Raw genomic sequence first — 65,267 nt, 5'->3', positions numbered from 1 at the left:
CTGGCTGGACGTCCCTCACTTTTGCCATTCGCATGTGCAGGCCGCGTGATTTGCATTTCAATGGCAGCACACCGGGCTTCGTGAGGCTACACATCCCTGCCGGTCCTTTTCAGTCAGGCAGAGTTCAGGTGGCCACTAAATCAAAAAGACCTCCGGCTGAACCCAAACCAGCAGAGCAGCTTCATACTGGCACCCATTAGAATGAAGAAGATTTCAGATGAGATGGGAAATCACAGAAAAGAACCAATCCAGTTCTTGTTTGAGTGGAGTTTATTGTGGTTGCTGTCATATAGAACATAATAAACTCTATTTACAATTAACTCTGGATGACTCCAGAGGCTGTTATGACTTCAGTAAGCTCTGAAACAGCAGCTAGAAAATTTTGAAACAGGAAGAATTTACTTTGACTTCGGGGAACAAAGGTTTAATTGTAAAATTTCTCTCACAAGTTTAACATTAAACATCAATGTAGCATCTGTGCTGCCTTTGTCACTTCACTGAAGACGCCCATTTTCTGCTTTGGTCAGAGATCTTGAATGAGGCAGAAGATGAGTGACCTGCACGGATATCAAGAGGATCCAAGAGGCGGGAAAACTGTTATTCAACAGGTGACTGCAGCCTCATAAGGAACGTATCAGTATGCTCTTACTGAAAAATTCTACTGTGAAGGTTCTATGTTTTCATAATACCAATTTAATCTTTTAAAACATCTATCTCAAACACTGTGGAATGGAACAAACCATAAATCCAATAGGAAACTACAAAATAATAAACACAAACACAAGCAACTAGACGGCAGAGATAATTTATTCACTAAATTACAACTTCTTAGAAATGAAAGCATAATTTTCTCGATCTGACCACGAAAGCATCAGAACCTTAATCCTCACAAGCTTCCCTCTCGAAATATAACTGATTCGTGAGCGATATGAAAGTTTTCCCTCTGAAATTACGAGTCAGACGATGGGTTATGACTCTACTTTTTAATTAGGAGAGTTTCATAGAGAGAGAAAAGATTTGACACAATCCTATTACTCAACATCATTTTGCCTTGGCTCTATGTTGAACTGTGAAATAAATCAGATATATGCACTGAATGCACTATTCAAAACCAAAAAAATTATCTTCTTTGTCCCAGAATCAGTTCATTGGACATGATTCGTCCTCACTGCTCCTTCCTGTTTTTTTCCCGACGGGCCCATTGTTAGACAGAAATAAGTTCTGTTAAGTACATGGTTTTTTTTAGGCCAAGCAAGAAATGAAAGGTTCTACCTCAGCAGTCCTGTCTCTCTCTGCTGAGCCTCGAGCGCAGTGAGTCACAGTGATTGAATGAGACCCGACACTCAGACCCAGAAGCACGAGGCAGCTGAGGCCATTTCAAATGTATTTTCTGGATAAACGACTTTTGGTGAATGGACATGTGAGCTGCGACAAAGACATAATCAACAAGCTGTTCCCCCCGCACAGCCAATCAGACACAAAGACTTTATATACAGATGGAAGACTTGACGGCCTCCCCTAAAGGTGAAGCTAGAGCAGGAGTGTCCAAACTTTTTATCCCAAAGGGCCAAATATAGAAAAAAATACGAAGGTCTGGGCCACTCACGCCGCCACGCCCCCCTGCCCTGGAGCGGACTGTTGACAGTGGGGGGGGGCGTGGCGGCGTTCTGAGGGACAGCTGCAATACAGTGGGCCATAGTCCATCACATTACATTTCATTTAGCTGACGCTTTTATCCAAAGCGTCTTACAATAAGTGCATTCAAGGGTACAAACCCAGAACAACGAGAATCAAGAAAGTACAATTTCTTCAAAATAGAGCAAAACTATAAAGTACTATGATTAAGTGCCATTTAAGTGCTACTAAATTGTTAGTTTAAAAAAAAAATAAAAAAATGGACCAATTTAAAATGGATGGCGGGCCGCAGAAGGCCCGCGGGCCGTAGTTTGGACACCCCTGAGCTAGAGTATCTGGATCACCCCCTAGTGGCTGGCTGCTGAATAGGTGATAAATCTCAGCCCCTCCATTGACATGGACCAAACAAAAAAGTAAAAGTACACGTTCAATTTTTTTTTAAAATACTGATGTATGTTCATATGTTTCAGATATGTTTGGTTTTATTTCATTTATAAGATGCTCTAAACAGCAGGATGAATCATCTCTGTTTACAGTTTATGTTCGGGCATGTCAGTGTTTACTTTTCAAGTCTTTTAAATGGTTGAAATACCATTTAACCATCGTTTTAAATGACGAATGAATTAAAGACAAATGAAGGATGACAGGATGAATTGAAATTTCTTCTATGAGATGTAAGGAAAATCATTTAAAAGAATGTGGCTTGAAGAACATATCTTTTTTTAGAATCTCATATTGATAATTGAAATTAGTCTGTCCACGATATAATGTGTGTATCTGGTTCATGTACAGGAACATGTGCAGAATCCAGGGTTTGTTTTTGTGCTTTAGCTTTTCCCGTCTACTGTATTTCAAAAGGAAGATTTCCAACTTCAGTTGTTGATGTTTTTTGGAATTGAGTTACCCTCTGTCAAAAATAGATTATAACATTGTCTGTGACCCAAAAGTCTGTAGCTGCAGGACAAAAACATGAGCGGACAGAGAATGAGTTATCACACAGAGTGACTTTACAGCTCTATGGTGCCCATCTAAAAATGTCAATTTTAAACATTGAACACTGAAGTAATTTAATAATGAATAACCCAATACAGATAGTTTGAATACATACAGTTCTTTTGGACACTGAGGGACTGAAGATTGATATGAAAATAGAGAAACAGAATTGTTTGTGAGGATGTTTTTCGATCTGTTTTCTCCCTCCTGGAGTCCAACGCTCGTTTTTTTGACTTTTTCAAAACTAATATTTGTATGAAACTATATTGAGAACCACAATTCTTGGAACATCAACGCTAAGTCAATATGAGCACGTTGCTTTTGTCTTTTGCGTCAACATAAGATTACGGCATCCGAAGAAGGACACAGGCAGCATACAAACCTTTTATAAATAACTCGGTAACTGCATCATAGTTGCGCACTTTACTGAACTCCGAAAGAAAATCAGCGTATACGTGTAAAACAACGGGAGTTATTCATTTCCTTTTAATGCCTCAGCAAAGCAACCGCAATGAGTTGTTCTGTATTACCAGGCTGGGCCAGACAAAAACAAGTACCAGGGAACAGGGTTTTCTAATGGTGGTTCGTGTGCTGTGATGGAGCAGAAAGAAAACATGCTAATGGTTTCAAGTGCTTAATGGAGGGCTGGACAAACAATGTGGCCACATGACAGAGAGGACTCACACATTTTTTTATGTGTTTTTGAAAAGGTTTATGAGTTTTAAAAGTGTGGAAAGAAGATTTCAGAAGAAGCTGCTGCAAAAGAAGATGTTTTCCTTGGTTTGGGGATTACCTGTAAGGGTACAGGGAGAACATAGGGTCCACACCCCGGGTCTGTGTGTTGAGACGTTTGCAGACATGATCTCCGGAAGATGTCTTAAGAATAAGGTCCACTTTCGCTGGAGTTTGCTTTTCTCACACGAACAACGCAGAGGGAGACTATCCGAGTATTTACAAGTTGACTGGTCGGAGAAAGTCTGAAGAATTTCCAGAGTCTCTCACTCTGACATTTGCCGTCAGGCATACAGCCCTTCTGGAGAAAGTCTCTGAGGAGTTCAGTGCACGTCTCAAAGGAGCTTTAGATAATAATAATAATAATAATAATAATACATTTTATTTATAAGGCGCCTTTCAGGATACTCAAGGTCGCCGTACAACAGTCAACAATACAGTTAATTAAAAAATTTAAAATGCACAAAGCAGAGCAGCAGCAGAACAACAGCTTCAGCGGACAGGAACATTAAATGTTATATGCCTGCCTAAACAGGTGGGTTTTAATACAAGATTTAAAAAGAGTGATTGAATTTGGGTCAATGTTCCTGATGTCAGGGGGGAGGGAGTTCCAGAGGTGAGGGGCAGAGTGGCTGAAGGCTCTAGATCCCATGGTGGACAGATGGACTCTGGGGACGGTCAGGCTGATGGAGGAAGCAGACCTGAGCGACCGGGTAGGGGCATTGATATGGAGGAGGGCCGAAAGGTATGGAGGAGCGAGGTTATGGATGGCCTTAAATGTATGGAGGAGGATTTTATAGTCAATGCGGTGTTTAATAGGAAGCCAGTGAAGTTGATGTAGAACGGGGGTGATGTGACTGATGGATGGTGTTCTAGTGACGATACGGGCAGCAGCATTCTGTACCAGTTGAAGTTTATGGAGGAGTTTGTGTGGGAGACCAAAGAGAAGGGAATTGCAGTAATCCAGGCGGGAAGTGACAAGGGAGTGAACCAGGATTGCGGCGGTGTTGGGAGTGAGTGAGGGGCGGAGGCGGTTGATATTGCGGATGTGGAAGTAGGCAGACCGGATAGAGTTGTTGATGTGGGTATGGAATGATAGGGTGCTGTCGAGGACGACACCCAGGCTCTTAACCTGAGGAGAGGGGGAAACCAAGGAGTTGTCTATGGTGAGGGTGAAACTGGGCTGTTTGGTGAGGGTGTGTTTGGAGCCAATGAGGACTGCCTCCGTTTTTTCATTGTTCAGTTTCAGGAAATTGGAGGAAAACCAGGATTTGATTTCGTTTAAACAGGCACAGAGGGAGGAGGGTGGGAAGGTGGAAGTGGGTTTGGAGGAAACGTAGAGCTGGGTGTCGTCCGCGTAAAAGTGGAAATGAATGTTGAATTTACGGAAGATCAGTCCAAGTGGGAGGAGGTAGATGATGAATAAGATAGATAAGATATGAGCGGAACCAGTCTAGGGGTATGTCAGTTATGCCAATGGAGGCTAGTCTGTCAAGGAGGGTGGAGTGGGATATGGTGTCAAAAGCAGCGCTCAGGTCGAGAAGGATGAGGATGGATAATAGTCCGGAGTCAGCTGCCATCAGGAGGTAATTTGTGATTTTGAGGGCTGTTTCTGTGCTGTGGCGGGGGCGAAAACCGGATTGGAACTGTTCGTAGAGGTTATTGTTGGAGAGATGAGCATGGACCTGTGATGCCACTTCCTTTTCCAGGATTTTTGAGAGAAATGGCAGTTTGGAGATGGGACGAAGGTTATTGAAGTTGTTGGGGTCTGAACCAGGTTTTTTCAGCGTCGGTGTCACTACAGCAGATTTAAGAGACGATGGGACAGAACCGGAGGTCATGGAAGAATGGATAATGGCAGTTATCAGGGGCAGTAGAGAGGGGAGGGAGGCTATAACCAGGGAGGATGGTAGGGGGTCAAGTTGCCAGATTCAGCCCTTACGCTGAAAATATGCAGTGTGCTTGAGAGATGTGAAAATCTAACCAACAACAATACTGTTAAGTTTATTTTCAAAAAGTTAAACAGTTGATTTCCAGCAGTAGTGATAATGATTTGGAGAGAATATCTTTGTGTGGGTGTGTTTTGTAAATAACCTTCTGACTTAGACACTCGGTGTCTGTGCCACAGCGAAGTCAATCCACCAACTAGCGGGCATGTAATTGAAGATATTGGTCTTAAATGTGCAGAAGCAGCCGCGTGTTCCCTTAAGCCACACAAAACTTATTTCAGCTGAACGGAACATCTTCCATGTGCAGTGTAATGAACAACTTCTTCCAGCCCCTGTGATCTTATGATGCCTTCAAAATGTGATGCACATGTATTCACACCTACCCTGCACGTGAAAGTCTGAGTGAAACTTTCATAATTTGCTGCCACCTCTTCGTCGATGTCCTTTTCTTCTGCTGCCTGTCCGCTGACAGTTAGGTGACCTCAGGACAGAGGTCATTCGTCGACAGTCAGAAATGCAACAAGTTAAATCCTATTGATTTGAAAGTGTCAGGGCGGAAGCTTTAAATTAGACCAGCGTCAATGATTGTATGATGCATTTCTATATATTTAATGAGTTAGACTGTATATCAGGGTTTCTCCTTCATTAGTGGGTATGATGGTACAACAACCCACCTCACCGTGCCACACTGGACTGGTGCTATGGTGATCCTATAGTGTGTCAGGGTTACAGACATAGAACAACTAGATGATGTGCTTGTGACAACGTCCCACACACGTATTTAAATATAGCACCGCACACCTCCTGAGGTTCCTCTGTCCTCCGATGACCTGCCGCTCTGCACGTCTGTTTCTTCATGTGACACAGCTTAACCTGTTGTTTAGTGACTGCATGAACTAATGACTTGACCCACCTGGGACAACTTACTTGTCTCCCTGCGTTTGTGTGTGTGTCCGTGCACGCAGACGTTTGTGTATGCATGCATTGCACATGTTAGTGTGCTCTGCTCAGATGAACCCAGATTGATTTTTGAGTTTGGTAGCATTAGTATGTCGCTGAGATCGGCTCACTCACGTGCCGGTGATGAATAGGACAGGTCCCACTTGCAGCAGCTGTGGTAACACAGCACTCTGCCAAAAGGTTCTCAACCAATCTGAGAAAAGCTCCAAATCATCCCTGACCTTTAAGTGTAAAGGTCATTATGTAATATTCAACTCAGAGCTGCTGTGGAGAAGAATGCAGCAAAACAAAAACAATTTTATTTTTCAAGTCACTCCTGTTTTTGACCACTGTGAGACCGTGGCCCCTATGTATTATGCAATGTAGTTCATCGTCACACTCCCTAACACACAACTGGGTCGGTCGTTGTGTTCTGCAGCTTCGCTTGAATTATCTCCACCCGCTGTCTTCCACACATCAGCCGTAGTTATCGTGAAGACCTGCTCCTCGGGAAGTTGTGTGTCTGCCCCTGCTCCACTGTCTTCCCTGGCTCTGCTTCCCATAACCCTCAATAACACCATCCAATGATACGCAGCCTCTTTGAACAGTTGAAAACCTCGTGTGAGTTCTGCACTCCAGTCCAAACCTTAATGACCATAAAAGTCCAAACTCTGGTGGGAAATATTTGTTTACTTCATGAAACTGGCAGATTATCTAAAGAACCAGAGTGGTAAGAAAAATAATAAAATTAACTAGAATTTGATCTTTTGTTAATCGGTAATCATTTTCCATGGTTCTTCAGTCTGAACTTGTTATTTCCAGTGTATTCTGTTTCCCTCCAGATAAACGGAATTAAAGCTACTTCCATGTAAGCTATACAAAGCTTTGTCAACCACTTATTAAATCAACTATCAGCAGCAGCGTCTGAAAGCTGCCCTGCAGTTACTTTGCCTTAATTGTTCACTGGCGACTCGGATGTGGGGAAAGTGATCTTCCTTTACTGTCATCTCTGGCATGTGATTGAAAGGTTCATTACTTAGAGACACTGTGGATGAGGATGGTTTCCCCGACAGGAATATCTTTGGATCCGCTGTCCGCTGCTTGTTTCCCATAAAATAAATCGGAAATGCGGATCATCTCCGGAGCCATAGGTCAAATGAGTCTTCATGTCCTCAAAACAAATGCCCAATGGATGGACCTTTGTTTCAGTCGTAGATTTATATCTATATTGGATGATGTGACCTTATGGGCGTCGGGGCTTTGCTCATTAAAACTTTTACAAAGAAGGAAATGAGAGGAGAGGAGAGGAGGATTAGTTCAGGCAGCTCTAACGTGGCACTGCTGTCTAAATTGTCTCACCTTTATTTAATGAGCAAAGGTTTAGGTGCGATTCACTTGAAAGTGTGACCAAGGGAATTTGATCCAAGACGACAGGTTGGACTTTTATTAGCTTCACTGTTTCCAGGGCCATGTGGTCGCTGAGGGCCAAGTCTAATTCGCCTTCTTCTTGAGAAGGGTTGGGACGCTTAACAAAAAAATACAAAACACAAATCTCCAATATCCAATCTTGTCAAGCTGTTGTGTTTTCATGCTTCTACTGAATATTCATAATGTGCAACTCTTTTCAATGTCCTTTATCAGTATAATCAACCGTGTGATCCTTGTCTTCTGGGACTGGAACTACACTGTTGATTCTACAAATATACCAAACTCTGTTTATAGTCCATTCTGTGCTGAATATTGAGGTTAAATACAGTTTTTGAGAGTTTTAATTTCCTGCTTGGTGCTCATCCCTGCACATGCATCTGGAAAAGCAACTAACCGACGAATTCAGCCCTTCACTCAGTGTGTGAGTGAATCGCTGCAGTCTCATGTGGCTGAGATCAGAAATGCACAATAGTTTCAAGAGGAGATTCAGTTCAGCTCCAGTTCTTTCGAATGAATCGTTTGCGTCGACAGTAAGTCATTGTGTGTTGCGAATGCATGTGTGTGTCTATCCAACAAGTGTGTGTTTCTCTGAATGTATGTCTCAGCATGTAGCAGACACGTGCTCCTGTGTGAGGTGGAGAACATAATCAACGTCAGCAGCCCAGTAGGCAGCAGGTTACACATTTCTTCTTCACGTGCTTGACGGTGTCATTTACTCTGTGCACGAGATGTTTTCGTATGCTGGTTTCCTCCACCTTGAAATGATGAGGATTCCGATGTGCTACTTCTAACTGTGACAAATGCAGAGTTAAGTGCAGAAGTGTGTGTGTGTGTGTGTGTCAGTCACATTTGTGGTCAGTAGATGGTGTGCTTTCCTCCAGCCTGAGTGGATGAGCTTGCTATCTCAGTCAATATGGTGATGGTGGATAGCTTCAAACGAATATTACAGCTGCATGAACTAAATTACTAACTTAACCAAGTCAAAATTAGCAGCAAACATTTTACAAACACATAGACACCAACAAACTGATGCTAAAGCTCATGTTTTCTTTTCTTTGTGGTTATTGCCTTCTTCCCAAGCACACCTCTATACTGTCTGACAACATTACACATACAGTAGACCCTACGTGAATTACAGTTGGGTGATTCAAATGACTAGTGGTAGTATTTGCCTTGCAACGTATCATTTTCAATGGATCCCTGCAGTCACTGGGCTGAAGCACAGACTGTATCTAGCAATGGACGACATGACATCAACATAAGTGAAGCCAAATTGTTTTGAAAGCCCCCTGGTGGCTGAACGTGCAGTCTAGGTCATGAACAGCTCCTCCTTTATGTTTGCAGATGTGGCATGGATCAAAATAAAAAGTTAAATTACAAAATGCGTAGTTCTTATCACAGAGATGTATGTCAAAGGTGATTGATCGGTCTTAATTATGTATTTGATGCTATAAAAAACAGGGTGAAACGCAATGATTCTTGTGATACAACAGCTCTCTACTGCACAGGCTGCAAATGACGACATCGGTGCAAGATGGCAGCGTTTGTACAGTTACATTTTTAGTTACCGCAACTTAAAAGAGAACAGTAAAAAGACAGCCACTACGTCACAACCTCAGGTAAATAAATATATATATTTGGCTGTTCAGCGTAAAATCACGTTTGTATTTGTGAGTATATCCGTCACACTGATGGTAAATCAAAACACTCGGTTCTTGTAGATAAACATCTTGAGTGATTACCCGCTGAGATTATGTTAAATTATGTTAAACTGTGCACATAATGGCTCACGAGCAGCAGCAGCAAGAACAACAACAAGCAATATTCCAAGGAACATCAGAACTAGACGTCTCAAGACGATGCAGAACAGATCACGACCTAAATCAAGTGATGACCGTGGTGGCGACACTCTTTTCTCAAGTCAGCTGACACCAATGTACCATATTTATGCTATGAAAACTCAAATCGATCAGTTACAGCTTGTTTATTATTAGCAGTATAGAGTTTGAAAGTGTTTCTAAAATGCTCTTTATGGCAAAACCTCTGCCATAAAGACAACAGGTTCATGATGCATCAGAAGGCTGACCTGAGCTTAGCAGAGAGGTCATTTTATTTTTCTAAAGTATATAAATCCTTCAGAGCACTGTGCAAATTTCCTTTATCTAAAACGAACAGACGATCCCTGGAATACAGTTTTCTCAGAAAATGTCGGAACTCTGTTTATGCTTGAATAATTCAGTTTGACATACACAGATTTTTTCACTTGGTGGGAATACAACTAGATTTTTTCCAGATGATTGACTTTGGGAGCCAAGGTCAACAAAAATCAGATTCAACTGAAACACATTTTTTCAAGAAATATCTGCAAATAATATGGATAGAGTGAGGATCTAAGGCTTACATTGATCAAAATGTAATTATCAGCGGTGGAGAAAGTACGCAAACATTTCACTTGAGTAAAAGTACAAATCCATTGACAGAAATGTTGTCAAGTCATTGTAAAAATATGAACTTTTCTACTTGAGAAAACCTAAGTCCTTGCTTTTAATTATATAAACAGTATTGAAAAGTACTTTCTGGGTGTAGCCTGTTTCTGCATCATTGTGGTTGATTCTCAGCCTCTTGTGAATCTTGTGTTTCTTCTTCAACAGTAATGCTGCTGCTGCAAGGGGCGGGGTCTAATGATCCCTGCACAATCTGATTGGACCGGTGGAACAATTTTGAAATTGCTGATATATGTTTTTAGAGTAGAAGTGAAAAGCACCTGAAAATAAATCTACTTCAGTAGAGTATAGATACATACTAAATGTATCTAACCACTAATTATTACCCATTGTATGATATCAAGTGATATTAAGAAGTTGTAAAGAAGTCAGAGAAGTTTAAATATAGTGTTTGTGATTTGTATAGCTGAATTTGATAAATAAGAAAAATAATTTCTGATCAAATGATGACTATCCAATGAGATAGATAGATAGATAGATAGATAGATAGATAGATAGATAGATAGATAGATAGATAGATAGATAGATAGATAGATAGATAGATATATAGATGGATGGATGGATGGATGGATGGATGGATGGATAGATAGATAGATAGATAGATAGATAGATAGATAGATAGATAGATAGATAGATAAATAGACAGACAGACAGATAGATAGATAGATAGATAGATAGATAGATAGATAGATAGATAGACAGAACTGTCTTTGAGGAACAAAGACTGTGTATTTTCAAAAAAAAGCCACCCACCATTAACTCATTTACACTTCAACAGGATTACTCAGTGCCTCCAGCACTGGCAGAGGATTGGCCTGTTCTCATACACAGACATAGGGTTTTATCATTCTGCTCAATCACACTCTCTTCCCCTGCCTAATGGGAGCAACAGGAACAACGCAGCCCAAGATGTTACCTGTCCACATATTACTGCCGGGGATTAAAAGAGGTCTGACTGTGCAGTGTGGGGGACAGATCACAGTTTTCCCCCTATATATGAGTAAAGGACTCTCTCTCGGTGTGTGTGTGTGTGCTTTCTGGTGGAAACTGGAATCAGAAAGGTGTAAAGATGAGCACAACACCAGAGTGTCTGCTGAGTCAGGAGAGAGAACAGCTTGTCCAGTGGGTGTGTGGGTGTGTGTGTGTTAGCCAGATCTGGGTGTCCTCCCCTCCTAACCTTTTCCACCACAGATTCTTCTTTCTGTCCAGGCCGTGCTAAGATCCTCAGAGAATGTTCTGCTCTTTTCATTATGCTGCTAATTTGTGGAATAACGAGAGACACATGCAGTCTGTTCAACATGGATCTGGATCTTTAGTCCGGAGCACATTATGTAATGGTTCATTACAATATTTACACAATTGCATTTACCTGATGCAAACAAATCCTATTCACAGAAGAGGTGTGTTAAAGTACGTTGTCTGCCCTGGAAGTTCTGAGACGGCCAAAGCCACAGGTCACTTTGGATAATGTCCGTACACAAGTCAACAAAATAGACAAATCAGGTATTATCCTTTTCCGTCATTTTAATGAAGTATTGCTACACATTAGATCTTTAAATTCGTCTCCTTACATTATCCTGCCTTGTCAGACTGGTGCAATCAGTGACAGAGAGGCATGATGCAATAATAATAACCCGATCCTGCTCTGTGTTTATTGTGTTAAATGATATGGGTACATTCAGCCAGCTGTTCACAGCACAAGTCAACTTTTCTATATGGAGCCGCTAAGGATCACTGAGTCCAACAACAGAAAATAGTCCACTGGAGGTCTCTGCAAGGGCAGGCGTGTCCTTGTCTCCAGCTGGACTGAGATAGAACATAAACTCCATGTTCAGGGCTGTCTGCTCCCTGCTAATGTTCCAGCCACTGCATTGTCCTATTTAGTCCTCGTTAATATCAATGACAAAACAAAAACGCTGTGCTCTCGTGCATATAAATAGTTTGGACAGTGCTTTTTGTTTCAATTTGTAAATGGGACAAAATTAGAAGCTGGGTCATAAATAAATTAAAGAAAAAAATAATGGAGATTTAAGGGTTAGTGGTCACTTTTCTCTTTTTCTAAGAGATGGCCTGAAAGAACCCACAAAAAAACAAAAATATTCTTTACATGTGATCTCATATCTTCATTTTACTCAAAATTTATTTTTCACTGAAACTGTGTTGTTCGGTTCATGTCACATCAAACTTTCGTCTTCATTTAATTGTACAACAAATACATTGTACTATATATTTCAAATATTCTAATATTCTGGAGCACTATACTGCCGCATCCGTCTCTTCATTGCCGTTCAACCCACACAGTCTGCGACTTATTTTAGTCACACAACCAATTCAACCAATGCAACCTATCACGTTCTCCCCCTTTGTTGTCATCACACCATGCAGATAAAGCCATACTGGTACCGTGTACTGGTGGTATTAATTTAAGCCTCGGAGGATAAAAGATAAAAACACAGTTTGCGGTCGGGGAGAGTGTCTTCACATGTCATAAGCATGATTAAGTCAAGATCTCACTGAATGTATATTACATAATCACAGCTCATTATGGATCCAGGACCCAGGGCCGCTAATCGGTACATCTTGTACGTACATAAAAGAACACGCTTTAACTTTGAAACATGCATCTGATCCCATACAGCGGGAGGTTGATGGATATTTAGTACAAATGCATGTGTGTTATAAGTGTTTGCACAGATGTCTGTTCTGCTCTTTAGATGAATGCTCTTAATAATATTAGACCGGTGGTGCAGAGGGAGGAAGGTGTGAGAGGGTGGAAACAAATGAAAGATATTTTATTATAAAAAATTAGCTGAAGATTATGGACAGAGAAACCCACCGGTGTTTAGTACAATACATAAACTTTAATCTTAAGTGTTATTAGAATAAGAAGTGCTTGTTTTTTAGTGGTAGAATAGATGTACCTAGTTAATATTAATAGTTAGGCTCATCTTGTTGTGTCCAAGAGGAGTCATTATAAAATTCGTACTTCAAAACATCTAGAAACAGTAGAGAGAGTACTTGAATGATAAGTAAATATAAACAACAACAAAGTGTTAAGGGGGCACAGTTATTGAATTAAAGTATTAATTGTTTCAGGATGTGTCAAAAACCTTATACGTTTCAGACATTGTGATAATATCAGATTTTAATATGGAAAAGCACTGTCAATACTATTTTCCTATTGTTTTTTTGCATGGTAATTTTCATTCTCCAACTTTTACTTGTAATTTCTTTAATCCACATGATTACTCTCCACAAAATTAACCAGAGTTTTATTTTTTCAACAGTGGTTTGTAGCAGTTTTTGAAAGGTACAGATAAATGATGTTGTTCTTTCAATGTGGGGATTTACTTATAGGTAGCAACAGCACTGTGTGTGTGCACGTCTTAACTGTGACTGCTGATAATTTTTGTTATTTGCATCCTGCCGAGTCATGTATAGAACCTGGTCAGTGGCAGAACAGCTCAACATCTGCAGGCTGCCAACATGACTGAGTGCAAAGGTTCAACTCCAGCTCCAGTTGACGTGCATTTTTTTTTAAGTACAGGGCCATTTTGGTTTCCTGTCTGTGCCTGCGTACAGACAGTCCCTGAAAAGAGTTTCCATTCATGGCCACTGCAACAGACTGTGAGAGCAAAGTTACCGAGGACACACAAAATCTGAAAGTACAGTGTGTGTTCTCACATTATGCTTATGAAACTGTGAATGTCTGGGTACAGTACTCATTCAGGTGTGCATACAGTCCACACACTTCCAAGAGATTAATGAGTAACAAACACACTGACAAAGAATAATAACTTTTACAGCGAAAACTAAAAATAACAATGTTTTCATGAGAATGGTTTAATTTAGCTGAAGGGACTGATCTTGAATTGAATGGTTATGTCATCCTCTTGCCACTGGGATACTAATAAGCAGACAAACTAAATGTCACAGACGCTTTGATCTTCAAAGGCTCCGAGAAAATCCATGATAAATGAAAGCGGGTGGAGGCGTTCAACCGCGCAGTTTTGATTAACCGCCATAGAATAGCCATGCTAATCCCGATTAAGTGTATCATTAAACCCCATCTCCCCTCTCTCTCTCTCTCTCTCTCTCTCTCTCTCTCTCTCTCTCTCGCTCTCTCTCTCTCTCTCTGTCACCCTCTCTATATCGCTGCATCACTTAATATAATCCACAAATATGTTTTCCCCGCCGTTACCAAGCAACACAAACCAACTGTTGCCGCCATGACTCAAAAACACTGAATGTAGCTCCTGCCACCTCTTCACCATTACATAGCATTTGGCCCTTATATACAGAGAAACAAGTGTCATTACGCCATTGGACTGCTGGACGGGTGTTCTTTGCCGTATACAGTGACAATGTCCATTAATGCTGCTCTTGACCATAAAATGGACCCCCTGACCATCCATACATACTGCATGTGAGAGAGTCAACAAGGTTGCAGCTCTCAACGCAGCGAGGGAACACTAGATTATTCAGACGCACCATCTGCCTCACATCACATGGCAGTCTGCCGACATCTGTATCCAGTGTTCTTGTGACAAAAGATGGACATTGTGTAATTTCACGGGATAAATTGTGTGGACAAAAGTTTGCCCTGAAAATGAGCTTTTCCGTGTAAGAACATACTAATTCAAGAGAGGAGGAGTGGGAACTGATCCTTACTGAGAGATTCTATAAACTGTATATTTTTTTCACAAGGAATGACATGAGATTTAAATTGTTTATCTGTTTATCTATGAAGGATAACATATTCCTCTGACAGAGCTTTGCATTGATTTCTAGCAAACAAAGCAGATTGACCTGATGTGGATTTGTCTTCTGGGATCAGTTTTGCGCGAAAGGCAACTGTGAAGCTAATTACCAATTGGCACTGAGCATTTTTGATTCTGTTGGAAATATACTTTTTATTTTACAGCTGAGAACTTATTTGTACATTAGCAGCAAGAATACATGTACTTGAAGAACTACAAGACGACTCTAAGATACAAATTTATGATGGCTGCCATTGGGTACTTTCTGCGGCTGAAAATTTGTCACATCAAGGAACCATGGATTTAAACTCTTTGTAGTTCTGCATTTAGGACACTGTGACTGTTGATCTTGTCGCCCAAAGAGGTATATCATGAAGACAACAACAGAGGCGTGTGTAAAAGAGTGTAAAAACAGGCGTTACTACAGATGAGCCATTAAACTCTCGCTCCTTTAGAGGTCACAACACATGTGAAATATTCCACAAGACCAAAAGAATCTTGGCTAGACTTCATTGTGTCCTTGCCTGATCTCCTTAAAAATATCCACTTACCACTTATACCTATAATGTGTTTTAATAAGCTTGGTTTTTCTACTCAAAGGTGTTGGATACTACACCTAGTTAAGTCGACCCCTGCAGCTCCTCACAGCCAAAGAATAAAAAAAAATGGTTTTAAAGCAAAGCAATTCAATCCTCCGTCTGGCAGCAACAACAAGGTATTCCCGGGTAATACTCAGTGTAGTCAGATACACACCAGCACACTTTGTTCTTGGTAGGGCTTAAGTAGCCAGGTTCCCCGAGGTCAGAGGAACGCTCGAAGCACGATGCTGCTCATCTTGGACGTTGATCACTATCATGCTTCATAACCATGGTTGGTCAAATTAAGGCATAAGGGATAATCTGAACACAAAAGCTACGATAGGGCAGAGTGAACTGAAATGCCCCATGGCTTCAGGGGAGAGAGCACCACAGTTCAGTATCTGCATGTGTATGAGTTCATACAGATCCGATGCTGCTCGGGTTCATGTGTGATGTACATCTGCCGTATATGTTTGTACTTGTTCCCCCCCGCCTCCAGTCTCACATTACCAATCATCGGTTCCTCCATAAAGTTCATCCCCGGGGTCCCATCTGCACTCAGGGCCAATTATACATGATTAGCTTAGTGCAGTGGCTAGGCTAATAGGGAGCCAGTATCGACCCGGTCTGTCATTCAGTCAGCCCACTCTGTGCTCCTGCTGTGGGTAATGGCTGTTTGGGCCCCCAAGAGCTCCAGTAACGCGGTGACACACAGATTGTACGGCCTTGTTTCCCCCCCCTTTTGTCACATGGTCCAAGAATCCACCCTCCGAAGTGAGAGGAAATTCTATTTTGGGCATTTCCACATGGAGAATTGGATCATTTTGATTTCCCACACCTCCTAACCTTTAAAAGCACCTGCACCCTCACTGCTGCTCCTCCGTCTCCTGCCCTAAATACATCTGTGATGTGTGAATTTGTGCTCACATTGGTCCGGGCGGGCTGGAGCCAAACACAGCTGACATTGGGTAGGACGTGGCATACAGACGGGCTGGCCTGCCCGTCCAGAAACAAAAAAACAACCATGCCCAGGTTTTAGATAAAAACCAGTGTTCCAATGTGAACTCGGAGAAAAACAACTTAGGCAAGAGAAGAAGAAGCAAACTCCACATGAAAGGCCTCCCCGCTTGCCAGCTGGCAGGTTCGAAAACAAGGTCCTTCCTGCTGTGAGGCGAAATGTATCTTCAGCTGCAATTTGTCTTAACTATACAAATCATGTGTTTGTGTTAATAGTTTTCACAGTTACTCAAACTATTCCACAGCTGTAAACCTTTATTGCACATTCACAGACTTGAATTTGTGAGCTGCATGCTGTCAAATCATTTGTGAACATTATATTAATATTTGACTCAGAGAGGCAGACCGGCCGAGACCACCACGTGTTTTTATCAGTTGGCTCTATGCTCTCCTATCCTTTCCCTGCACTCACCATTAGTCTCACCGACTGGTTTCAATTATCTGATCAGTGGTTAGAAGTGGACCAGTGTCTCTAGGAAAACAGTTATAAAGTTCTCATTTATAATTGCAGTGTATTCATGGGCCATCACAGTCATTAAGATTCTTTTTATCTGAAATGACCCAGGCAGACTGTTTCATGGAAATACTAACCGATGTTTATACTCCGTGAACTCTGTGAAAACGTCCTATGAACACGGACAGCCCTGGCGAGGCAATTTAGCACATGTGATCCTCAATGCTACTTTCATAACAGAAACTACACTCATCTGTCCTCATCACAGCTGCCCGGCCATGAATGTTTTTTCTTTCTGAGTGAAATTAGAGGCAAGAACATTTCAGTCTGCTCCCCTCTTTCATGAACTTTAATTCAATCACCAGAAATTGTGGAATCCAATACATCTTCACTGCTGGAGAGTAGTGTTTGGTTGGAAAATTAATCAGTGTGGGTAATTGGTCCCCTCCATTTCATTTCGACGCAAAAAAAATGGGGAATCTATAATAAAAGAAAAAATGAACACGACCATTCTGGTTGTTTTTCCCTATGTAAAGACAAATAATGTATTTGGAAGAATCTGGGAAAGATCATTGGGTTTACAATAATTACTTATTTAAGGTTAGAGAACCTCTGTCGTCCTTTTTATTATTATAAACATGCGATTAGGGTTATGGTTCAGTTTCAAAGAGGAATCCAAAAAGCAGCTTTATGAGTCTAAAACTTCTGTCCTACGTGGATTTGTCACTGCACAAAGTCTCCCAGCGTTCTCCTTGCTCCGCTCATAATTACTCTAAATTAATTGTTATATGATCCAGTAGAAGCCACGATTCTGTAAGATATCAACTGCGTTTCAAGAAACACATGTTTTCTTCACAATATCAAGGAGACATACTACACTACCCACAATCCTCAATTCCAAGTAGGTCTTGGTCTGAATCAAATGTGTTACGGTCACGATTCAGTCTCCACCTCCCTCAGGTATCTTCCATTACTGAACATCCCTCTGCCCAGCTGTTCAGAGTCTAGTCAGTGGCCCCGTACTATAAATAGAAGAATGTTCCCTGTCCCTGTTGTCCAGGCTGTTAATGTTGCAGGTTTTCCTTTCTGTTCCAGGACAATGTGTCATCGCACCTTCCCTTCTTTGTGACGTCAGAAGCTTTCTTATCCTTCTGTGTCTGTATTTAGATCTTAGTAATATTGAGCAGTAGCGTTACCACAGTATTGTGACATCATAATAGTGTTGGGTGTTGTCAGGACACTGTACATGAGGTTAAAGTGGAGCACAAGATCTGCAGGCAGATTGATGCAGCAGTTGCTGACACACAGGTGGCAGATTTCATTTTTATTTTTTATTTCTTTAACCCTATTCGGCCCACAGATGTTACATTGCACAATCTGTTTGGGACGGTTGATTAAAACCTTTTCTTTCACGGAGTGGAAATGTGTTATAGCATGGTACACAATGTCAGTCTAGTGAACTTGCTTTTTTTATTGTGCTCAATGAAACTGTGTATATGCATATTTTTAAGATACATAAATTGGTATTATTGAATCATCAGAGGCGCTTTATAAATCATCAAAGCCTATCTTTGAGGCTAACCTCTATATTTGATGCCTATGGCACAGAGGCAGGTACAAGGCTGAGGAGTCTGGCTGTGAACAGCAGGAGACGAGCTTTTCTCACTGAGAACTAATTGGCTTCTCGCAACCAAGACCTGAGGACGAGTCTTCCTGTAATCAGTTGTTTTTCAGAGTCGGTCTGCAGCCGGTGAACTCACTTGTTTGTATTGAGCTGTTCATGCATTTCCAAATAAGGGTTTATGCCTATGCTTGGTTTTTTTAGGAGATCCAGATTCAGAAAAAAGTCTCTTCAATGGAAAAATTACCAATCTTATTATTATCGCTATTGAGGTACATGCAATATAAATGGACAATTAAACACGTTTCTCTTTGCACATTGCAAATGTATAACAATATGTAGCATATGTATACAATTGTATTATACACTGTACTTGTATATTGATAATCTAAATATTATTTCTATTTAGAAATAAGGTATTCATAAGATATTTTGGGGCCTGATTCATAGGACAGTGCAAGATTGAAATGGGGAGTACTTGAGATACTCATCTCTTCTCTTTTGATTTCATCTTATCTTTTCTCCTCTCCTCTCCTCTCCTCTCCTCTCCTCTCCTCTCCTCTCCTCTCCTCTCCTCTCATTTCCTTTATTGTAAAAGTCTACCATTGATTTTTGTAACATCCACTGTGGATACATCATTTTGACATTTGAGAAATGTTTCCCATTGACATATGCCTTTTCCTGCACTTTAATCAGACATGCAACATTTCTAAGATTGCAACATGCGCCGCTGTTGTTATGAAACTCCGCAACATTCAATAATCACTGCCCATTTCATGAGTCTCATGAATGTTTGCCATTCAATGCTTTTATTTCCTTTTTAGAATGTGTGAGTGCGTGTTTGTAACTGTGCGCTAAGTGAGTGATTTGAAAGCCATGTGATAATAGCTTCCTGTTTACACTCAAAAACTGTGACAAGGGCTGAACACAGAGTGGCACCCAGAGACATCGGGGCTCATTAACAGGGGCTGAATCATGGGGCCGACCTGAAGTCCACCGTACCAGTGCAGGGAGCATGCCTGTGTATGCTGACTATATCATTATTGATGAACGTGCATATTAATCCAAACAGTAGGAATGTCCGTGCTGGCCGCCGACCATAACCCTCTGAGCGGTTGGAGGCATCGGCCTCACACTGAGCCACTGAGTTGGTTATGTAGTGGTATTGTAAACAAAACAGAGGGAAATTGGCAGTGCCGGTCATGTGATCCTTGTGTGTTATGAAATCCAGTTTTTTTCTTATTTGAATGGCAGCAGCCAGAGCGAGACTGTGTTCTCTCATCATGGACTGAATGTGAACATCTAGGTTGCACTACATGTGGTTGCTTCTCCAATAATTGGTTATGAACAGTTTAATTTATTTTCTTTGGATAATTTCAACAATTTTAGATTTTTTAGATTAAATAAAAGGTTCAGTGTTTTTAGTATAATTATTATTTTGTAATTTAATACTTTTTTCAACCCTTGACAAACAGGAAAGTTTATTTTTTAATTTTCAATTTTAATGAATATTGAAGAAATAATACGTTTTTTCACAGACCCAACTACAACTTAATCTTAAAGTCAGGTATCAGTGCGATTATTATAGGACTTTGTGATATTTTTCCAAATTCAACAATACATTGATCGATAGGCAAGTGACATCAAGTGTAATACATACAATTTTAATCACATATTTCCAAAATGTAATATCTGATACCTCTTCATGTATTCTTAGTTTATCGATGCAAATGCAATGTGGGATACAATGAGCAACCAATTGGATTTTTTTTTGATCACGACAATATGTGCAATATACCGGTGAATTGTGTGATGCGGTCCTGACGTACAACCTCCGTAGACCTGCAGTTAATTTATTCAACGTTACAGGGAGAGCAATTTGGGTGTGAACTCGCTGTCGACTGGGTGTCATCGCAGTCTGCACCTGTGAACGGTGCCCAGACCTTCCTCACACAGAAATTGAACATTTCTTTCTACCTGGCACATACATGAGCCACGACCTGCTAGAAACGTTTGAGTGTTGCGTGGAGTATTTCACACACACCACCTGGTGCTGGTGTCACATCCACCAGCGTCGTGTAGCTGCTCATGTAATATTTGCTGGCGAGGGGACCTCAAACGCTGATATAACAGCCTGGAGGGGAGTTCAGCTGACATCATTAATATTTGGTATTAAAGGGGCGTGTGTGAGGTGGAGTTTAAAACATCAATTCCTGCCACAACACTTGCTACCTTTCTCTCCTTCCTTTCCTCCCCCTCTTTTTGGTGTCTGCGTGAAGCTGTAAGCGTTGCGTAAACGCTGCAGCTCACTGACGTCTAAGGTTAAGCATTTATAAGATCACTAACTGGTAGTGAGCTGCTCAGTGAGGTAACACAATAGGCCATGGAAAGAATTAGCACCTAATTTTCCCAAAGGTGCTTTTCATTGTACTGGCCCACAAGGAAACCAGTGATCTTTTGTAACACCTAACACGCTGGTCCTGAATGAAAGGTACTTAAAACCGACATTTGAACTGTTATTTTTGTCTAATATTTATTACCAACCTATCTCAGGGACAGATGCTTGAACAAATTGAGGCCTCATCTGTGGGGGGAAATTGTGTAATAGGGCATTTCACATAATAATTCATCTGGCTGATTATTTTCTTTATACAGCATAACTATGTGTTATAAAACCTGGGTTGCCATCACACTTTTCTTGTCATTTTGGTCATTTGCACCAAGGGTTTATATTTGGGGATTATCACCTCCACAAAGGAGCTCACGTTTACACCCATGTCTGTTTGTTTGTTGGTACACAAAGAGTACTGCAAGGGCGGATGACCACACAATTTACCATTACCAAACCTGGTCGAACGATGCAGTACGAGTCAGGGAAAGAACCCCTTTACATTTTTGATGTAGATCCAGATCAGGAGGCAGTTTCCTTATGCAAAACTGTACATTTAACCTTCAAACCAATTTATCTCTCAGAGATTTGGGTTCTACACAATGACTGGAAAGAAATTATACTTACTTACACTGCATCTACTCATTATATATTAACATGATATATTAACCATGAAATGATATATATTTAAAATATGGTGAAATATCACTTGAACTCACTTTTATACTTTTCAGCCTTTAACAGAATTAAATTACCAAACGTATTTAACTTACAATCTAATGAATATAAGTTCTTTAACATTAAAATAAAAATATTATATAAGATGTACAACCTTGTAAATTATTTTCTAAACAGATGACAAACAAGAAGAAGGATCCATGAAACTGATGCAAACCAGCAAACTTGCCACAAACTGATCTTAAAAACATGCAGATACTTTCCATAGAGCTGAGGGGAACTGCAGAGAAGATGGTAGAAAGACTTTGTTGAACATCAACATGAATAATACAAATGTCAGTTTTCTCTCTGCATCCATGCTGGACACACATCCCTCCAGCATTGTGAGGTGAACTCAGGTCCACACCAGCAGATGCAGTTGTCTGTTTATTCATTGTACTTCCTCCCATTTAGAAAATAACCGTGTGTCCTGAAGATCTCAGGTCAGTCCGGTCAGTCGGGGAGAACCCTCTGAACCACGGACGGGTGAGTGTATGTAAGGTAATCAACAAATGTCAAATCATTTCTGATAATGAAGAGAGGCTGAAATTCTCAAAAAACACAGTTCGAACAACCTGTTCCGTTCTTCATCGTCTCTCAAAAGGCTGTAATTGCGCTGATGGTTCAAACATAATAATCTGCTGTGTCCGTTTCCCTAATAGCGAGATTACCTTTTTACCCAACATGCTCAGTAAAACAGGTCAGGGACATAACATATCAAAAAAGGAAGGTTTCAAATGGTGCGTGTTTGCCATTTAATCAGTCAAATTGTTATCTGTGGCTTGTGTTGCATGTCACGCCGGGAAGCCGACATCAGGTTGCATGTCACAGATAATCACGGAGTTGACAGATTGTCCGTTTATCAAAACATACAGGTGGTCAGCAAGCTAAACCTGGACTGATGCCAGCACTCTGATTGGCTCTGAGAACCTGATGCCTTTGTATTGGAAACCGCCGGCTCATGCTTCATTCATCAGTTTCCCTGCAAGATGTCCCAGCCTGACACGCAACAGCCCCGGGTCTCACGCCATGTAAACCCAGCGTGGCTCCTCTTTCCATTGGCCTACGAGATCAGGTGGCCTCTCTTACACCACGAGGATCGGGTTCATCAAGACTGCTCTTTCCATACTGACAGATCTTATCTCTCTGTTCTTAAACTGAATATCAGTTTAGCCAGTTTTTTCCATTGGTGGAACCAGGAGAACTGAATTTCCCAGTTTGGTTTTCCTGTTGGTTCCTGTAAACCCAGCAAACTACACTTGTAGTTGCAGTTCACTGCAAACAGAGTGAGCCATGTAAACAAATCACATGAGCACAGACTTCTGAAGGCTGTCCCTCTGTAAGAGCGTGACATTTTGAACGGAAAAAGGAACAAAATGGACTTTGATGCTTTTCCACAGTTTACCACATCTGGTGTTTATACCAAGCCAGAACACAAAATATTCAGCGAATGTAAAAAAGCCCTTGGGGAATTCAGTTCTTACAAATTGTATTTTAAGAAAAGTATCATGACAGGGCACGTGCACATTGTCCCATAGCCGGCCATTGGCATCAGTTACACAAGTGTGTTGACATTGGGCATGATTCGGAATTTACTCTGGGACAAGATATTACATTTTTTGGACAATCGAAACTTTTAATATGTAACAATTCTTCATTTAAATTATTAAACCTATGTTTTGCCTTTTGCTGGCTTGTTTACTTACATCATCAAAAATGCTTCGTACAATATTAAATTCCTTATTTTGTTCAAGGTACCGAGATGTTGCATCTTCGATTTGTGCGTCTCTGCTGTCCCTTCTCGGGCAAGTATGAAGAGGAAAACGCACACTGCTAGCGAGTCGGCTTGGAACTGATTGTGCACGTGTCACAAAGTTTGGTTGCAACTGCACAGCGATGGAAGTTAAAGCGAATCAAGCCACACAAGGACAGTATTCATATCTGCTCTGTATTAGGTTGTTCTAATATATTGAGTAAGAGCTTATGAAAATACAAACATAACAATGGCTTTAGATGTATTTAATACTACCTGAGGAAAACTATAGTGGAATAACTGGGAGAGAACATGAGGGCAGTGAGCCTTCACCATCTCACACATGGCTTGATCAACCGACTCTCTTGGCCTTGCTGTGAGGACACGCTCCGGCACTGACGTTACCTCACGTCCACATCGCCTCCGTGACGTGGAGCACACACGACCCCAGACCCCGTGTAGAGCCGTGCAAGTCAATGTGGAATAGCTCTACACGTCCCCACGCACACACATGCGCACATGCTCTTGCTGAGTGCTAATTCGACTTCTCGCTGACTGATAACGTGTCGAGCATGTTTCTCACACATGGCTGTTCATGTGGGAGCCACCATCTCAAGGGACGGGGGATGGTTGAGAGGGGGCTGATGACACGATGCCCAAAATGTAACAGTTCTACCTGTTATCAGATTCCTATTGTACGCAGGTACTTCCATACCAACTACGCCACTGCTGTTTGTGGAATCAGACAGTCGGCGTTTTCCGGCTCGGCCACTTGATGTTTCAACCATAAAATGCAAATAAGATCCCACCACAAAATATTATAAAGAAAAGTATTTCCTTACGTACCTTTATAATTTAGGTAAAAAATAAGGTATCAAAAAACATCCTTGGACCTATTTCATCTTTTTTTACAGGACTGGTTACATCACAACAAAACGTGGCTTTGGTGCTCCCCCCCCGAAGATGAGGGTTTATTGCCACTGGATCCGTCACATCAACAGAACATATTTTCATATCCGCACCGTGTCCTGACACTTTTTCCTTCCACGGATCGTGTCCTTTTTACTAATTGATAAAGCTAAAAACGACTGAGTAGGAAATTAGTCTGTGTGATTGGCCCTTGCCTGAGCCGGCTGCAGCTGATCTGTTTACTCTGCTTCAGGGTCACGTTGCCAGGACAGCCAATCTGCAGAGGTGCAGTGAAAGCAACAGAACAGGCAGGGGCACAGACATGGTCCGAGACAAGGTCCGAGACAAAGATGCCTTAAGGACAAATTGTACTGTGCCTTATGTGTCTGTTCCGTCTGAGACTGACCCTGAGCCGGTCCTCAGGTGAGCAGCCGCGGTTTGTGGAATTGTCCTCGAGGTTCGAGTTCTGTAAATGTTGATGTTGTTTCTCTCCCCTTGGCCAAACAAATATAGCAACTCTGTCGGCTGGGTTGTTACCTTGACCTGGTCTTGGCTAATCTGTCAAATATCCACTTTAACCAGAAAGTCGCATATGTTTCTTCGATTTTTAAATGCACTGTACAACCTCTTTGGGCATAAGTTGCTTGAGTCTGCTCTGCACTTGACCAATGCATCTAAGAATAACAGTTTGATTCTGTGAGCAGAATATAAATAGCACTCGTGAGCAATCACTAAAAGCTGATCCAAATCTGTAATGCACAACACAGATTGATAAAGATGTTTTCCCCTATGGACGAGAGTATTTATGGTCCTCCCTCCATCATGTTATAATGCGTGAAGTGTTATGACAGAACTGGACAAGCCATTCTGCACGTGTCCTGTTGCTGCCTGTTCCCTCCTACCTGGTAACACAAACCCATCGCCCAAGACTTGAACAACCAGGCTTAAGTACACCTATCTGATTTCAGCCTCGATGGCCCATAGGGGGATTAGAATGGTCATCCATGCTGACAGGTTTTAGGTTTCACATGAAATCGAGGTAAATACGAAAAGTTGGCACTTTTTACAGCTGTGGTGGACATTGTGTGAAATATGGTTTGTATGGTTATTTAAAGCAGTGTTCAAGCAAAGCATTAGAGATAAAAGATGAAAGAGAGGGAGCAAAATAACGGACATATCAACCCACTCAATCCAGTGCTGATACAAGGTTGTCTACTCAGGGAATCTTGACATTTAAACAGTAATCAACTACCTACTGCAGTGAAATGATTTCTTATATAACTTATTAAATAGGACGGGAAAAAGGAAGTGCTGGTTATGTGGCCAGCATATAAATATTTAAAACAGGGCTCAGTGGAGGCAAGGTTAAGTGGCCATCACATAGGAGACACACATAAAGACGAGTGAACAATGAATGGTTACAGTGGAGGCTGACACAATCACAAAAAAGCATTGTTCACAAGTGATCATCTCTCTCTTTACACACAGGTGAGAAGTTGAAGTGGAAGGTGACAAACGGTTAAGGTGGCAAAGTGGATGAGCAGATTATGAGTCACAACCATGAAGACTATCTTTAGACCATCCTGCAATTAACACCTATGAGAAAGTCAATACAAATGGGATTGTATGGCCCCCAGTCAGTTGTTACAACCTTTTCACTTGCAGTTGTATTTTTTCATTATGACATTTGTAAATTGTTGCTCACTCCACAGTGACCTGATATTTTACCGATCTGTTTAATATCTCTGTTCACCAAAACCTCCACAAAAACAGTTTCTTCCCCCACGCCATCTCACTCCTGAACAGCCAATCCACCGTGGCACTGTGCAATAACCCTGGTTCTTTATAATAACCACTGTACAAATACTCCTGAAGTTATATTATATTGTAATTATATTTAATTATATTATTTATTTCACCCTCACTGTACAACTGTAATACTCATACCATTCAATATTTATCCCTGCACTTCATTTCTTTCTTTTTCTTAGACCATCGCATTGTTTGTTTGGTTTGGTTTTGTGTTGTTATGTGTATTCTATGTAAGAACATTGAGAGCCACTTCACCATGTCAAATTCCTTGTTTGTACAACTTACTTGGCTAATTAAACCTGATTCTGATTCTGACTTTTAGGACTTAAAAGTAAACAAGGGAAGAAAATAGCCTCCTTATCTGTTATAAGACCATGAAAACAGGGTTGCCAATTGAACTGTTTCTTATTTATCTGACAACTCACGCCTGATTATCTGAGCTGGGGTTTTGGAAACTACTTATTGTTTATTCATCTTCTCTGGATTTCTTAAATTTTTTGGGGAAACTAATGTTTATTTGTCGGCCCTGGATGAAAGTAGAGAGTAAATACATGTTTACAGTTATTATACAGTGATGTGTTATTTATAATAGTGTTGTTGTAACAGGTTGACACTCGTGCATGTTAAACAACATGCAGATTCTTTGTCCCCTGTACAATGCCTGGCGTGCTGGTGTGCGTGCTGTCGTGCACCACTGCGCCCCCCTCTGTTCTCCTCACACACACAACAACTCCTCAGAGAAACTCTATTTTCTAAATACTGGTCCCTGAGGCGACAAATAAGGCTCCTTGTTCGACTGCTGCTTCAGCTGCCTGCACCTCTACAACGATACAACCCCAAATTAGGTCAATCTGGCTACATGCACGTAAGACTTTTATGCATATATTGTCCAACAAACTATATTATGTGGACTAATGCATACAATGCAAGCAACTGTGTGCATGCTGATATAATCTACCTGCATCGTATGTAAGGGTTTTAACGTTCAGATCATGTTTGTTGGCAGTTCATTTACAAATAAGCATGACAATATGATGTTCAAATCTATCAAACAATGAAGTTATCATGTGTAAAATCAAACCCGCATCTTCCCTGTATTGTGCTGACGGGGGGCCGGGCACATCTGACGCACAAAAAACCACCATAGTAACACTCTGATTTCGGGTCTTTCTGCCGCTTCGCCATGGATGGAGCATGACGCGTGACGCATGAGGGGGGGCGCGGTTCACTCGCCCCATAAAAAGCCAGCATGCGCTCTTCCAGCTCCAGAGCGAGCTCGCAGATCGCTGGGACTGAACCTTCACATCACTCCAAAGGATTTAAACCTACCCCCCACAATCTAAACCAGCGTCCGCGGGGTTTTGCAGCAGTTGCAAGCATGATTAAGAAAATGTCTCCATCCGAGAACGAGTTCGACATACCGGCCAAGAACTGCCACAGGATGGTGATCCTGGGCTCCACCAAAGCTGGGAAGACGGCCATCATCTCTCGGTTTCTGAACGCGAGGTTCGATGATCAGTACACGCCGACCATTGAGGATTTCCACAGGAAGTTCTACAGCATCCGGGGAGAGGTTTACCAGCTGGACATTTTGGATACATCTGGAAATCACCCCTTCCCTGCCATTAGGAGGCTTTCAATTCTCACTGGTGAGTTTGAAACCACTTTGCGCCTCATGTCACGCGGATCCCTGCAGAGATTGGTTCAAATTCAATGACTATGATTTTATACTAAACTTGTTTTTTCGCTTTGTGTTTCACAGGTGATGTGTTCATCCTGGTGTTCAGCCTGGACAACAGGGAGTCCTTCGAGGAGGTGCAGCGCCTGAAGCGACAGATCTACGAGACCAAGTCTTGCCTGAGAAACAAAACCAAGGAGAACGTGGACGTCCCGCTGGTGATCTGCGGCAACAAGTGCGACAAAGACATGTACCGGGAGGTGCAGGAGGAGGAGATCGAGCGCCTGGTGAACGGGGACGAGCACTGCGCCTACTTTGAGATCTCGGCCAAGAAGAACACCAACGTGGACCAAATGTTTCAGACTCTATTTACAATGGCGAAGCTGCCCCTCGAAATGAGCCCTGACCGCCACAGCAAGGTTTCCCTACAGTACTGCGACATCCTCCACAGAAAGTCCTCCCGGAACAAGAAGTGCAAAGACGACAACGCATACGGGATTGTGGCGCCGTTCGCGCGGAGACCCAGCGTGCACAGTGACCTGATGTACATCAAGGAGAAGGCAGTGGGAGGAGGTCAGGCCAAAGAGAAGGGCTGCATCATCTGCTGACAGTGGTTTTCCGTCCCTGTGCAAGAGACTTTTCTTCGAGACTTGAAAGAGCTGAGACAGAGTACAGAGCTCTGAAGACAATAAACTGTGGTTCCTGATGCCTTTTGCGATCCAACCTGAGCTGAGGCACGTGGGGGCCGGTGGCTCAGCTCGCTGCTGTGTGTTGACGCTCGAACCGAAATGCTGTAAAAGAGTTTGCCAAGAGCAGCACTTCAGAAAGAAAAAAACGTTTACATTTTTACTATTTTTTTTTTTCAAACTCTGGATGTTTGTTGCATTGTGAACAAATTTGACTCTGAATGTATATTTATTTTGTCTGTCAATTTTTGCAGAAAATTAAAACCTTGTTATTTTCATAGTCTGTTTCCCCCTCCTCCTTTCTTTCACACAAATCACAATAAAATTGCTCTAAAACAGGACTCAGGCTAAAATGCACACGTTACTGCAGCCTGCCTCTGCTGGAAAGTATGATTCCTCCTCATGTCACTTCATACACAAACTGCTGAACCGAGAGTCCATTAGGGACCCGTAGCCCACTCACTACAGTTGAAAGCACTTTCACTCACATTTAACTCGAAACAATCTGTCCCTGCCATTCTGTGGATACAGGTTCTGAATCACTGGATTTCAGAAACAAATCCTTTCTTAAACCATCAAACATAACAAAGAATCGCTGTGAGTTTTCATAACTTAAATAAGTCAGAATTGGTCAAGGCACGAGATTTAAGCCAGTTAGATCTTAATGAACTAATTTTATTACAAAATATGAGAGTTGGTAGATCAGAAACTTACACAATGAAAAACTACATGTATACAAAGTCGAAGAACTAATGTGCATCTTTAGAATAGAAAAACAAATTTGAATAGAGAGAACAATGTCTGGAAAAATACTGTTCACTGCAACTGAGAGAGAAGAAGCATCAGTCCCTCTTCCTTTTTAACGTCCATCCAGTCTCTTATATGCTGTGGGGAGGATGTCCCTCCTGCACCGGGATCGGTCTCCAGTGTCACGATGCCTTGGGCACGTCAAACATGCACAGACTCTTGTATTTCTGCAGCAGCTGGTTCTTGGTGCGGACCTGCTCCCGTAGCGTGGTGAGCTGCTGCTGCTGCTCCCCCGGGCTGCAGTCGATCCCGGGCATGTTGGAGATCTGCTCCCGAGCCTCCTGGATCTTCGTCTTCAGCTTGGCCAGCTCCTGGTGGACGTCCGGGCTGTCCTTGTCCATGCTGACAAGACAAGACAAGGACACATGGCTGGGTTAAACATCACACGCAGCCCACGCGTGTTTTCATTTGAGGACGAATCTACATTCGTTGTTTATGACTGTTAGCTGCTAACGTTAGCTTCAGTTAGCACACCGACAAGCTCGGACACTGCAGTGAACGCAGGTAAACGAGTTATCACAGAGCAGTGAAGCGACAGTTCATAACAACACATGTCTGCCATCTTACCATTTGATAATTTCATGAACTAAAGGCAATAAGGAGCAATCCTCGTCTTCCTTCTCCAGCTTCTGCTGAGCCGCCGCCATCGCGACGCTGCTTACTCGCGGCGCAGACAATAGACGTCACGTATCAGCTGCTGACGTCAATACACAGAAAATCGCCCCTAAAGATTCAAATAAACATAAATAAGATTAATTAACTCCGTGTAATGCAGAACAATTATTTGAATGAGCATATTAAAAAAATACAAACGATAATTACTGAGTCAAACAATTAAATGAACCTGCTAAAAATGGATAAATAAGGTACTTTTTATTTATTTTCTGCCGCGTAGAAAATAAGACACACCACTTTACCATTTCTCTAAACGTTAATTTATAGTTATTAAAAAGAACAATCTAAATTCCTGTGTTGGTAAATTTATTTCATCTAATTTTAAGACTGAACTCAAATTGTTATAGCTTGATTTAGATTTAAACAAGATTATTAGGGTCCGTGCACTGACAGGCACTTACAGACTATTGAAATTGTAAGGATTATTATTTATTTTTTAAGGCAAATTAATTGGCTTTTTGAGGGCTTGAACATGCTCAAATTCTTAAAAAAATTTGCAGAAAAGTAGAAAGTGGTGAAAATGAACGTATTCTGGAGGAATTTTCAATGGGCTTGGTAAAATGGCTCAACGGTGCCCCCGGAGACCCCTTGAACACGTTCACATTGATCGATCTTCACAAAAATCGATACACAAGTGTATCATGACCAGACAAACAAAAAGGTCTAAAGGTGCAATTTGTCCACATTCTTCATGTGCTTAGTTTCTCTTGGGAATGAGCAGGTAATCCAATCCTCCTGCGCAGAAGCAGACTGTGCACATCCTGCGCAGAAGCGAACTGCGCAGGATATGATTAATCATAGTCAATTTTAATTTATTTTTAATAATTTTATATTTTTATTTTATTTATTTTAATTTAAATAGTGTAAGATATTGTGCAATGAAAAGTTGGTTAAAGTTCTACCAATTGTAGGGGTTCAGTATCTTACTAAGGACACTTGGGGCATGCAGATGAGGAAGAGCGGGGATTGAACCAGCAACCTTCTTGTTAGAGAACGACCACTCTACCGACTAGGCCACACCGCCTACTCATTCTCACTAGAAACTAAGCACAATAAGAAGAGGGACACATTAAGAAGATGTAGTAAAGTAGTGTCTACTTTACTACGTATATTTGACCTAACTTAAAAGTTACTTTTATTTTTTGGGTTTTAGATAATGGATGATTTAAAATACTTTAAAAACCTATTGTTAGAGAATAACCCAGTAGTTTCCAACCTTCATGCACAGACCAGGTGAGGCCTCACTACTTATTTCGAAGCAGACTGCTGCTGCTTGTTTCCATGTGATGTCCTGAGGCTGCCCCCTGCTGGCTCTTGGGTTCCTCTGCTGTTCTTGCTTGGTTTGTGCAGCTTGTGATTAACTAAAGTTGCCCATAAAAGAAAATCTTTATTATCCTTCAAAGGCAATTTGATGTACAACCAGCAACCAGTGCACAACAAAAATAAACCAATATATACAATGTAAATAAAACACAATATAAAAACCCTATAGACTAAGTAGCAGGGGAAAATTAGCTTTATTTAATGTTGTCATATATTACTGATTTTATTGACTTTATAACAATGCATCATATTTTGTATCGTATGTGTTTTCAAATTCTGAATTGGGAAAGTTAGCAGTGGCCTAACTGAAGCTATGAAATACATTTATAATAGAATATAAATGTAAGTTTCTTGTCCATTTGTCGGTTTTTTGTTTTCTGTCTCCTTGTTTGTAATGTACATTGCACCTTTTGAATAAATAAAAGTAATATAATATAGTATAATAAATAAATATCTGAAGCAAAAAATGGAAATACTTAAGAAAAGTACACCTCAAAATTGTTGAGCACAAAATTTGAGGGTGCGTACTTGGTTAATTTTCATTTCACTTTTATTTCCTCCCTTCATCCTTCATCGTCACTTTTTGGGGGTCATCCACACAAAAATAGTTTTAATGATAGTTTCTCACGTGGTCCATTATGTCATGATAGTATAACTATATTTATCTTTTGGAAATGGCCAAATATATATATATATATGTGTGTGTGTGAGTATATATATAGATATACCTCAGTTTGCAAGCTTTTAGATATCCTGCCATTTATGTAGACGTCAAGGCTGTTTCCCAAATCTTTTCATTCATATCCCTGATGGCCTATATTCCCCCAGAATGAGGCCACAGACATACACAGAACAAACAAGCCTGACCTGCAATGAGCAGAAATAAAAACTCCTCACCCCACTACTTAGCAACCTTAAGCATCTGTACCTGCTGTGTGACCCTACGTGGCATTCATGTAGAGTGAAACATGGCAACCTGTGTAAATATGTGTGGGCCCAATGACACGACTCTTGTCTGATAGACTGACGATGACTCACACTTGATATGTGTTTTATGGATCAGTGACGTGTTGCATTAAGGTTATTTGAGTGTATCGCTCTTACTTGTCTGCACACTTGGCTGCCTCATGTCGTAATTAGATTAATGATACAGCATGAAAGGGGAAACCTAGCAAGCTATGGACAATGCTCAGCATCACCACAGCTTCATACACTATATTTCTAGGCAACGGCCAATGGCCTCTGATTATCTCAATCGCAGTTGCCTATCTCTAAGTTGGTATCAGCACAATGCAAGTAAAGAAAGCAAATATAAATTTGGTCTGGTCCATTTTTTCCTCCTGTTGCATTGACCCAGTATCCTGTGATATGAGGCCTCTGCAACCCACTGGCCTCCCTCTTCTCTTATTCCTATAAGCAACATTATAAACATCTCATTTTATGTTGCTAAGTCAGTTGATAATGGTAATATAGCATTTGTTGAGTTGCATATCTTCTCACTGAAATCATTACTGGTCTCTGCCACTTGTTGAGAGGCTATGGTGTTTGTTTTAAACCTCCCTGACCTAAATATTCTCAGAGCTATTTGTTCTCATCAGAGGACGGGTTCGACCGTTGGTCTCCTCTGCTTTCCACACAACATACTCCCCACACCTGGTGAATACTGTAGGGACACATTCTCATTAGCCACCACAGCGGAGAGTCCACTGCCGTGACGCAGCCGGTAAAGACTTCATTAAGAGGAGCTTTTGTGAGAGTTAAGCACTAATTTAGACGTGAGGTTTGTTGGGTATTTTTTATCCTGTGGTTGGACCTCCGACTGAGCGACAGTGTTGACGGCCTAATGACACTGAAACAATCATTCTGCGCTCAAATTTACTGAGCGCCACAAGTGGCTGAGATCTACGGAGCTGGTACATATGACCCAGATCTGAATTTGTTGGGGATTAAGTAATCCAAAAATGAAAGCTCAGACACCTTATTTCGGTAAAAGTAGGTCATTTTGTGACCCATCAATGTCATCCAGAATATCATTCATAGTGTTACTGTAATTGGATTGAAAATAGAATGCTGAAGCTGTGTCATGGAGTAAAATGACAGCGGTTCCTTGCTCAGGTAAGTATTAGATTTGTATGCGCACATGGGAGTTTGTTACATTTGACATTTTTTTTCTTTGTTACTTTTGTTTCATAAAAATGCATCCTGAGTCACTGTGACCCATTTCCAGCCTGGGAACAGGAAGAGACTTGCTGCCTCTCACTGTTTGTCAGAATCACTGATGAATGATTTGCTTGGTCCCTTTGACTCTGTGAAAGATAAATGAACTAGCGTGCGAACCTCATTGCTTAGATAGAAATGTAAATATGATGTTGAACATGCGATATGAATCTCCATTGATATCAAAAAGCAGGATTACAAATAGTGGTAACATTGAGCCTTGTAATATCTTAATAATACATGTTTGAATATGATTCTAACTGATATCATTCATACATTTAAACCGTCATTATGTTTTCATGGTTATCTGTATGAAATATAATCTTTGGAGCTCTGTCACGAAGATAACATTATGAAAAGTTTGATGAGACCTAGGTTTTGATTATATATCCTGTTTTTTTATTCTCAATATAAACTTTAACAATTTAAGCCACCCAAGACGAGAGTTGGTTCCATAAACTTTGTCAATCTTCTAAATACATAAGAAAGTCCTGGAATTATACTTTTAAGGATTTTCACAGGCATAAATTATAATTATTAACGGTTATTTTCTTTTTCCAAGGTTTTGTTCCACAAAAAGAAAGAAAAAGTGCTTATAGAGGTCACATATATTAACAGATGTTGAGTGTCATTGTAAAACCTGTCGAATGTGTTTCAACATGATCTCTCTATTATTTACTTTATCAAACAAGCCTGTGCAGCTTCTCCACAGTCTGAAGAATAATGTAATTAAGAATGAAGCAGTTATTCTGCCATGGAGCACCATCAATGAACTAGAAAGGATTTTCTTATATATTTACTTTCAGCAAAGACATTATTAATACTTCTCATATTTCTCTCTCTATTTTCAAGTAAACATCATGTAAATATCAGGCAAGCGCTAACTCAGTGAGAAAGGTCAAAGACACAATGGTTTCATACAAATTCTGGCTCCGGACTGATTTTCCTATGTATGAACTTAAACTGTGACGCACTTGCATCTTTCCGGAAAAGATCTCATGTGCATCTCCGAGTAAACTTGGGATTTATGGCTGACGAGGGAGTTCTGGATAACTATTGGGCTCAGGTTCATTTCAGGCAACTCCAGTTTATTCCCTACATAGCACTCCCCAAGTGGCCGGCCTCGCCCCACCCAGAGCTTCTGTGCTGACGTCTCTGTTGACAGCTTCCAGCAGATGTGCCGCCTCCCAGCATCTCTGGTACAGAGCCGGATGCTGATATCTTCCCTGATGATCTGCGCTCTAATATTAGCATCAGTCTCCATATGCAAGTTAATAACTGTGAGATACTGAATTTGCATGTGGTTAAAAACTGTGAAATTTCCAATGTGAAAAAAAAACATATATTTTAAGAGGTTGAATAAATTCTACTGATAGATTTAATAAATATCTGTGTGTTCAGTATGCCAACCCTACGAATAACTTTGGCTTTCATGTGACTTCTTTAAGCACACAGAGATTTTTCCCTTTTCTAAAGTAGAGTCACTGATCAGTCAAATATAAGTAGTTAATTTTGAATGTTTCACCAGACTGGAAGTGTGTAAAAAGTTTTTCAGTTTTTCACATTTTTATGTAAAAGATGGAAAGTTCACAAATATATTAGCGTCAAATTGGTTAAAAGAATCATTTACTACTCACTAAATGAAACATGCAATTGATTTGACTCTAGATTGTTAGATTACCACCACAGACCCGGCTCATCGTCATTGGGGTCTTTCCAGGGCAGTCAAATTTCCCTCGAAGGCCGGGGCTGAGTTCCACAGAGCCTTAAAATCTCCTGGGATTCAAAAGGCCTCTTTGGTGCCATAACTACATTACAGCTGGTGTTATTGCTGCAAAGGATTCACGCATGCTTTGAACAAGTCGTGGAGTTACTGCCAGTTGGCCCTGCATTCGCATAAGCACTCAGTTTATGTGAATCGGTGTGCTTGTGTATGAAAAGAAAAACATGCTTGAAATCTTTGAGTAGTTAAACAAATTATTTGTCACATTTAACATTTAGCTGTTTCATGTGTATTATTAATCCTGAACGTATACCTCAGGCAATTGAAGTAATTCTTAAGTCATTTAGTCATTTTTATCAGATTCCTCGGGACGATGCTGCATTAAAAAAATAAGGAGATGCATTATGTTTTGTCGAGCCGAATTCTCATAGAGTGGCGACTAAATGGTGGTTCTTCATCTTATTATTATTACAACTAAAAAGCTTTCATATTTCATATAGAGATCAAAATCTGATCTGATCAGACGGGTAGATTTATACTGCCCCCAAGTGTACAATCAAGGAAATAACATTTTGAGTTCCCCTCATAAACAAGCTCTTGTTTTTGCATGTGAAACCAAAACTCTAATTCAGGGCAGTGAACCATGCAATGCAGACCCACATACCTGGAAATCCGGCAGTTGTCCACAATATTTATGATGGAGAGAATTGGAGAAGAACATAAAGAAGCTCCTTGCATTGGGTAAACCTCTCTGGTGTACATTATAACTGTCAGCACCACTTCTCCCACAATCTGCCACAGATGAGGAGCCCATGAGGGGATCCCCTGGGAGCGAGGTTATATGTTTAACAATGGGTTGGCCTGTTACCACTAATTTAAAACACATCTGACCAATTCAATTACCAGAAGACATTCCTACTGTACAGCAACCGTGTACCCCATTGTCACGTGTTCTGCACCAGTGTACACCCATGTGGTGACAGGAATTTGAAATCCGTAAAAAGACATTTAGAGATGGTACTTTTTTACCTTCGCCAGGACAGATCACCATGTAACTTGGTTGAAGGATATGGTATGGGTCAGAGAAGAACACATTCAATTCTGGTGCTCTCTCAAAGACACGCTTAAACAGGTGGGCATTTTCCTACTTCTGACCTTACTGTCTATTTTAACAATTTATGATGTTTATATTACCTCAAAATGTTTTATCGCATTATCTGTGCTCTATTTCTGTGTGATCTTCAAATTGCTTTTCAATTGTTTATTGTTGCTTGCTTTATATGTGTCCTATGGTTTGCCTAATATTTTTACTTTTTAGCTTGTGAAGCACCTTGTATCTGTGTTTAGAAATGAGATGTATAAATAAAGTTTATTATTATTATTATCATAGTTTATTGTAATTCCCCATTGTACTATATTTCTTATTCAGCAGCTGCAGCACAGATCATGAACCTGAGCTCCCAATAGAGACATGTGAGCCCTTTATTGTAGTGACTTTAGCTTCCTATTCATCAATATATAGATTTAATACATAGATTTATTTTGTATTTGTGCCAAGAAGGCCCAGTCGCTACAAACAACATAAAACCACTAGGTGGTAGGCTTTCATTGATAGTGCAAGAGGTGAGGTTAAACTCCGACTTATTATACCTTCCAACACGTACAGGAGGTTTTTGTTTTGAGATCTTCAAATCAAAATATTGACGTGATACATTTCTACATATCTCTCATATATCATTAAACTGTGGTAAGTCAATATTGGGGGTGTGGGTTATACGTTTATCTGTTTTACATGAAAATAAGACAATTCAAAAATAAAATAGCAACAAAAACAACAATATCTGACGGAATAAACGTCTATAAGTAGTAAATTCCTGTAGGTTTATCGGTTAATTCGCCTATTTGAGAAATAGCTTCAGACCATTCACAATAACACTGATGAACATTTGGGGATGGGTGACATACTCCGGCGTAGCATGGAAGGGCGGTGCTGATCATCGGTACAAAAATCATCGATGCGTGCCGCAGTTGAAATCCAACTGTCCACCCGCGCGGGACACGCTAAGACGACAAGACCAGGCGCACCCAACGTGCTCCAAACCAAACGCGGTGACGTCAGGCCTTTGTGCTGGCAAATCATGGCGCACGCTGGGCGGGCTTTGTGAAGCTGGATTTGAGTGTTAGCAGGCTAACTGCAGAAAGAAAGCTAACTAACCGTGCAGAGTGGAAGTGGAAGCTAACGTGAAAGGAGAAGGCAACTGTCAAAACAGCAAAAGGGAACATATACATTTCAGTGAGGTGGTGTTCCCGGTAGACGGCCACGCCAACATACTTTGTCGCCAAGTTAATTCAGGGACCGTGTTTGCCAGATGCCCGGGGAGCATTTTTGGATACTACACCGATTGTCCCATTTCCAAACGGAAACCATTTCTGGACAGACAGTTCGTGCTAGCTAGCTACGTGCTGCATCCAGGAGACGGTCCATTGTCACCTAAACATCTCAAACTGAATGTTGTGTCTGTCATGAGTCCGGCCGGGTGCTCCCATGTGAACGGTTATAAGGTGGATAATTGGAAACAAAATCTTCGGGTCATATACCAATGCTTTGTTTGGAGTGGCACTGCTGAGACCAGGAGACGCAAGGTAAAGAAAAAAACACAGCAACGTTAGCATCAGGAACACACGTGAATTCATTTTTTTTAACGCGGCACATACACGCGCACACACACACACACGCAGAACCGGCGTCCCACACGGAGCTCCACCACAGAGCTGGGGCTGAGCTAGACCTCCGTGTAGCTGACACTGCTCTTGCAGCAGCAGCGGTGCTAGCACCAGTGGGGGTTAGCCGGCTAGGTTATCACCGGTGTGTTAGCTAGCAAGAGTCTTCCTGTGTGGGGGGGAGCACATTTGTAGATTTGACCGCAGCTCTGAAATAAGTGTGTGTTTGTGTGTGTGTGTGTACTCGCGAAAGTGATAATCATCCACACTTTATTTGGTCGTGAGTCCATCGGGTGTTGTTAGCAGAGCGGCGGTGTGGTTGATGCTGTGTTAGTTAGCCGGATTGCTAAAGTTGGGTTTTGAGGAGAGTTGTGTTCGTGGGCTAACACTACCACAACCAAGTGGACCCATTGTGTCTCTCTCTACATACAAGCACACACTCTGGGTCTACAGATTATCGGTTCACTGCTGAGCATCAACCCCCCCCCCAGGGTCAGTGTTTTTCTGCCCTGGTCGTTCACTCAGGGGCTCGGATGCTGGGACGTCCGTTCATTACTTTCATTGCCAATCTTTCTCCTTAGCTCGCCCCACACCTGCTCGGCCTACACCGTGTGAGGTCATCGCCGGACTGTCTGCACTTCCTCTCCCCCTGTTTGTCAACTTGTTCCCCTGATTGTCCTGTGCCATGATGTCCGTGTTTTACAAACAACAACTCAAAGCTTTTATTTTCAATGTGGCTTAGTAACGTTTCATTTGTGCGCTGCTTGATTGTTGTCATGACAAATACATGCTTCTCTTATACATTCCATACGTTTTTATGTCGTTGTGCAAAAATAGGTGCGTCAGAGTGATGCAGGATGGACGGAGCTGGTGAGTTGATGATTATTCCCTCCTCATCTTCACTGACATACTTGTAGTTCAGATGAATACGCCGGCTTGCTTCCTCTCCTCTTGCTCACCTACCTGTGTGCCTCGGTGCCTCTTCATTTGATGCACTGAATTCTAGATGTGAACCTGTGTAGCGGAATAATTCCGCCTCAACCTAGGATCTGCTGCACCAGCTAGTACGACTACCTGGTGGGAGGTTGGACTGGGAACAGAACAGCAACATGGCATAATCCAGTTACAGTAAGGCATGTCAGAGGAAATAGCTAGTGCAAAAATGGTCAATGACCCTTTGTTTATACAGTGTTGTAGTGACATGCTTTGGTTTGGTGCTCGCATTCTCTGTTTTGATGCTTTGCAGCATTAAGTAGGAAAATGTATCAGGCAGCTCCGAAGGGTTATCAGGCAGTGGAGAGGGGGACTGCAGGATGAGCTGTATTCATTTTTGATTGTGTAGTTTCAGCAGGAGGTGTCACTGATATAAGCCTGGTCAGGGGAGCTTTCTGGCGCTCACCTCATTGTGACTCATTGGTCTGCCCAGCTTCCTTTCGTTTGTCGCAAACCTGGTGTAGTGGTTAGATTTGGGAGAACCATTCTTTAAATCAGGTTTGAAAACAACATCACCGGCTCGGGGTCATCAATGCCATCCTTGGGAAAAAAATCTTTTTATCTCTCTGCCACATTAAGAGAAACAAAGTGACAATATGTGAGGCTCGTGGTGAAAGATCTTCTCCCTGCTCTGCTACCATGCCCTCCTGGTTTGAAGCCAGATTGTTGTCGTAGTTCGCAGTCACAGGATAGTTGGCGTCCAAAGACAATTTTACATGTGAGTCTTTCAGTTTGTGTACAAATCTTTTATGCCCTGTCAGTGTCCCCACCTCACATGCCTCTGTGTCACTGCAGCCTCAGAATCATGAATTAATCTTACATAACTGACAATAGGCCTGGCTAGGTTTTTGTCCCTGAAAGACTGCTGTGTAATACTGTTTTGAATATAATAGAGGTTTTGTAAGCACGCTGTCCTTGGCATTAAAATCTGTTCTGCTTATGTTTTAGCTCGCATAGGACTTTGTTGAGTATCAGCTGTGCGACATCTGTTAAATTGTGTAGTAGTTGTTCTGCTCTACCCCCCCCAGACATTGATGGTCTAGGTGATTGATGCAGAAACAAAGGAGATAACGTTGGCTCCCTACAGCCTGATTGCCCTCCACGATGTCCATAAAGGAGGATGAATCTTGTGCCTCATCCCTTCTTGGCTGAGCTTCTTTACCCTCCTACTGATCTGAAATGCAGAGCAGGTGTAGTGCTGCTCCGGTGGTACACAGTATCTTCTACATAGATGGAAGTTGAAGGACATCCCCATTCATTGACTGAGGGAAAGATGAGAAGAATTTTTACATTGTATCTGGACTTTGTTTAATCAGCAGTGTCTCTAATCCGGAGTACCTTATTTCCCCCCCTTGTCTTTACTTTTCTTTTGTCTTCGGCTGAATCCCTGCAAGCTATCACCCTCCCTACTGCCCACTCAAATAAATTCCCAGGCGATGGGCAAGAACAACGGTGGAGAATCTACCACCTGTTTTCAGTGCACAACCTTAAAGGCACATGTGTAGAAAAAAAAAGATGGCGGAATAAATGCCTTAGTTATGACTTTCCTGAGATGACACTGCAGCCTAGTGTGACTCTGGATCATTTATCTTTAATTTGGAGACAGTAGCGTAGTTATTCTTTTGGCAACGTTGGCCTTGATGAAATGTGGGAGATGACGAGCATAAACAAGTACAGAATAGAGTTTTCCCTGTGTTGTTAATGCGATTTTAATTCATTCTAATATCGCTTGCATGTTTCTCCCTTGCACTTTAATGCTTATGCTCGGTTCCTGTCGAGATGTGCTACATGTCAAGGGCTGGCAGTTACTAGAAAGGTTCTGATTGGCCTTGCCACATAGCCAGAAGACCTTCACACAATATAAATTGTCAGTTTTTGTTATGTCACAAAAATGATTTCAATTTCAGAGGAGGAACTACTGCTCTGATCTGCTTCCCATTCTAGCCTCCTATATCCTTCCTTTGACTCCTCTCTCTTGGTCTAATATTTCGTGCGTTGTAGTAATTGGTGAGTTTAGTGAGTGCTTGTTTGATTACTGCACATGAGGCTTAGTTTGTTTTTGTTTAAACAGATTTATGATGTTAAATGAGATTCATGCTCCACCTGCTTGCCAATTACCATTTCACCAAAATTTTACCCAAGGACGTCCACACAGCTCGTTGATAGAAACCTGTTCTTGCTTGTCACAGTTCAATTCATTCCCCCTCAGGTCCCAACTCTGGTCATATTCATAATTTATATATTCTGAATGGCTGGGATGGTGGAAGGATGGTGTGAATATTCATGAAGGTTATGGTTATTTATTTTGTGCGCTGCTCCACTCAGCAGGATGGACTTAAATTTACTATCCGTAAGAGAAGGTTCTATGTCTAGTAAAACACTGCCACGATGAAGGAATCTGCCGTGCAGTTAAACCTGAGCTATTATGTTTGGTTGAGTGGAAATTGGATCAGATGAGAGGAGAGTGGGTGGGGTTGGCAGAATTTTGTAGCCATAAATGCTTTGAAGAAGCTGCTGTCACTTTGATTAAAGGGGTAAGGGTCGTGATTAGAGCGCTAGCTGAACGATACTTTTTTTTATCTTCTAGTTTTGATGAATCATATATGATCAGAGGACCCATAACCCCCCTCCCCCCATCTCTTTCCAACTAGTTCAAACCCGCTCTCTGCTTCTGATGAGAGAAGATGTGAGTGAAAGCGTTTGCTTAGATATTTCTGGGAATTTCAGAGTTAGGGAAAAATAGATAGGATGACACATGTTCTTCCTTCTGTCATTCCTTTCTCCCACTTCACACACTAGCACACACACAATGACCCGAGGCACAGCCCATCCCAGAGAGCTGTTTATTCCTGGGCTGCGAGCAGATCTCTTTGTCAGATCAGCCTCCATCACATCACAGGCCTGCTCCCTGACTCATCAGCATACGTTTGTAGCATCAGGATCTATTCCTCCAGTCTCATCATAGCCCTCACTTGTTCCTCTTCTGTGCCCACGCTGCTGCTTCTTCCTCCTTTCGCTTGCTTTCGCTTTTTCTATCTGCGAAACCTAGTTAAGCTTACAACTCTTCTTGCTTTCTGGTTACCCCATTAGAAATGGTGCCAAAAAATAGCCTGTCCCTTTTTATCATCTTGGAATTCTAATTCTGTAGTAACACAGTTTTTAAAATGACACAAAGTATTCACATTGTTAAACCATTACGCGTAAATATCATTCCATCTTCACAGAGGTTTGCATCTGAAACTCCTTTGAAATGAACAGCCAAGCCTCTAATCTTTTATTTCCCTTCCTTGTTTTTCCTGTTACCTCGGAGACTAGGTTTGATGATGTCAGATGTTGGTTTCTTCCATGTCAGTCACTGTGGCTGTGGCTCAGTCATTCAGACTAAACAAATGGCGCAAGGTCTTAAACCTCCTCCAAGATTCGTCTTTGGCTTGCTGTGTCACCTTGCAGCATCCCTTTCACGTACTATTTCCTCCCAGTTTCTGACTTCAATGGAGGTGCTGTGCGTCTGTGCCTTCCTTGCTGTTTATTTCAGAACAGATATACTAAAGGAGGGGAAAAGCGGCAGTACAGCATGTTTGGCAGCTCCCTCACACTAATGCACAATCTTGAACAGGTATCAATCCTATATCAAATTTATGCAAAAAGGACATCAACTCAATGGTGTATGAAACCGCTAATCTAAACTGTGTCCAGCTGTGATCTCAGTCCCTCCTCATGATTTTTTGACCATTTCTCCTCTTTGCTGTCCCTCCATCATGACCCGCTACTTCACATTTTACTTTCTAAAAGCCTGTGGAAAGGCAATGCTGCTACAAAGCATGCTGGTCATGGTCTGAGCCAACCAATGAGGCTGCTGTCCAGCCCTCCCTTAGTATCGCCATCTTGCTAATGAGCTGTCAATCACTCTCCAGGGGCTAACCTAGCCCAAAACCAAGAGGCAATCAATCTTTTCACCCAATTGTTCCCCATTGTGAAAACCTTGAACACAAGTCACAGCTTTACTTGGGACTTTGGACTGGAAGTGTTGCTAAGTGGGAAAAAAAACAGAAAAGGTGAAGATTAGACCTTTTGCAAGATAAATGTCCATAAACCGAAGTCCAGACATTTTCTCAAATTATCCTGATCCCATGAGAGAATATGAAGGAAAATACGCCAAAATTCCCGCAGAGCAAGTGTTGATAACATATCTAACCCAAAACTAGACGAATACAAATATCTAAGCATGAGAAACAGGTGCTATACACGTAGAAGACACAACGAAGATGTCCACTTTGAAAGAAAACAAGATTCAAGAGCTTTTGGTGATGACTATAATGTTCTGGAAATTGTTCTGTTTTGTTAGCCAGTTTTCTACCAGATCATTATATCACACCCGAAATAGCAAACTAGCACGAACCCTTTTTATTTTATTTTTTTACTGTAAGTACAGGAATGCTTACTGCTAACTCCATTTCCCCCCCATACCCTCTGATCTCAAGAAACAAGCCAAGCCTCCCTCCCTCCCCCTAATCGACTGATCTCAAATCCTATTCACGCATGCACGCCTTTGCAGATCCATCACATGTGCCACAAACCCCCTGACAAGAGGCTAGACCCCATAGGCTGGGGCTCACGGTTGATAATGTCCTTACAACATTGTGTGACAGTATGAGGCCAAACTATGACTCAATTGGACGAAATGGGAATATCTTCTCCCAAAAAGACCACACGTCACATCATTTTCAACAGATGTTACAATAAGCTAGTGAGTAAGAAAGTGAAAAGTGTATAGAAAAGATTTACATTGTGCTTGCGTGTCTCTGGGGCTATTTGAAACTGCATATTGCAGGCCAGCCATTGTCATGTGGAGATATCGGGCGGGGTGGTGACAACATCATCTGACCAAGGCACTGGCAGGCTGCAGCCCCATGGGGTCAGTCGGCAGCACCGTTCTTCCGCATCATCATCAGTCTCCTCTCTCTGCCTCTCTTGGCTTGTTCCCATTAAATATAGAATCAGAGAGGACCCTGTCTGCGTGTCTCTGAGACGCTCACAGCAAATGTCTGCGTGTGCACATAGTTTTGTGGAGAGGTTATCTGTGTCTTTTTAATGCAGATTTATAGCTTGCTGTATGTATGTCAGACATTGTTCATTTGGTTGCTGTATGAGCATGTGTGTGTTGAGATGCATGCACAGGCTTATGAGTTCGAGGCAGCATGGTGAGTCACTGCTCTCATATAGCCCATGCTCTCTACTCTGTATTGACTCTCCCTCCCGTCCCCTCCCCACTCTGTTCTTTGCAGCAGCAGCAGGAGCTTGCTCAGTTATGGCCAGACCTTTGTCCACATCATAATCGTCATTGCCTTTCTCTCTCGTCCTCATGTTGCAGCTCATCCCATCCCTGGTTTGATATATCAATGCATTAACCTAAATGCTCAAGGAGGAATAACGCAGAATTTCGGAGATGCTTAGTGTGAGGCATGGCTTTTGCTTTATTTAGATGTCTATGTATGCGGCTGGATCTTAAACATGGGAGGATTCATAGCTGCTCTCCCTGCGTCGTTGTGAGCTGATGGCCACTCATCGCTTAGAGGACCCACAAAGCATGTAATGCTATCTCACATCCGTGTTAAAGACGTATCGGAGATCCATTCATCCAGCTAATACCTTCCTGCATCTGTTCTCCCATCAATCAACAGCTTTATACATTAGAGGGTCATTCCACTGGACACGGAGCCCTGCCTGATGGGCCTCAGAGAGCACATCCCAGATGGGCGATGCAGCCTTGCGCAGCACTAGCATGAGCTTGCTACCTGTCCGACACTTGTTCCAGTCATCTGAGCCAGTGGCTGATCAATAGCTGATCTAATAGAACATTAAAAGCCCTGGGCACACAGAGATGCAGGACTGCTGACACTGAGGAATAGACGGACTGTGAACCGTGTGTGCGTACGCAGAGATACATTTTCTACCCACTAAAGGGGTGTTAAGATGGGGGAGGGTGAGGAGGAGGGCAAGGCGTGGCATTGGCAGGGTTTCTTGTTGTTGACTTGGAGTCCTGGTGCAATGAACGCGCAGGGCGGGTGGCTTCACTGCTTAGAAAGGATAGGCAACCGAAAACGTACATTTAGGATTTCAGGTGAACAGTATGTGGTCTTGTTTTACCATTTGCTCCTGCATGTAGGGTTTCATGTGGACTCTAAGAACACAAATGGTGCTTTACTCTCTCTTCCTTTTTAACCCGTCTGTGCTCATCTATTCTCTCTGGATCTCAGGGAAACAAGCTGTGCCTTTAAACTTTAAAGAGTCTGCTGTGGATGTCAGTCTCGATCTTGGTTTTAGAGTCAGTCAACGCGTTGTTTCTCCCCCTCTGTCTGTCACTCACCATTCATTCCAGCTGGCTTGGCCCAACAGTCCAATATGAATAAAAACAAAGCTTAGTGTCCATAACCCTGAATATCCCCACTACTGCAATTTCATCACAATCCCAATGCTTGGTCAAAACGCAGGCCTGTCTGTGAGTTTTGCAGCCTGTCTGCAGCAGTGGACAATGGACAGCAGCTTTTTTCAAGTGTCTCATGCAACACCTCTCCCAGTGTAGCACGATGCGAGAAAATGAACGAAAGTGAATATTGAATCACGTCTGTCTCTGTCGTCTGGTCCTTGCAAATGATGGTCTGCATGGGACAGTTATTTCAATCTTGTACCCACCAGCATAAATAATTGTAACAACAGTTGCTCATCTCTTTATTAAATCATCTATTGAAGGCACAACCTTGAGGGAATTCTAACAAAATATTGCTAAAAGTAAAAAAGAAGTGGCTCAAAGGTCAGGCAATGGAAAATGATACTGGCTTAAAACATGATTATTTCTTTATTTTGGTGTTTCACATAGCAAGAGATGTGGTATTATTGCTATTAGAGATTGAGTGATACAAACATAACTTTATTTTTCTGATACATCAGAATGCAGGACATTTATACAGCCTCACACTAATTGCCCACCACCAACCATATAAGATTATTTGTTGGCAAATCCTTCCTTAGCTAGATTTGAATTAGTCCTTGCGAGAAACACAAACTGCCAAACAAAGCTTCATAATAAAATTGACCTAAAATGTTGCAGCCTAGTTTAAGGTCGTCTGGCAGCTTAAGTGTGATAAACATTGCTTTATTATTCCACATAGGCAGTATCAGTGTTTTGTTGTGTATTCAGGCCATTATTGTGTGTTATGTGTCATCCAGAGAGAAGGAAGTGAAACTGCCTGCCACCAACGCTTGTATTTCTCTTGCACAATGAGCATCAGTTTTGCTCAGATGGTGTCAGGTTCGTCTATTGTATCGCTTGTTAGAGGATTGCAATAGCAGACAATGCAGCACAGGTGCTGTTGAGTTCACAGATTCAAGTTCTGTAGCCTTCGCGTGTAGGAGTGTGTGTGAATGTGGCTTCCAAGCTGGTCTTACACAGTGTACCAGAAACTGAAAACTGCTAAATCTCTCCAGCCAATAGTCACTTTCTCATTATGCGTCTCTTCACCTTTGCTTCACGCCTCCTTTCCTTCTGTCCTCTCTCGCTATGAGTGAACCACTCGTTGCAGCAGGTCTGTGTCCTGAAAGGCTTCGATTGGATCTGTGTCTTCTCCCTCGATCCCTTCTGTTACATTTTTCCCTCCCAAATCTCCAAACTTCTGCTGCACTTTCTCTAATAAGTGTTCAGGCAAAGCAGTGAGTGTATTCACTACTACAAGATTCTACATTGGGAATTGACTTTTCTTAAAATGCATCTTACTATACAATATGTAAACTGTACTTTACAAATTTGACGAGGGTTGCAGCTTGTGCCAATCAAGGCTTAACTGTGTTTTAAAGGCATTAGAGTTGCATCAGAATTCAGAAAAACATGACGCTGCTGTAAAAAGCCAAAGTTAACACTGCCGACCCTGCTTGAGTTTGAAAAGTCTGTGGCTGCATTGTGGTCTGGACGGACAGCAATGGACAGCAACAGATGCGTGTATGAGAATAATGACGCAGCCACCTGCGTTCACTTCCTGAGTAACTACCATCTCATCGTCCGTCACTATTATTTTTTCTTGTCGGTAATGTTTTCTGTAACTCTGCAGTCAACTACTGAGAAGACCATCCGTTTCCTCTTAATGACATGCACATGTCTAAGGTTTATTAATGGTTACAACCTATATGTTTCAGGTATGTTAGTATATAGAGATCAGTGTTGACGCAGAGCTACAAGGTGGACAGAGATTGGTTTGGTTTAAAAATCGACTTGACTGGTTGTAGCCCAATTTTCCTTCATTCAAGGTTTTTTTGCCAGTGTGGACGTGAAATGGGTCTTAATTTGAATCTATGAAGGTTTTAAAGTCTTAATTTATTGAAAACTGCAAAAAACGATTTCAATGACAATTTTCACCATGACCACACTCGTCTATTACACTTAGACTGTTCATTTTATCATTTCCATCCATATCTTGCTAGATTTCCCTGCTGAAATATGAACATTCATGCTAGAATAATCCTAGTCACTGGCGCCCCTTTCCCACAGATGTTCCATGATTTTGTGCATAAGGTTGGGGACCTGTGCACCTGTGCAGCCCCTGTAGGCCTCACTTTTGCAGATATGCTGAAGATGTCAGGCATTCTAATGTGCAATTTCTCCAATCTCTGTAGTCAAACCAATCACAACCACCCTTCAGCCGCTGCTGGAGTATGTGCTTCAGGCAGATCCTGCCTGCCAAGCATTAAATCCCGTCATGCCCTGCATGTCTTAGAGAGCAAAAGATTCGGCGCGGAAATATGTTGTTATTCAGTTCCATCCATTGGATTTGTCAACGGGCCCAGAAATCTTTAGTCTGTCTTCGTATCAGGTCTATTCACGCACTGTGTCCTCCAGAGTGTTTGTGTGACTGACTGGAAGATACAAATCTACCCGAGCTGCCAGGGACTTCCTGTCTGTTGATGCCACTCTACATTACAGCTCCTTCCTGCTGTGGAGGATTTTCTCACTATACTGACTCGTCTCCCTCTTTTGTCTCAATTCCTTGTCCCCACCCCAACCCCTGGTCCTTCCCTCTGATCTTTCCTTACAGGCCAAGTCGTGTATCTGTCACATGTGTGGCGCCCACCTGAACCGACTCCACTCTTGTCTCTACTGTGTCTTTTTCGGCTGTTTTACAAAGAAACACATCCACGAGCACGCAAAGAACAAGAGACACAATCTAGGTAAGCCCTGCACCCACTCATTCATTCCTTACACTGTCAGCATAAATCTGGAAGTAATCTAAAAAAGTAATTGCTTTATATCAGTACGAAAATTATGTATCTTTATATTAAAAAAATCATAAGAGATCCATCAATATATTATCCTGCCTTATGTCCACGGCTTGCTCGCCCGCATCAGTCTTCCCATTCATATGCACCCCTCTGGTCCACTGCAGCATTAGCCATTATCAGTGAAGGATTACAGCATTACTTTGGGCAGCTTCCTCCTCCGAGCAGACAGGGAGCTGAACCTCGCTCTAACCGCAGCACATTACCATTCTGGTGGGAGCTCCTTACTAGTCAAATGTCACGGGTTTAAGTTACGACACTCGCCTTCGTAGAGTAGCGAGGGAGGGGAAGATATCGCTAATCCACATCTGCCAGAGAGCCTAGCTTCTAACTTACACGGCAATTAAGCCAAATGAGGCAACAACGCTAATGAGCGAGGTTTTTGATATTACTCTGACAAGGACATGCACGTATGGAAACAAGGGCGGAGAGTGGGATGGCTTGGCTTGAATTGATTTAATGCATTTCAACGGTTTGGTTACACACGCATACCCCAAGTGCACAGCTACAGTGTTAATTAGCTTTGAGCGTTCCACAGGACCCTCTCCGGCATTGGCACTCTGTTCCTCTGCAGCTCTCATCAAATTAATCCAAACTCCCCTGACTGCTAGACGGCTACATGGCAAGGTCTCCTTTTACATCGTTTTCACCTCCATTTCCAGAAGATCTTACTCCTCAGGACTCCTTTCATCTCTTCCTCCTATCTCTTTTTTTTTTTTATAGCTACCTCATCCTCTGCAACCCCTTTCTCATCTTCCTTTGATTTTCCTTGTCCTTGACTTGATTAAGCAAATTTCTTCCCCATGTCTTGTTCAATACTCGTAGTGTGTGTATCTCTTCTTCCTCGCACTGCCATTTGTGCTGCTTCCATTTTGAGCTGGTCTTCAACAGTGGGGCAAATCCTCATGAATCCGTCTATAACCAACAGCATTGGTTGATCAAGTGTCAGTCTCCCCATGAGCTGTTGCTCCTCAGAATTGAATTATTGACTTTTCCTTTAGGAGCTTTTTTTCATTTAAATTAGAACTTAGCAACAAATCTAGTGACTATAGACAAACATTAGCTTCTTTCCAAAGTCTCATTCACTATTTCTACGTAAATACAGTTGAAATCACCGCACAGCCATCGTCTTTAACGTGTGTAGGTCTGATTCTGTTAGACAAAAAGATGCATTTATAAAATCAGGATGAGTGCAGTGCAGTGCAGCAGCATGGAGAAACTGCTGGGAAGTGACCACTTGTCAACATGTGGTCTTAATGGTCTGCGTTTCTATCACTATTTCATAATGGTCACAACAGTAACGCATATAAATCAGGATCAGCTTTATTGGGATTTCAATTGTATTAATATACTGTATGTGTGCATAAGAGAGGTAGCCGAAAATTTAGCTGAAGCTGACATTAGGCCCATTGCCAATATGATGCAATGGCTTCCAAAACATGTACATTTTCTGGCGGGGTTTAGCTATGTTCTGTCAACAGCCGCTCCTCTTTTTTTTTTTTTTTCAAATACCGTACACGGTCCCGCCACATGTTTTGACCTGGACTCGTTGTCTTTCAACCGGATTGCTGTTGTCTCGAGAGGAGCATCCTATTTAGTACATGTCGTCATGCTTCGCCAGAGAAAAGAAACAAGACATGAAAAAATTATCCTGTTTCTTAAAGTATTTGTCTGTTTTTTTGATTTTGGTGTTCACTTAGCCCACGCCCGCACAAAGAGCGGGCTGGGGGGGGATTTATGGCACTGTGATAACACAACACACACCCGTCAGGTTTTCTACATGATGTGTTGGCTCACTTTCTCAGTGTGGGCAGCACCAAAAACAGAAAAATGTCCGGTTAAGCTAAAAATAGGTTGTCACGGCAACAGAGCTGAAGTATTGTTGCCGTGGAGTTTGAGAATGGAACAGGGGGGTGTGTGAGTTGAAAGCTCAGGTGGGGGTGGGAGACATATACCTCTTCCATCACTGCTTCCCTCACATCTCCTATTAGTGTTCAGTGCAGGCGACGACATGCAAACGCTGCAGTGAGTGAAAAATGTAGCCGGAGAAAGCACTTGTCTCCGTTGAGGTTGGACAGTAAAATCAAATCCAATATGTATCACTGTGCTAAAAAGAAAATCAATTTGTAATTATGCCGCAATCTCTCTTTCTCTCCCCCCCCCCCCCCCCCCTCTCTTTTCCCTCCTTCCAGCGATAGACTTATTATACGGTGGAATATATTGTTTTGTGTGTCAAGACTACATATACGACAAAGACATGGAGCAGATTGCCAAAGAGGAACAGAGGAAAGCGTGGAAACTGCAAGGTATAGCATTTCATTTTCTGTCAGAGAACTCGATGCATCTTTCGAAGCGAGGCCATCTGAGTTCTCAGCGTCGTCACATTCACGTCACTTTGTATCTCCGCAGGCATCGGGGAGAAATACACAACATGGGAGCCGACCAAGAGGGAGCTAGAACTATTACGACACAATCCAAAGCGGAGGAAAATCACTACTAACTGTACCATAGGTGAGCAATTGACTGCACTGTTCGGTGTGGACATCTTAATCAGCCCCGTTTTTCATCCACTTGACAGGTGTGTATGTGTGTGTGTGTGTACATGCGCCTATGGCACGAGTGCACTGGGGATCATTCATGCATTTATGTGTGATAGCCAGGATCAACAGGACCAGGCAGCCCCCACAGGCAGTGCATTCGGGGGCAGGACACAGTGATTCCTCTCTGATAGATTCAAACACAGCGGGCCGGAATTTGTTTGTTTTTTCTGTTGTATTTTCTTGGTCGTCTGTTGGTTTGATATTTTTTTTTTCTTCTGGTATCTCCCTTTCTGCCTCTGATTTTGTGCGTGCAGCCTTTCATATTTGACTGTTCCCTCTGCCCACTGCCTCCTGCCATCCATCACCCCTTTCTATCTTCAAACAGCCTGGCTGGTAGCGATGAATGGGCAGCAGACCGAGGTCCAGTCTAAAGTGTTTAAGCTCTCGGAGCGCTTTCCTCCACGAACACAAACTCTGCTCAATTGGATTAGATCCCAGACCTTGCTGTGTCTCACCTGTTCCACTGGCCATCACTGAATGACTCTAGCTCCACTTTCTCACCCTAAATGAATCCATTCACAGCTTTGGCATCTGCCCCAGGAACACACACGGCTTTGCTGGCAGACCTGACCCGACACCATATTGTTATCTCTCCAGCCACACAACAAAACTTAATCTGAGAATACCAATGGCTTTTTACTTTCATTATGACCAAGGTTAGCTTGGAATAACAAAAACATATTTGAATGAATTAAGTGAGGATGTGCTGCAATGTAACCTTTGGCATTTTCGATTGATAAAAACAAGATTGTTTTTATGACCATCTTTAATGATTACATGTGTTATTAGGTATTACCATGTGTTATTCTTTTTGCTACTGATTCAGGAAATCTGTGTAATTGTGTTGGTTTATAACAAGACAACAGCTAAAAGTCAGTCCAGAGAGAAGGAAATCAGGTCTTCAGAGGTGATTCAGGTCACCCACACTCCCCAGCCGTATGACTCACCCAGCGCTGTCAGGTCAAGTCACGTTGTTCTCACTCTTCACTCCCTCTCTCCTTGTCCCGCAGGTTTACGAGGGTTAATAAACCTGGGCAACACATGTTTCATGAACTGTATTGTTCAGGCCCTAACACACACGCCGCTGCTGCGAGACTTCTTCCTCTCCGACAGACACAAGTGCGAGATGCAATCAAACTCCTGTCTGGTGTGTGAGATGTCGCAGCTCTTTCAGGAGGTACGACACACAATTTTCATGCTTGAACTTGTCATGTAGGTTTGTTTAAAGCCACAAAGAAAAGAAATGCATGTGAGTTTGAGACAAAAACTGAGCCATATTTGAGATTTTATTTTAATAACCATATAATACAGAATGTTCTCTCGCGCCGTAACCTACTGCAGAAGGCTGAGTCACTGTTGTGCTCTTTTGTCAAGTCCAAAGAGAGAGGCAGAGAGGAGGGGAAATATCCTGCCTGAAAGGAATGTACAGAGCCGCGAATGAGCTGAACGCTCTAATCACACTTTTATTGAACCTGATCAGCCGGCGGGAGTTATATTGCATAGCCTTTTATAACCCTTCAATCCCAGCGCTTTGATTCAAAAGTTTAGCATTTTACATCTAACAAACTCATTGGCATCGTGCGTTATGTAATGGTTTCCTTGTCTTTTCCCACACCGCCTTGCATTTTACTTACACCCTCTCACTTCCAAATATATACGAGCCCACAGATGGCAAATGGTGTAATTATGACACACACATACACTCCACAACTCGCTCACAGAGCCCAAACACAGCTAGCTGCTCAGCTACACATAGGAGATACTAACTCACCTTCCTCGCCCAGGGAGGCAGTCATTGATGTATCGAGTATTAAACAGTAAATTTAGGGTCAGTCAAGCAAAAAAGGAATGATCAATAATTTAAAGGCTCAAACACATGTGCTGTTTGTTTTTAAGTCTTCGCACCTCCTTGCCTCATCCCCAACGCTTTACTTTCGTTACTTATTTCCAACCCACCTCCAAGCAGTCATCAAAAGCCGTCTTCTGACTTTGCATATACTCCTGCACACAGCTCTTTACTTTTGAAGGTGAGAGGCACCCTCCCTCCTCCCGCTCCATTGTTTCCCCCGCTCGTCTTGTCGCGTCTTTCATTTATCAACCACCTTCAAACGGCCGAATACGAGCGACGCCAGTAAGACTCAAAGAGAGATGTCAGCGTGGCATCTTTCCCTCTCTCACAGCTCAATCAGGCTTCCCTGAGAGCTGTGGAGGATAAAGTGAGGAGTGTGTGCGACAGCTACGTGTTGAAGAACCAGAGCCCTCTCCGGCATTAATGAGCTCCGGTTTGAACCTCATCGCAGCATTTGCAAACCCACCGACTCTTTGCACTCTGCTCAGCTCTGTGGCTTTCTTACCCACGTCTCCTGACCCCGACCCGGACTGTCACTCACTCCAATTCCCATGGCAACGCAAAGGCTCCGCAGTGCTTCACACACGGATCTCTTTGCACCTCACACCCTCGCTCTCTGAGGAGGTGCTGTCATTAGAGCTGGTGCTGTTAGGTGACATGCGGGGAAATTCGTTTTTGTGTGACAAGGCTTTTAGGGAATCAGTAGTCAGCAGTCAGATAATCACCGTGACATACAGGACATCAGCGTTCTGGCTCAGTAATGAATTATAAACGAGGCCTTGTGGCTGTAATATTGGCAAAGAGGTGATACAAAATAAAGTGCCCATTAACAAAAGCAGCCTAACAATCTCCCCTCTTCACCCCCCGCCACCTGTTTAAACTTTTCTCCCCTGCTCTCAGTTCTACTCGGGCCACCGCTCGCCCCACATTCCCTTCCGGCTGCTGCACCTGGTGTGGACTCACGCACGTCACCTCGCAGGCTACGAGCAGCAAGACGCCCACGAGTTCCTCATCGCAGCGCTGGACGTTCTACACAGGCACTGCAAAGGGGACACTATCCGTAAGCGTCACTCAAATCTCCGTAAACAATGACTGTGGTTTAAAGGTTTTTGTAGGTATTTGCATTCTTGGAATATTTTCATGTCAGGCTAGAATTACAGCTTGTTCAACTCTGCCTGAATAAAAAAAGGACAGTGTCAGTTGAGAGCCTGAGCAACGTGTGTCTGGGGCTGTGCCACCCACTGTCTCTGATGCAGCATGTAGAGTTCTACCTTAGATCCAGAGCACAGAGCCTCACCTCACTGCAGATATACTGAAGGAGACTGACAATGGTGCGCACAAAGGGGACAGCGAGCATGAGAGCAGTGGGATGTCAATATGCCCTCCTGCAGGGCAATGACAGGCTGACTCACCAAAACTAGACCTGGCTGTAAGCCTTGCTCTGATTGGTTATAGAGGACTCAGAGAGTCAGGGGAGTGGAGAAGTGAGACAGAGGTCCAGACTGATTCCTTTAGAGGCGTTAAAGAGGTTGTTGTTGTGGTGTCATGTGTTTATACTTTTTCTGTCCTTTCTTGTCCACAGGAGACGACAATGGGAAGAAGGCCAACAACCCCAACCACTGTAACTGCATCATTGACCAAATCTTCACTGGTGGCCTGCAATCGGATGTTACTTGTCAAGTTTGCCAGTGAGTTTGTGCACAGTGCATGTTTGGGACGGACCACTTACACTCCTCTATATTGTATCCATCACACATGTATCCACGTTGTCCGCTGTAGTCCCCCCTCACAGCTGGGATGATCGATGTGTACACCACCCGTGGACCTGAAGTGGGTGAACCACCGGTTGTGTCCCCTCCACTGCTCTTATTTAAAGGTTCAGTCCCCGTGGAGCTGCTGTAAGGGGGGTTGTCTAGACAGCATCACAACCCAGGCATTGCCTGCCTGCCCCCTAGAGCTTTCCTGTCACATTAGCAGTAGCACGCTGCACTGAACTGCAAATCACCTTGCCCAGGCTATCAGGCCGAGCCCATGCTCAGTGTGACGTTACCTGCCTCTACAATGAGAGGAGAGACTGCCGGTGGTGGTGTCTTGTATTTCATTGTGCCATAAATTGAACCTCATTACACAAATGGTGTTCTGACTGCCTTCTACTAATGGGTTTACAGAAATGGTGCCATATTGGTGCCTTGTTACTGCACCAGAACAAATGCATGACCACTTGCTGTAACAACCATCTGCTGGTACTACTGGGTATTACAGCACTATCTGATTAACATTACTGATGTGCAACAGCACATCCTCTGAATATTTGTGTATTTTTAACACTTGTGTTCTACACTGGAAGCCTCCATTGGGGCTGGGCAGCAGTCCATCACAGTCATCGGATGCAACAGTACAAATTCCTTTAAGTCTGTAAAGCCAATTTTCTTTGTAACACTTCATTGAATTGCAAATGGACCTGAAAGAACGGTGTGTATATTATGCACATGCACACTCTCAATCTGCCTGTTGGCTTAGACAAAAACGTGATGAGAATCTACCGAGGCTGTGTGAATTATAGCTCCTGCGTTACCATCTATGTCATCATCCTTTCATCATGTAATCAGTGACACACAAACCTGCAAACAACTACACACTTTTAACCAGTATAATTGGACTCCCCTCTCCTTTCTCTAGTGGTGTGTCCACGACGATAGATCCATTCTGGGACATTAGCCTGGACCTGCCCGGCTCATCCACGCCTTTCTGGCCCCTCAGTCCGGGAGGGGATGGCAGCACAGTCAATGGAGAGAGCCACCTCACAGGGTCCACCACACTCACAGACTGCCTACGCAGGTACACCTTCAGCCCATTGGTTGCTTTTCTTTCTGCCTGTGAGGATTTCTTTTGGTCTTTTCGCTGCATCTACCTTTTAAAGCAGCTAAACTGAATTCCCCTCTAACTAGATTTTAAAATTTTGAATAGTGCCAAATGAAAAGGAGCCTCTTGCACAAACCCCATAGGTCAGATGTGTTTTGATGTGCAGCACTGTTAGTATTTGTGTTTCTCTGTGCTGATGCACAATGACGCTAAATGTTAAAATTACGTTTGCAACATTTTTGAAAGGAGGTATTTCTGCTCTCTAACTGTTTCCTTTCACTCTGCTTTCTTCACTGCCTCCACATCTTCAAATTCATCCGATCAAATGTCTGCACTTGAATTCTAATACATTTCAATCATCCCTCCACTCGCATGAGGGTCAGATTCCGTCTGCTCAGGCACAACAACCCTGTTTCCCCCAGATCTCATTTTCTCCCATCACCTGGTTGTCAGAGCAGGTGTGACCTCTCATATCTCCTCTACTGCCTCTTCTTTTCTTGTAATTTCTTTATCCTCCTCTCCACTCCACGTAATTCCTTTCCCCCCATGCCCCCTCTCTCTCTTCCTCTCACCCCCCCTTCTCCCTCGCTTTCTCTCGCTTGCCTCTCTTCCTTGTGACTTCTCTCTTCTTTCTTTCTTCTATTTTTTTTTCTTTACTACTGCAGCTCCTTACACACCCCTAGTTGCTGCAGCAAGTCTCTTAAAGGCACAGGACCGCTTGATGGTGTTGCCGTGGTGATAGAGGCGTTGACAGCACTAGCGGTTCTCTGGGTTGGGTGTACCCGCATACAGAGTGGCTGCACCAAAACTCTCCAGGCAGACCTAATAGTCAAGATGCTCTGATATCATCCGATTAAGTAAAAGCGAGAAATCTGGAACGAGACAAATTTAAGAATGTGTGAACGAGGGGAAGAAACCATAACGTCTCTTTCTCCCTGCTTTGATTTCCGGCCTCCTGTTTTTAATCTACACATTCTCTCCTCTTACACTGACTCCTCGTCTCTCTTTATTATTATTATTATTATTATTATTATTCCAATCCCAATCCCCTCTCTCCTTCTCTTTCTCTGCAGATTTACGCGGCCTGAACATCTAGGAAGCAGTGCCAAAATCAAGTGTGGCGGTTGCCATAGTTACCAGGAATCCACCAAACAGCTGACGATGAAGAAGCTCCCCATCGTAGCGTGTTTCCATCTCAAAGTGAGTCAACCGGTGACAACGTGCTGCCAATTATCACTTGTTACATTATCTGTCAGCGTCTGACAATTTGATTATTTTGAGGGCCCATCGAGCTTTCATGTTTCACGCGTCTAATTTGATCCTTCATCAAAATAGCAGCTCCAGTTGCATCTTGTGAATCAGGCCGTGTGTGGGCTTCGTTGAAGATCTCCCCAGTTACAGCGCTTTATAGCAAATTTTCAAACTTTTATCCTATTCATTTGTATCTATATTATCCTTATGGCGATATGTAAGAATGTTTATGTCCAGCCATGCTGTGATGGAGGCAAAAGTTCACATTTGTAGCCATGTTAGCTGTCTGGTACATGAATTGTGCGTAGGTGTGTTTCTTATGTGTTTCTGTTGTTGGTGCATGACCTCCTGCCGTGTAGCCTTTTTCACACAGTGTCCCAGGACGCCCATGATCTTAATGACTCGTCCAGTCCGCCACTGTCCATGTTTTATTTATTGTACAGTGATGGAGGCCAATAATGTATTTATGATATTCATAGGAGCAGGCTGCAAGAAGATAGTCTTAAATCAATCCAAGCCTGTTATTATCTTGTTATCAAAGCGTGCATGTTTGACAGCGAGGGCGGTAAACAAGTGTTTCCATTCTCAACGAGATTTTTATTTTGTATGTTGTAATGATAATGCCTGTTATTTCTAAATATGTTTCCTCTCCCCATCCCCCCATCCCCCCACACCCTCACCCTCACTCTCTCTCTCTTGCCATTTTTCTGCCCCTTCCCCCCTCTCCTCTCTCCCCTCTCTTCTCATCCTTTCGTCTCTCCGGCCATCTCCAGCGGTTTGAGCACTCTGCTAAACTGCGGAGGAAGATCACTACATACGTTTCCTTCCCTCTAGAGTTGGATATGACGCCTTTCATGGCATCAAGGTGAGACTCCCATTGTGTTTCATCCTCACACTTTCTCAGCATTTTCCCTGAGCCGCCCCTCAGCCCCTTTACCATTATAATAAAAGTCACCACATTTCGACCACCAGCTTTGAAAACATATTCTATTTTGACTTAATATCCAACAGCAGCCCCAAGGTTTACTTGTTACGATTTTAATATTTATAAATGTACTTGTGATATACTATTTATATATATTACGTCATATATATGTCACTTATGTCACAGTTATGTATATGCATGAATGCTAAAGCAGCTCTCTATTAATATATATCAGTAGCAGCAGCAGCAGTAGTCTTGCCCCACCCCTGGCTGTAGCATCCATTCACTTCAGTTCAGAGACACAAGGATCATTAGTGGCATAGGCAGGGAAGCTATCTGCCTCCATAGATTGGATAATCCTGCCACCTAGTGGAATTGTGTGGCAGTGTAGCATGTTTCCACATGCATGCATTAATAATGTCTTTGTTTTCTTTCCCCCTCGGTCCTGTCACCTGCAGTAAAGAGAGCAGAATGAACGGGCAGTATCAGCAGACGGTTGATGTATTAAACAACGACAATAAGTGAGTACCTTGGGAAACCTGATATTGATTAACACTTATCATCAGCAGTTAGACTGCAGCATTGTCATCGCAGGAGACGTTTATACTCCAGCACAGCAGCACATGCTAATGACCTGAGGCATCCGTCTGTGACTTCCCCAAATTAAATCAATTTGAAGCCGATTAAAAGCTGTTCACTTTCCTTCATCCGTTGCAGCTACAGTAGCTTTCATTTTCCAGGACATTTGCTAGGAATTGACTGTCTTAATATTATTGACAGGTTCATTGTGGTAAAGACAAAAGGCACAGAGCTCTTTAGCTAGCGACAAATTCTCTACATGAACAACAGTAAAGATGTTTAGACAAATTCAAACACCCATGTATGAGAAGGTTAGTGTTGATAGGTAGGACGGCTGATGATTAGCCAGCTCATCACTTCTCCTTTTTCTCTAGGTATTCCTTGTTTGCGGTGGTCAACCACCAAGGCACATTAGAGAGTGGCCACTACACCAGCTTCATCCGCCAGCACAAGGACCAGTGGTTCAAATGTGATGATGCCATAATCACCAAGGCCAGCATTAAGGATGTACTCGACAGCGAAGGGTAAGAATGGGAACAGATGTGAGAAACACTGCGAGAAGACAGGGAGTCACCTGACCTAACTGTTTCCGTCTCTTCCTCTCAGGTACCTCTTATTCTACCATAAACAGTTCCTGGAGTACGAGTAGTCTCTGTGACCACCGACCGTGAAGAACCACTGCTTCTGATGAGAGAGAGCCAAGGGACTGGGGACAGGATGAAACACAAACACACAAACCTACCTGAAACTCTTTTGACTACCAGTCTGCTCTTCCAGCTCTGGAGGACAAAAACAACAACAACAACAAAAAAAGACGTGTGAACTCATGCAACCTTTCAACAGAAAAAAAAAAACAAGCACTGAGCTACTTCTTGGCATCTACTTGACAAAATAAAACTGAATGAGGAGGAGAGAAGGAGGAAGAGTTGGGCGTTGTCGGTTCCAGGCTCGGGGAGAGGGGAGAGGCCCCACACCCCTCACGCTCTCTCCACCTTCCCCTTCCTGCTGCAGGGGCAAACTCTGAGTACGACTGACTGTCATGTTGATTGGGCACATCCGGATTTTTCTTACAGTATTCTGACCCCAACCACACACAATACACACACACACACACACGTGTGCGCGCACACAAACATACAAACACACAACCTCCATTTCTCTCCCATGGTGCTCTCGTTTCAACTGACCAAGCGTTTAACTTAGTCACGATGGAAGACTCGTTGTCGTCATATGCACTTGGGACTGAACGCAAAAAAAAAAAAGACTACAAAACAAAATCAATGTATTATGAACTTTGCAAGAACATTTTCAAAGGTATGGTTATGATTCTTATCATTTGTGAAATTAGTTATGAAAAACTGTACGAATCTAGTAAACATCTATTTTGAAGAGCAAAGAAAACATGGGAGAGACGCTGCCTCTGCCAGTTGCTGGGGAAGCGCTGCCATGGAAACTAAACAGATTTGGACCTGTGTGTGCTCATGTTCCATTATTTACTGTGTTGATTGTTTTTATTTTTAAGTCTGGTTGAGGGCAGGGAATATCTATTTTTTTAGCAACTCATTGAATTCTTTTTTGTTTACTGTTATTTTCACTGTTTTCATTGTTTTGTTTTTTTAAAATGTTCAGTACGGTCGTATGTCCCTCGCTGTCCTGGTACTGGAAATTCATTTTGGAAGTATTATACTTTCATTCTTGTGGAATTGTTGGTATAATGATGGTGATGATTAAAATTGGCTCATCTTTGCTGTTAATGAATTGTACGTTGAATGTGAGCTTTGGGTTTCATGCGGCATTCTGAAGAGGAGACACACACATGCGACACGTGAACACCTAGACGAGCTCCCTCTATTGTGCGACCGGGCTGTGGTCTCTCAGCCTAAACACCTTTTTGAATGATCTGTGGAACAAAAGCCCTTTTTAACAACACTGCATGCGACCGGGCTTTCGTGAACATGTGAAGAATTCCCCTCAGTAACGCCTCGAGCATCAAGCTGCCCAATCACGATTTCTTGCTCGGTCGTCTGTGGGTGGGAAGGCAAGTATATGAGATAATATCTGGTTTGGGGTGGGGTGGGGCGGGGCGGGGGGGGGCTAAAAACACATTGCACGTATATGGGCACTGTGCAGCTCAGCGCCGAATCCATCAGTGTTAATCTTCTCCATGGCAACTGTGCGGCTGGTGTCGACCGGTGTGGCTCGTGGTGTGTCTTGCCTCCGCAGTGCAGTAAACCCAGTGCTCTATTCAATCAGTATGCTGTCAAGTCAGACTTTAGGTAATGCACATAAACATCAGGGTGTTGTGGTATGTTTATGTTTGAATATCACTGATTGTGTATGTATTATAAAAAAAAATTAAAAAATGATGATTTTTCACTCATGTATAAGATGAGGGCCCTAACCTATCACAAAGTAATGCCACATTAAAAAAAAAAAAAAAACACATAACCCTGGTCTAGCTGCTCTGTAATTGAAAAACAAAACATGCATATCCTTGGGGTCTGCTGCAGAACCTCCGCTGGGGGACCAGTGATATCAGAGACTAGTGGAGCGGTCGCACTGTGGTTGTGATGGAGGAGCAGTGGAGGCCGCCCGAGGACATTCAGGGACGCAGCTGAAACGAAGAGGAGAGCTTCATTATCCGTTTCAGTGATTAAACTCAGAACAAAACTGGAATGTGTATGTACTGTTTATTTTTTTGTGTCATCTTTCAATCCAGGCTTCATCAGGGAACGTATATTTCCCAGGAATTAAGAGCTGTTGTAAATACACCAACTCCACGAGCGCTCTGTTGTGCAGTGGTGTTAATGCCACCACTGTATTGTCATGGTAGACCCAGAGGAGACAGTAAAGTTAACAGTAAAGTGAACAGAACCTATTTTTATCCAGAGCTGAACACACAGACACTATTAGTTGTGCATCTGGACTCAGAGCAGATGGAGATATGCATTTGATTATGGCGCCACTTTGTGGTCGAAACAAGAAGCACAACACAGCAATCTGTACACAATCCTGGGATGTGAACGCATTCCAGCATGAAAAATGTGAATTTATATTCCTACAATAAAGCAGCCTCAAGTTCAAACATGTTTTCATACACTTATTACAACATTAATATCACCTGAAAGATAAACTTTTACAACTATGACTTGTGATATGGAAAACTACGTGTGTACTCCTGTACACTTATGCTGATTTAAACGATTTTTCATTGAAATAATTAGGTTTTAATTTTAATATTTGGTACCTAACTATCATACAATTACAATGCACCAAAAGAGTATTTGCATAATGCTTTGTATTCTTTATTTAGTTTCAACACAACTCTACACAATCTCTGCTCCATCAAACCTGGTTTTTCAGTCTTATTTAACAAAACAAAAACATACACACATACATTTTTATACACAAACACTACAACTTTAAACAATGCTTGAATTTTTGTTCCCCGAAAAACCACAAAACTCTTTTAGCACGAAAATAAAAGCTTATAATAAAAAAGGTACATTGAGCCATTACACCAATACAGAGTAGAAAATTGTGTAGTCTTTAAAAAAAATGCAACGATGTTAAAAAAAAGGCAGAAAAAATTAAACCATGAGCTTTGTCTCTGTCAGAATGATGCAGACAACAACTTTCAAACAGCTGCATGACAGTGTACAACTTATACATGTGCATATTCAATATCAGTACCGGCAATATTTCTTTCATATCTTCTACAAAAACACAAAAAAGCAGGATGTTTGATTTCTAATGCACACAAATTACAACATACTATATAAACCGTGTTAATGACACTGAGGGAGTCTGGTTTCTTGGCCTGCTGCTGGATGCTCCTCTTTATTTTGTCGTTTTGTTTTTTTCCAGTCGTTTGAACAATGTCTACATTTAAAATTCATGCCCCGAGTCGTGGCTCTGTCGTCATTATGCTGATGAATTCAACCACGGGACCGACACTCCTGGTCGCTGTTGCCATGGAGATATCGGACACTAGAGGTGTGCCGTGTCTTTCTGTGGTAATAAGCTGTTACAGGACGAACTCAGCAGCACGGCACACACAGAAACTGGATATATGGAGTTTCCATTCGTCATGGCTGGCGTCAATACACAGACACACACAGACAGACACACACACACGCACACATACGCACTGTTTTGTACAGGTTTGCACAGCTATCCATAATGGGGACTTTGCATTGACCTCCATTCATTGTGGACAGCCTAACCAAATCTTTATCCCTTAACCATAACCCATTAAATCCCTAACCCCAGCATTAACTTAACAACAATTCTCCTCTTACCCCTTAAACTTAACCAGGACCTTATAAATATTTGTTTGGGTCTTTTTAGGACCAGGATTTGGTCCCTGTGAGGTTTACTGGTCCTGACAAGGTCTGATTTAATGCAGGAAAACGTCCTTAAGAGGTGAGAAAGACAATAACACACGTAGGGTTAGATTTCCATAACTCTTAATGACACACAGTAATGAGAGGAGAGCAACACAGAGTGAGTCACGGGAGGAACTGTGGGCTGGAGGAGCAGCACAGCGATACTGATTCTGATGATGAGGTGATAAAAGAACACCAGAGCCTTTTGAGGCTAAGTGTTCGAGCCCTTCACAAATCCACGGCTCTCAGGCAGCTCGGAACTGAGGCCTCCCAAATGCCACGGATTATAAGAAGAGGACGGGTCAGTGGCGGAACACAACGTGTTGAGCAGCGGCTCTCTCCGGGAGGAGGCGGTAAGGGGAAGAGCAAAGTCCTCCGTTCTCTGTGGAGGAGAAATCGAAAAAGTCACAACACACAGAGACGACACGGAGTAACCCTCAGCCTGCTGACATCACTGACACACAACCCAAACTGAAGAATGGAAAAACTCTCCCTCAGTTCTTCCCTACTTTGGGGATAGTGTGCATCCTCTCGTGATAACTCCAAACAGGCAGATCAGTCATCAGGTGACCTCTGACCTTTGACATACACCCCAGCCCTGGGGAGATCTGGCCCTGACTGGGTCGAACGCTCTCAGATGACACAAGAGCCTCGAGCTGAGCAGCTCCTCAGCCTTCAGACTGAATAGCCTAGGATTATGAGATGCTCCACTTCTGATTAAGATCAGTAACCAAGGCTGAAACGTTTAATAGCACACCATATCTATAAATAAATGGTAAATGAGCCGTGGTAAAGAACAGTCACCAACGTGAGTCACAAACAAGAATATTTATACCACATTGTAGCGGAGTTTCTGTACATCTTAGCAGCACTTTGGTTAGAGGCTGGCTTTGTCGAGTGACCGAGCCGGCAACAATTGATTCGACATAAATTATTCACACAGAAATAAACAGGGGGGGGGGGGGGCAATTAAACAGCACTAATCATCTGTAAACTCACTCAACACTGATATTCACATTTACGTTTTAACACAATTAAACTGCTCCCACGAATTAGGAAGAGAAAGCGACTCCTGATGAGAATCGATGACACTTGACATTCATTGGTCTGGAAACATCATTACTTACATACAAGAGTTTGAAAAGTAAATACAAAAAAAAAAAACTCTGACTTTGTGTTCGATGTCTTCGCCCACTTTCTTTTTAAAGTTATTTACAATGGTACAACCAGGCTGTAGATGAGACAAGTAGTGGAATGAAACCGTCAACAGCTTTATTTCATCCTCATGTTGTTTTACATAAACACACCGATATGTTGATATTTCTACACAACACAACACTTGTGGGACTTGGCAGAGACCGTCTGCTGGGAACTGTTTATAATCCTGGATCTCCGGGGGGGGGGGGGGGGGGGGGGGGGGGGGGAAATCCATGTCACCCGAGGGACCATTCAGCTTCTACCCCACAGTCAATACCCTGCGGAGGAACAGTCAACCGGAATTCCTCTTTATTTCATTTGCAGGCCACAGCAAACATTTGTATGAAACTTGTGATTGTGTTAGAATGGATATTGTGTAGCGCCAGGGAAACCCAACAACGAGCCAAAGGCAGACGGACAAGTATCTTTTTGAGTTTGTTGAGTTGTGTTGTTGCTGTCCCCTCCTTGGTAAGTGATGAGTTCACCTCTGAACTCTGTGTTTAATATTTAATAACGTCCCCTCTGATCTTAGAGAGACTGTTTCCTCTTCCACAGAGAGAGGGATGTCTGTCTGCCTCCTTCCTCTCAGATGCTGGTCTGCAGGTCGCCGTTCAGCAGCGTGCTCTGCGTCTCCGTCGGGTCGTTCATCATCCGAGACTTATCCTGCCGGCTGTCGCTGCGCTCGACCTCGTCCAGCCCCCCCACCTTCTTCAGGCAGAGCACATTCTGGAAACTCTTCTTGAAGTTCTCCGAGAGGAACGCGTAGAGGATGGGGTTGGCGCAGCTGTTGGCGTAGCCCAGCACCACCACAAAAGCGAAAGTGCTCCGCAGGATGGGCGTGGTGCTGATGGTGCCCGTTACCGAGGTGACGTTGAAGATGTAGAAGGGCAGCCAGCAGAAGACGAACACCGCCACCACGATGGACACCATGCGGGTCACCTTCCTCTCGGAGCGCTTCCTCTTGGAGGAGGCCACGCGCATCCCGGACGACTTCACCTTGATGATGATGAAGAGGTAGCAGAGGCAGATGACCATGAGCGGCAGGAAGAAGCCCAGGATGAAGGTGTAGAACATGAAGGCCGTGTAGTAGGCCTCCTGGGGCTCGGGCCACACGATGGTGCAGAAGCAGCCGTTTTGCTTCGTGATGACGCCGCTGTAGATGACGACGGGAATGTTAACAATCAGCGACACCCCCCACACGGTCAGGTTGATTGTCTTGGCCATGCGGGGTTTGCGCCACTTGGTGGACTTAATGGGATGGACCACCGCCAGGTAGCGG

General features: G+C 42.6%; 4 protein-coding genes across 5 annotated transcripts in view; 2 read left to right on the top strand and 2 right to left on the bottom strand.

Moving 5' to 3' along the window:
* The first annotated feature begins 27,481 nt into the window (after positions 1-27,481).
* LOC128458939 (dexamethasone-induced Ras-related protein 1) lies at positions 27,482-28,476 on the top strand. Its single transcript, XM_053444007.1, has 2 exons — positions 27,482-27,839; positions 27,953-28,476. Exons 1-2 carry the CDS (start codon positions 27,569-27,571, stop codon positions 28,474-28,476), a joined length of 795 nt encoding a protein of 264 aa, XP_053299982.1. The 5' UTR covers positions 27,482-27,568.
* Positions 28,477-29,208: 732 nt separating this feature from the next.
* On the bottom strand, positions 29,209-30,055 carry med9 (mediator complex subunit 9). Its single transcript, XM_053443590.1, has 2 exons — positions 29,929-30,055; positions 29,209-29,703 (listed from the first exon to the last, which is right to left on the bottom strand). The coding sequence occupies exons 1-2, from the start codon at positions 30,006-30,008 to the stop codon at positions 29,484-29,486; spliced, it is 300 nt and encodes a 99-aa protein (XP_053299565.1). The 5' UTR covers positions 30,009-30,055; the 3' UTR covers positions 29,209-29,483.
* A 7,382-nt stretch (positions 30,056-37,437) lies between these two features.
* Positions 37,438-60,157, top strand: LOC128458972 (ubiquitin carboxyl-terminal hydrolase 22). 2 transcript variants are annotated; one of them, XM_053444047.1, is made up of 14 exons: positions 37,438-37,942; positions 38,858-38,890; positions 48,097-48,229; positions 50,530-50,643; positions 50,747-50,848; positions 51,948-52,114; positions 53,687-53,846; positions 54,369-54,474; positions 55,466-55,624; positions 56,722-56,848; positions 57,673-57,764; positions 58,283-58,345; positions 58,778-58,927; positions 59,010-60,157. In XM_053444047.1, exons 1-14 carry the CDS (start codon positions 37,823-37,825, stop codon positions 59,050-59,052), a joined length of 1,569 nt encoding a protein of 522 aa, XP_053300022.1. In that variant the 5' UTR covers positions 37,438-37,822; the 3' UTR covers positions 59,053-60,157. The 2 variants fall into 2 exon arrangements, with proteins under 2 accessions (XP_053300022.1, XP_053300023.1); XM_053444048.1 differs by lacking the exon at positions 38,858-38,890.
* A 4,416-nt stretch (positions 60,158-64,573) lies between these two features.
* LOC128458689 (somatostatin receptor type 2-like) overlaps positions 64,574-65,267 on the bottom strand; it is a 1,113-nt gene continuing 419 nt past the window's right edge. Inside the window, exon 1 of the mRNA XM_053443614.1 lies at positions 64,574-65,267. This exon is cut by the window's right edge and continues 419 nt beyond it. Coding sequence (XP_053299589.1) covers positions 64,574-65,267 — 694 coding nt within the window.

This window comes from Pleuronectes platessa, chromosome 16 (genome assembly GCF_947347685.1).
Source record: "Pleuronectes platessa chromosome 16, fPlePla1.1, whole genome shotgun sequence".
Lineage (NCBI taxonomy): Eukaryota > Metazoa > Chordata > Actinopteri > Pleuronectiformes > Pleuronectidae > Pleuronectes > Pleuronectes platessa.
This window is presented reverse-complemented; position numbering and strand designations above follow the sequence as displayed.

What these genes read in the sequence shown, in the direction of transcription:
- med9 (XM_053443590.1), bottom strand. Translation starts at nt 30,008, where the DNA reads ATGGCGGCGGCTCAGCAGAAGCTGGAGAAGGAAGACGAGGATTGCTCC. An exon ending in GTTCATGAAATTATCAAATG is followed by an intron (nt 29,704 to 29,928) that starts GTAAGATGGCAG and finishes TTGTCTTGTCAG; the next exon opens with CATGGACAAGGACAGCCCGG.
- LOC128458939 (XM_053444007.1), top strand. Translation starts at nt 27,569, where the DNA reads ATGATTAAGAAAATGTCTCCATCCGAGAACGAGTTCGACATACCGGCC. An exon ending in GAGGCTTTCAATTCTCACTG is followed by an intron (nt 27,840 to 27,952) that starts GTGAGTTTGAAA and finishes TGTGTTTCACAG; the next exon opens with GTGATGTGTTCATCCTGGTG.
- LOC128458972 (XM_053444047.1), top strand. Translation starts at nt 37,823, where the DNA reads ATGAGTCCGGCCGGGTGCTCCCATGTGAACGGTTATAAGGTGGATAAT. An exon ending in GAACAAGAGACACAATCTAG is followed by an intron (nt 48,230 to 50,529) that starts GTAAGCCCTGCA and finishes CCCTCCTTCCAG; the next exon opens with CGATAGACTTATTATACGGT. An exon ending in GTTACTTGTCAAGTTTGCCA is followed by an intron (nt 54,475 to 55,465) that starts GTGAGTTTGTGC and finishes TCCTTTCTCTAG; the next exon opens with TGGTGTGTCCACGACGATAG.